General features: G+C 33.3%; 2 protein-coding genes and 2 long non-coding RNA genes across 6 annotated transcripts; 2 read left to right on the top strand and 2 right to left on the bottom strand.

Moving 5' to 3' along the window:
* Positions 1 to 30,674: 30,674 nt before the first annotated feature.
* Positions 30,675 to 34,054, top strand: LOC107918762 (uncharacterized). Of its 2 annotated transcripts, XR_001690224.2 has the most exons (3): positions 30,743 to 31,355; positions 31,763 to 32,937; positions 33,668 to 34,054. It is a non-coding gene; the product is annotated as an uncharacterized lncRNA (long non-coding RNA). The 2 variants fall into 2 exon arrangements; XR_001690223.2 differs by lacking the exon at positions 33,668 to 34,054 and having other exon boundaries at positions 30,675 to 31,355; positions 31,763 to 32,971.
* Positions 31,663 to 32,142, bottom strand: LOC121225079 (uncharacterized). The gene is made up of 2 exons (XR_005922896.1): positions 32,010 to 32,142; positions 31,663 to 31,901 (listed from the first exon to the last, which is right to left on the bottom strand). It is a non-coding gene; the product is annotated as an uncharacterized lncRNA (long non-coding RNA).
* A 19,647-nt stretch (positions 34,055 to 53,701) lies between the features above and the next one.
* Positions 53,702 to 54,170, bottom strand: LOC121224976 (rho GDP-dissociation inhibitor 1-like). Its single transcript, XM_041108635.1, has 2 exons — positions 53,934 to 54,170; positions 53,702 to 53,857 (listed from the first exon to the last, which is right to left on the bottom strand). The coding sequence occupies exons 1-2, from the start codon at positions 54,168 to 54,170 to the stop codon at positions 53,702 to 53,704; spliced, it is 393 nt and encodes a 130-aa protein (XP_040964569.1).
* Positions 54,171 to 64,917: 10,747 nt separating this feature from the next.
* Positions 64,918 to 68,536, top strand: LOC121225078 (protein BCCIP homolog). Of its 2 annotated transcripts, XM_041108937.1 has the most exons (10): positions 64,918 to 65,053; positions 65,299 to 65,414; positions 65,847 to 66,001; positions 66,133 to 66,203; positions 66,303 to 66,527; positions 67,204 to 67,413; positions 67,530 to 67,595; positions 67,682 to 67,771; positions 67,879 to 67,935; positions 68,138 to 68,536. In XM_041108937.1, the coding sequence occupies exons 3-10, from the start codon at positions 65,860 to 65,862 to the stop codon at positions 68,234 to 68,236; spliced, it is 960 nt and encodes a 319-aa protein (XP_040964871.1). In that variant the 5' UTR covers positions 64,918 to 65,053; positions 65,299 to 65,414; positions 65,847 to 65,859; the 3' UTR covers positions 68,237 to 68,536. The 2 variants fall into 2 exon arrangements, with proteins under 2 accessions (XP_040964871.1, XP_040964870.1); XM_041108936.1 differs by having other exon boundaries at positions 64,919 to 65,414.
* The last annotated feature ends 3,553 nt before the right edge of the window (positions 68,537 to 72,089 follow it).

Raw genomic sequence — 72,089 nt, 5'->3', positions numbered from 1 at the left:
CTTCGTTTTCTTCCATTTCAATTCATCCATTTTCGTCTTCTCTCTCCCACTTTCATCTTGATCCTCTCTCTCCATTTGGTGATGAAGATTTCGAGGGTTCAAATTGAAACGACAATGCTCTAATTTTGTGGTCCTTTTTTGGGGCTTTGGATTTTCTATTTACCGTCTTGATTTCTTAAAATCTGATGGTTTAATTAAATGAATCAGCGAAATTTTGTGTCTTGAATTTAAAGGAGGCAAATGGTATTGCTAAAACGGGCATGGAGGAGTTTTTTATGTTGGTTAATCTGAGTGTGATTTTTTATATTTTCTTATTGGGTACTTTATTGCAATTGGATTGTGTATGTGCGATGTTTGGTGTAGTGATGTTTTTGTTTTGTTGGCAAGGGAGCTGCTTTTATATTGTTATTTTTGGGATGTGGAGGCTTCATGAATGATGCTTTTAACTGGTTTTGATGTAGTTTATTGAGGGTCCTACTCCTACGTAATTTGATTTGATATTTCTTCATTGCTGCTGCATTGACTGTGTGGTGACGATGGGAGTTGTTGGTTCGATTTTGGTTCCAAGGTGTCCCAACTATGGCGAATCGTCATCGGAATTAAGCAACGAGTGGTTCAGCCATTTGCAAAGCCAACGGAGAAGCCTACAAACACTACACCAGAACAGGTTTTTAGCGGCATTTTTTAGGCCTTTAGCGGCGCTTTTTAACGCCACTAAATCCATTTCCGGTGCTTGAAGAAGCGCCACAAAAAATGCTTCTAATGACAACGTCGCTAACGTTTCCGGCGCTTACAGAAAAAAAACACCGCTAAAAATCATGTTCTTTAGCGGCGCTTAGGAAAAAACGCTTCAAAAGATCATGTTCTTTAGCGGCACTTAGAAAAAAACGCCGCAAAAGGTCATGTTCTTTAGCGGTGCTTAGGAAAAAACGTCGCTAAAGATCATGTTCTTTAGCAGCGCTTTGGAAGAAAACGCCTCTAAAAGTAATGTTCTATAGCGGCGCTTGTTCAAAAACGCCGCTAAAAGTAGTGTTCTTTAACGGCACTTGTTTCACAAACGCCACTGGTTTGATATGACTTTTAGCGGCGCTTTTTTAAAAAATGCCACTAATTTTGGGATTTTTTTAAAATAAAATTTTCTGTTTTTTTCAGCCCTCCTGCAACAACAAATCAAAAGCAACCAGATCTAAACTAACCAAAAACAATAAATTTATATAATATTTCAAATTAAATGAATAAAATAATATTAATTGATATAAATAAAAGTGAATTTCAGACTTTTCTTTACAAAAACGTTAAAAGTATTTATGCAACATACACTATGACGGCGGAAGTTGAGACTGCTGAAACATCATCATAATCTGAAGTTGCTGTTGAAGTTCGTCGTACTTTTTGCTCTGTTCTGCTTCTCTCGATGCCGCATCTTTTTGAAGTCGTAGCTGTAGTTCTTCACATTTCTGTTGAACCTCTGCTTCTATCGCTGCTTTTCTCACTGCTTCTCTCGCTGCGGCATCTGCTTCCCTCACTGCCGCCTCTGATTTAAGTTGTTGCTGAAGTTCTTCATATTTCCTTTGAACCTCAAATGTGGTCGCTTGCATCTAAGCCATCTGGTCTTTTAACCTCTGAACTTCAGCTTGAGATTGACTCCCCGAAGCCATGTATTGGTGCGAGCTGGATCCAAAATATTGGGTTGGGCTGATAAAAGATCCTTGAAATCGAACCCGACTATACTTTTCAGGACCCAAAACTTTAGTAATAATCCGGTTATCAATGTCTTCAAGATGAACAGAACTATCACTAGAAGCAATCGCTTCATACTCTGTCTTTTTTTTCCTTTAGTTTTTCCTAATAAATAAATCACATAGTTAGGAACGCAATATATAGTAAAAAAAACAAATGCAATATAACAATAGCCGCATTACAAGCAATGAATTAAACCATTAGAAAATAAACACTATAAATAACTAAAACAAGTGAAATCGTATTAAGTAAACGTACCATAATTTCACCAGCTTCAGGAGTCATAGCAGATCCATCTTTCTTCTTATGTGTAATTTCAAAAAGTTGAAGGCGTCCAACTTTTTGACCGGACGACCATTCCTACAATATAGTAGTAAAAATATTATTTAATAGAAAGTTATACATATTTGAGAATTAAAAAATTAAAAATACCTCCACCTCAGCTACACATGCAAAACTTCTCGACCCGGCTATGTGAGTGAATTTTTGTTGCTGCCGGCTGCTTTTTCCAACTCGTCACGATCCTACTTTATAAAAATTTTAGTACGTAAATAGTAAATACTATAAACCAAAATAATTACAATAGTTTGGAAGTACGTCGTACCTCGCCTTTCTGAGAATGCCAAAATCTAACCGCATCTTCCCATTGGTACCTCAACATACCCGGCGTGACATTTTGCAATTTCTCATCGAGGGTTGTTTTTGTCTTATAATAATTTTTCTTCAAAGTACTTTTATTGTCTCTCCATCTTTTTCCCAATGCCTTCTTTACATAAGCATCCGAGACCTCTAAAGCAAACCTCGCCTACAAAAAACACAAGTTAATAAAGTAAATACAGGTGAAACATCGGCCCAAGCATTACAGATGACATTAACATTTTGTTACCTTAATATTATCGAGGGCTTGGTTTTTGTTGCTATCGGGCATTTGACGCCATGACTCGTAGTTGATAGGCAACATATTCGCATTTCGTGCTAAAATGCCCATGTATCCTGCTAAAAGTCGAGATCCTGATCCAATAGGCTGACCAAAACTATTTCTGCATACCTTGACACGCTCGACTGGATCTAACTCGTATAACTCTCTAAGCATCGTACGTCCTCGACCTCTACGCGTCCCACCATTTTCAGCTACAAGACGTATATTATAATATAAGAATTTGAAAAAATAAATCAATTATAAGTCAACACGCATGTAATTAATGTAAGTTACTTTGAACTTCCGTAGGATCCTCGTGTGTAATTGGAACATTCGAAGATCCAATTGCTGTCTGTTGTTCAGTACTATTTGTTTTTGTCGAGTTTGGATTATTTTGAACAATGCTTTCCCTTATAATTTTTCTTCTAGGCATTTTATCTGCAATACACATAAAATGTAATTAAACTTAATAACTAATTACAACAATAACAGCACATATAAAATAGTATGATGTATATAATAAGACCAAGATTTAATACTAATGTAAGTTACATATAATTAAACAATCGTAAAATCTTACTACATCAATATTCGTAAATATCTTCATCCGTATCGTGACGAACCCATTGAAATTGTGCACTAGTACTAGGGATATTATCGTTTAAGTTTTGTTCTGGAAATGGCAAAGTTTCTGATCTGTCGTCGATGTTATTTCTACTTCCACTGCCCATGTCAAACAAGTCTCTAGGGATGTTACGGAGTACAACGTACCAACCCTCATCAGTTGGATCTTTTGAGTAAAAAACTTGTTTGACTTGACTTGAGAATACATACGGCTCATCTATCAGTTGTTGTCCTGTGTGAATCAATCGGTCAAAGTTCACCATTGTAAAACCAAATTGATCTTGCTTGATTCCACGAGCTGTATTAACATCGGCCCAATCACCTCGAAATAAGACAACTTTCCATTTGCCGTAATAATCCAACTCAATTATGTCAGTAAGCTGTCCGAAATATTCCACATTTCCCTCGACAGGATTATTGTCCCTAGCGCTAGCATAACTTGTAATTGCAGAATTAACAACTATTCCACAATTTTGCGTTCTCCTCAACCTCTCGCGATATTTTGTATGAAATCTAAATCCATTGATGAGGAACGTAGTATATCTTTTAACCACTCGATTTGGACCTTGGGAGAGCCATTTAACTTCGTCGTTTACGTTCTTCCCATTCCAAACCTATTGAATGGAAAGTAAACTAAGTAATTAAAAATGTTATGAGAAAGCATTATAATTTGTAAGCGAAAGCTCCAACTACATACCGTTTGGCTTAACCATTCGTAAAAAGATTCTGTAAACAACTTATTGATATCTCGATGTTGTGTTCTTCAGTTGCGCGAACGAGGTCTCAATATTTGTTTGTACTCACTATGTTAAAAAAAATGTGATCTTTGTTAGAAGATAAACAATTTTTAGTTTGATAAATATTTATAAAATTTGTAGAACTTACTTCTGTAAAGGTTCCAATGATTCGTGGTGGAACAAAACATATCGATGTGCTTGTACCCATGATAAATTATCTAATTCCGCAATTTCAACTTTGCCAATTGGTTGTCCAAAACTTTGGAACAAATAAGTATCGGCTAAGTTATAGTCCGTGAGTCCAGCATTCCTATTTGGTCTGTTAAACCTTGTTTCGACATCTTCCAAATATCTTGAGCAGAAGGTCATACATTCCTCTTCCAAGTAGCCTTCAGCAATTGATCCCTCTGGATATCGCTTGTTGCGGTAGTAAGACTTTAATTTGGATAGGAACCTAAACACAATATACAACATTATCAAGAGTTGTAACTAAAGGCATAGAGGTGAATGAAGGAAAATTTTAAAAATACTCTTTAACACCTTTCTATGGGATACATCCATCGATAGAAAACGGGTCCGCCAAGAATTGCTTCGTACGGGAGATGAATTATCAAGTGAACCATAATGGTGAAGAAAGAAGGTGGGAAGATTTTCTCCATGTTGCATAAAGTCAAAGCGGCTCAATCCTGTACCTTCTGAAGTTCTTAAACATCCAAAACTTTGCCACAAATGGCTTTCATTATGTTGGATAGTTCAATGATACAAGACGTCACCTTCTTGGACATACAACATCGTAGAGCAACTGGCATTAAATCTTGTATCAAGATGTGATAGTCATGTGATTTTAGCGAATATAATCTTTTATCTTTAACACTAACACATCAAGATATATTTGATGCATACGCATCCGGAACCATTATATCTTCAACACCATGCAAAACAGTTCTTTCTCCGTCTTAGATATTGAGAAAATAGAAGGCGACAACCGATATTTCCCATTCGAAAGTGGATTGGGATGAAGATCAGGCCGAATTCCCATTCGGACTAAATCAAGTCGACTCTGAAGATTGTCTTTTGATTTTCCGTCGACGTTCAAAATTGTACCTACAATGTTCTCGCAGACATTTTTCTCAATGTGCATAACATCAAGATTGTATCGTAAAAGGTGATGCTCCCAATAAGGCAACTCAAAAAAAATACTTCTTTTTTTCCACAAGTCCGCCTCATTAGGATCGTCCTCTTCGTCGGAGCTTTCATCGGCTTCATCATTTGATCTTCTTTTTCTCTGCGTGTTTGGCGGTTGATTCATCTTCCCACAAATGAAATTCATATCTTCCAACATGAACAAGATTTCAGAGCCACTAGTCTGGGAAGGAGCTTCTCTGAACTCTTCAGTGTCGTCAAATACAGAACTCTGATATCTAAATCTATGATTTTCCGGTAACCACCGACGATGCCCCATGTAAGAGAACTTCTTCCCATTGTACAACCATTGCGAGCATGTTTGTGCAGCACAACAAGGACACGTATAATGGCCCTTAGTACTCCAACCGGATAAATTGGCATAAGCGGGAAAGTCATTAATGGTCCACATCAAAGCTGCACGTAAATTAAAGTTCTCCTTTCTCAGCACATCGTATGTCTCGACACCAGCCCATAATTGTTTTAACTCTTCAATAAGTGGCTGTAAATAAATGTCGATATCATTTCCGAGCCCTTTCTCTCCAGGGATAATCATAGATAAGATAGGGGAAGATTGCTTCATGCAAATCCACGGAGGCAGATTGTAAGGAACAAGCACCACTGGCCAAGTACTGTAGGCAGTGCTCATGATCTTGAAAGGATTAAATCCATCAGATGCTAGCCCAAGCCTCACACTCCTAGGGTCGCTTGCAAAGCTTGAAAATTTATTGTCAAATGCTTTCCAAGCTAAAGAATCTGTCGGATGCCTTAGTAATCCATCATCGTTTCGTCCATCATGGTGCCACGTCATTGACTCCGCCGTCTTCGACGACATGAAAAGCCTTTGAAGCCTTGGTATCAACGGAAAATACCGCAAAATCTTAACTGGCTTCTTCCTCGATTGTGCATCATTTTCATCGTCGTTACCATCTTTTGTGTTTCTATTTATCCAACGGGATTGACCGCATACATGACAGCACTGTTGGTTTTTACGATCGCCTCAATACAACATGCAGTCATTTGGGCAACTATGGATTTTGTTGTACCCAAGGCCTAAATCTTTTATCATTTTCTTCATATCTTTGCATGACTGAGGGATTTTTGCAAACGGAAACATTTCTCTCAAAAACTCTAATAGCATTGTCAACGAGTTTCCGGTCCACCCTCCCAAATATTTTAACTGAAAAAGACGAACACAGAAGGACATTTTTGAAAATTTTGATCCCTTGTACAGTTCTTCATTCATGTCATTAAGTAGAGCGTAGAACTTTGCCGCTTCTCCATTTGGCTCTTCATGAGGTACACTACTTCCCGGTTCGCTAAAAGCAGTTCCACCAATATTACAATCATCAGATGCCATAAAATCCCCTGGGAACGATTGCACACCATGATTGTGCATATTAAATGCATCTCGCAACATACCTTCAATGTCATCCCCTCTATCAAACTGATGGTAAGCAGTACCAGGATAAGATACATCCATCGTTGAAGAGGAAGTACTAGGCGGGCATTCTCCATGAAAAAGCCATTGCTTATAACCCTTAACAAACCCATCAACAATTAGATGCTCGTATACAACCTCATGATAATGCCAGTTTATGTTGACACACTTCTTACATGGGCAAAGAATCATGTTCTCTTGGCTTGCATATTGAAATGCAAAATTTAGAAAACTCTGCACCCCATTTCGATAACCGTTGCTAACCCTTGACAAATTCATCCAAGATTGGTCCATTTCTTAATTCTTGAAGTCTGACGTTGACAATAATTTGCACGGGTTAGTCAAAACGCCAACTATAACTATAAATGAGTTATGTAAGTTATGTACTAAGTTATGTATTAGACAATAATGTAAGTTAGGAAGGTTATGTATTATGTAAGTTATGTAAGTTATGTAAGTTATGTAATTTATGTAAGTAATGTAAGTTATTTAATTTATGTAAGTTATGTAAGATATGTAAGTTATGTAAGATATGTAAGTTATGTAAGTTATGTAAGTTATGTAAGTTATGTAAGTTATGTAAGTTATGTAAGTTATTTAATTTATGTAAGCAATTTAGAAAAAATAATGTAAGTTATGTACTAAGTTATGTATTATGTAAATTATGTACTAAGTTATGTATTATGTAAATAATTTAAGTTAGGTAGGTTATGTATTATGTAAGTTATGTAAGTTATGTTATGTAATTTATGTAAGTTATTTAATTTATGTAAGTTATGTAAGTTATGTAAGTTATGTAAGTTATGTAAGTTATTTAATTTATGTAAGTTATGTAAGTTATTTAATTTATGTAAGCAATTTAGAAAAAATAATGTAAGTTATGTACTAAGTTATGTATTATGTAAATTATGTACTAAGTTATGTATTATGTAAATAATTTAAGTTATGTAGGTTATGTATTATGTAAGTTATTTAAGTTATGTAAGTTATGTAAATTATTTAATTTATGTAAGGTATGTAAGTTATATACTTTAAAAATTGTTATGTAATTTAAAACTGTTATGCAAGTTTATATGTAAGTTTATGTATTGTATGTTATTTAAGATATGCATGTATTATGTAAGTTTATATATAAGTTATGATATGATTGATAAATTTAAGTTATGCTATGATTGATAAATTTTGAAAAAAATATAGATTTTAAAAATATATATTAAAAATGTATATAAATATTTATAAGTTATGTAAGTTATATAATTTAAAAATTGTTATGTAATTTAAAAATTGTTATGCAAGTTTATATGCATGTTTATGTATTGTATGTTATTTAAGATATGCATGTATTAGGTAAGTTTATATATAAGTTATGATATGATTGATAAATTTAAGTTATGCTATGATTGATAAATTTTGAAAAAAAATATAGATTTTAAAAATATATATTAAAAATGTATAAAAATATTTATAAGTTATGTAAGTTATATAATTTAAAAATTGTTATGTAATTTAAAAATTTCTTACTAATAAATTTGAAATATAGGTTATATATCCAAAGGACATTTATTCGATAAATTATAAAATTTATTATTAATAAAATTGGAATGTAGGTTATATGTCCATATTAATATATGTTATATATTAAAAAAAATTTGTCTTATAATATATGAGTAATATTTGTGTCCCAAAATGATTGCATTTTTTGCACGAAAGGTTGCGCACTAAATTCGGTATCCGTAGATGGTTGATTTAGCAGCAAAAAACAATAAAATGTACCATCTTAGCAGCAAAAACAGATGAGAAGGTACAATCTAATTAGCTACAAAAGCCAATTAAAATCCTTTATATCCTAAATCCAAAACCATTTAAATTACAAAACTCAAGAATTTTTCTAAACTTATGCATTATTTAATCATTTGAAATATAACATTACAAAGAACCCAAATCGAATCTGAACCTGAAACAAAATTACATGAACTAAAAACTTTAAATCAATTCAGTTCACAATTGCAATTATATTTGATTTCAATTTGGATCTTTACAAACCATGGGAATACTGTATAATAGTTGCAATTATATTCCATAACAGAAATTAATTCAAACACTTAGTAGAAAGATGGAGCAAAAAACATCTTCAAGACCAGAACAATAACCAGAAATAAATACAATAAGCAGCAACATTAACCACAACGTGCAGCAAAAAAAGAACTGAATTGATTTTAATCCATAACATTAATCAGCAACATTAAGCAGAACTTCCAGCAAAAAAGAACTTGCAGCCACATTAACCAAATACCAAATTATAACAGTCCCAAGTACAAAGATACCAATTATAAAAACAGTCCAAAATCATATGTCAAATTATAAAACGAAAAAACAAGTTAAAATAAAGGATCAACTTACCTTTCTATGTATTGCTTCAAACCAGTGAGAGGTACCAAATTTGCAGACTAGATTGCCAAAACTAAAATGCTGCAACCAAAGGAAAGAAAAAATTAACCAAGGAAAAACTAAACTTGTTCAACTTCATAACTAAAACAAATTTACATGAACTTAAGTGAAAAATCAACTGTCAAATTATCTAAATCAAAATATTATAATAGCGTATTTTATATATAAAATTTTCTTAAATTTAATACTGATTAAACCTAAATTTTATACTGATTAAACCTAAGTAGAAAGACTTTAAACAAAAACAATTAGAAATACAAAACAAGGTTTACAATATGCTGCAAAATCATTTTTAATTAATCAATTAACTTTAACCACAAACAAATTACAAAAATATATACATACAAAAATTACTTATGCATTCGAAAGCATATCATTCCTCTGTCAAAATGTAATACAGTTACATAAAATAACTGTGGGGTAACATAAAATAATAAATAAAGTGGGTAAAAACCTAACGTAAAGAAAAGATTGTGAATTAAACGCTTTATTCATGTATGGTGGTTGCAGAGTTAGGGATGATGTTTGCTGCATTAAATTTTCATAGGGTTTTGCTAAGAGTGTATTCGGCAAATTATGTATGTGCAGGCTTGTGTGTGTAGCATACAAGAATTTTGGTAAACACTAACAACTATATTCCTCAATTACATCTTGACTGAACCTATTCCTTAAACAACAGCAACAAGTGTATTCTTCCCTTCTGAACAATTTTATTTTTCTTCTCTTAGTCAAATTTGTTAACAAACCCTCAAAACCCTAAACAAATAAATTCGTAAAGCTACATTTAAGAGATGCGAATTTCATACCTAAACGAAGACGAAGAGTTCTGGAAATCGGGCCGGAGGTGATTCAACCATAGTAAAAAATTCCACTATTTTATGTGTTCGGCAACCCTAAATCCATGGACAAAATGGATTGTTAACGATATTGAACCCTAAACACGAAAAAAAAGAGGGAAATAAAACCGGTTCGTGCTTACCCCAAAAACTATTCCACTGTTTGTCTTCCTCTAAATGCTGTGAGGATTTGAACGCACTATACCGATGAAATGAAGAACCGAATAGACTAAATAACTCCGTCAATGTCTCAAATTAGAGGAGTGGAGGAGATATCGGCTAAGAAAATTAGGGATTTGGAAGGGGAAGGGGAAGGAAGCTGAGTTTAGGGGCTGGGTATGAGTTTTAGGGTTCGAAAGGGGTCAAAATATGTGACGCCAAGCAGAACGACGACGTTCTGAATAACAGAACTGTTCCTCAACTGAAACGGCGACGTTCTGAAAATTTTTTAATACACATTTGTGGCGTTTTCATACTAAACGCCGCTAAAGCTTACAGTTGCGGCGTTTTAAATACAAACGCCACTAAAGAGTTCAAATCATTCAAGACGTCGTTTTCGTTCACAAAAACATATACAGATTTGCGGCATTTCTATAAAAACGCCACTACTGTATACCTTCTGTGGCGTTTTTCATACAAAAGCCACTAAATTTCAAATTCATGTAACGAAATGGTGACGTTCTGAACATTTTGTAATACACATTTGTGGCGTTTCTATACCAAACGTCGCTAAAGATAACATTTTGCGGAGTTTTAAATAAAAACGCCAGTAAGGAGTTCAAATCATTTAAGAAAACGACGCTGTTTTCGTACAAAGAAACATTTATGTATTTGCGGCGTTTCAATATAAAACGCCACTATAGCATACCTTCAGTGGCGTTTTTAATAAAAATGCCACTAAAATTCAAATTCCTTTAGCCAAACGGCGCCGTTTTACGTAATTTTAAACACATTTTTGCGGCGTTTCTGGCCGAAACGCCACTAGAGTAAATAATTTCCAATTATTTAATAATTTAAAAAAATTAAAATATCATACAACAATATGACAATATTATTTTTAATTCTATTAAATGGGAAATTTGATTTTTAGTGATGGTTTTTTATTAAAATTTAAGGTAGGAACTTAATCCGTAGATAGTGTTTGTATTTTTCTAAAACATCAAATTAAAAATTAAATTCGGTGAAGTCAAGTTGTAATCTTCAAAAATACTAATTAACCTAGACCCTAAACCACAACCCTTATCCCCTAAACCACAACCCTTATCCCCTAAACCCTAAACCGTAAACTCTATTCCTTAGACCTTAAACCTTAATCCAGTTTAGGGTACATATAACCCTAAACCTTTAACCCTAAACACTAAACCTTTAACCCTTGATCCTAAATTGACCTAGACCCTCTTATCCCTTCAACCCTAAATCTTAATCCTATAATTCATAAACCATGACCCTTAACACCTACACCCTAAGCCCTGACCTCAAATGATAAACCACAAACCATAATACATAACCCTTAACCATATCCCCTAAACCTTCAATCATAAAACATTAACTATAAACCCCTAACCCCTAACCTTTAACCCTAAACACTTAAACCTTAGACCCCAACCATTGCACCATAATCCCTAAACCTCTAACTCAGCCTAAACCTTAAACCCTGAATCATAGAACATATAAACCTACTTAAATCCTAAACCCTAAATCATAAAACATATATAAACTATAAACCTTAAATCTTAAACCTCAACCCTTAAACAATAAACAATAAACCGTAAGGCCTAAACAGGCAATGCATTGAAAGCTCAACAAAAAAAATATTGTTTTGCTTAACAATTTGCGGCGCTTCCCCAAAACGCGCCACTAATGTCTCTAAACCTCCACCGCAAAACGACGCCGTTTGCTTAAATCTTTTTGCGACGCTTACAACAAAGCGCCGCTAATGATTAACTTATGCGGCGTTTTTAAAGGTTGCGCTGCTAATGTACCTAAACCTGTACAACAAAACGACGTCGTTTTAATTAAAATTATTCAAAATTATTCAACAAAGCAGCTAAGCTAATGCTTGACATTTGCGGCGTTTTTAACAAACCGCCACTAATGTTCCTAAGCACAACACAAAACGACGGCGTATGCATAAAACTTATTGCGGCGCTTAATTAGAAGCGCCGCTAATGGTTTACTTCAGCGGCGATTTATTATAAGCGCCACCATAGTGTATAAAACTCATCACGAAAACGGCGTCGTTCGGTAAAATCTTTTATGGCGTTCCAATAAAGCGCCGCTAATGAATGGCTTCAGCGGCGCTTCATTTAAAACGCCATTATTTCTCTATAAATTTTAATAGAAAACGGCGTCGTTCGCTGGAAAACTTTGTCGCGCTTTTATGAACGCGCCGCGAATACAGGATATTTTGCGGCGTTCACTTATAAACGCCACTAATGTCATCAAACGTAAATCAATACGGTGTCGTCTGTTAACCACTTTTGCGGCGCTTCTTGATAAAGCGCCGCTAATGTTTGTCTTTTGCGGCGTTTCCATTGAAGCGCCACTAATGTCTTTGAATCTGACTATGAAAACGGTACCGTTTACCTAACTCAGTTGCGGCGCTTGTGGGTAATCGCCGCTGTTGCTTGTAATTTGTGGCGTTTTTTAACACTCGTCGCTATTGCTCGGTTTTTTGTGGCGTTTGAATTTTAAACGCCGGTAAAGGCCTCTTTTGGTGTAGTGAAAGAGGAGTATGAGAAAAGTAATCGGAGAACTTGATTTGGGTTCTATGGTAACTTGGATTCTGAGTCTTGGGTTTTCCAAAGATATATATATAATGGGTATTAAAACTTCGTTACTCGACATTATAACATGAATATTTCTCAACCACGAATAAGCATCTTAAATCATGGGCTCAGATGATTGTTAGTTTGTTACTGGTACTAATTATAAAATCCCCTTTAAACTTTTTTCCATAACCCATATATTTTCTTCTTCTTTTTTCAGCATGTAAGTAGTAGTTTTTTTATTTTCCATTTAAGTTAATGTCATAACCAAAGTCAATTAATTTGATTTGGGTATCTGCATGATAGGTTAGTATGTCTAGTTGTTTTCTTTTTATCAACTATTATTTTTAAATTGATTTACATGTTTCTGAGCAAGAATTATATGAAATTGGGATACCATATCATTTATATCCCTTTTCAATAATTTAATGTTATTTCAGCATTTTCATATTAAATTTCAATACATCATGTTGGATTTAATTTTTTTTTAGGATAAAATGTTGAAAATTAAGATGAAAATGTTGAAATGACATTAAATTATTGGAAAGAGATACAAATGGCATGGTATCCCATTTTCATACCTCCTTTCTTGATCTTTCTTTGACAATGATGTTCTATTTGTTTAAGTCTCAGTTTTATATCTAATATTTAAACTTTGTATAAGATATATAAGATATTAAAGATAATTGAGGTGTTGGTTTGGTCATGATTTTTTTTACTATTTATGCTAGTTTTATTGTGCATGTTTAAAGTTCGTAATTGTTCCTCTCAGTAATATCGTCTCCATGTTCAAACCTGCATTCTCTTATTAGGAGCATAAGGTGCCTTATCACTACACCTAACCATAGTAAATCTATTTCTTTTTTGTTTGTTTTCTAGTATTTTTTTGTTATTTCCAACCTTTTTTTTGTGGGTATTTTTTAGAGTATTATATACTCCATTGTCATGTTTAAATATATATGGATAACAAAATGCTAAAATTAGGTATTTAAGAAAATCCAAATAAGATAATAAATTAAAAAGACTCCAAAACACAAGAAACTAGTATGAGTCCCAAACATAGAAGAAGAGCCCATTCAGGGGCATCTTCATAGAAAAATGCAACACTTTTATTTAAATAGAAGGATTTCTGTCCTTCTTTCATGAAATAAAAAAGAATAAAAATCTAATTTATTAGAAAAAGTTGGCGCATCCTTCATCATGTGCTAACATAAGTTGGCGATCAAAGCTTCCTTTGGCTACTTTCTTGCTATCAATTCACTGTAGAAACAAAGAACAAAAAGACAGCTATTTCAACCCTAAACATAAATCGATACTTAATGTTAAAGAAAAAATTTTCATAGTCTAGTTATAAATGCTAGGATTCAAACTCTCAATTTACTGATATTGCCTCTTAAAATTAATCGCATGAAATCTCATAAGGAAAAGACTTGTATATAGAATATAGAAATCGTGAATAGAGAAGTACCAGAGAGTAGAAGTGAGGTGTGAAGCTTGGGCAAAGTCATGATTTTGTCTGGCTTTGAGGATTTGGAACATAAGAGCAAGGCGGATTTGGGTATTCACACTTTGTTGTCTTACCATCGTAGTCTCCTCCCGAAGTTGCTCGCATTCCAAGTCTATGGCTTCGATTTTTTCTCTTAATTCTCCTTGCAATTCTCTGATATTCTTTTGCTCCTCATTTATTTCTTCCATCTTCACTCTTAGCTTTTTCATGCCACAGTTTGGGTTCTTCAATCTTCTTGTCTTATGCTACAATATAATTCAACAACTTCATTTAGGTGTAAAAAGTAGTAGAAAATATAAACATTGTTAAAGTTAGATCCGTTGAAGAGTTTGGTTAGTTTTTTCGTTGAATAGATTTGGTTCATTCAAGTCTGGTTTTGGGTAGAAGTATTCACAATTTAGCTCGACTCAGATCGAATTATTATTTTAATATTAAAATAGTTTAATTTCAATTTAATGATTAAAATATTTAAAATATTTTATTAATTTTGAAATAGATAATACAAGTTATTAGTTTGATCAGTTCGAATTTAATCTGAATGGACTTAGAAAAAAGTTTGAGGCTACGGTCCAACTCAACTTAACTTATTCACACTTAATGTTAAACTTTAGGTACAGATTCATCAAATATCAATTTTCTTAAAGGTAAGAAAATAATAATTCTTAAAAAGAAATCGAACCATTTCATTGAAATGATTAGGTTTATATAGATTTGAGTTGTTGAAATTTAGTGGATGAGAAACCAAGCATGGTGGGAAGTAGGACAATTTGCGGGAACAGGGGAGAAGGTCATATTGGATGAACTAGAACATGCAAAATTGAAGACGACGATAACTTACTTAGAAGAGAGAGAAAAAACCTAAAGATGTAAACTCAAAATCTCTAAATGATATAGTGATGTGGGAATAGAAAGAAAAATATAGTGCAAGCTGATGAAAGGAGAAGTGGGTAAGATGTTAAATCAGCAGTTGCTCTCAAATATGGGCATGAAATAATCTTGGGGGAGCCTTGGAATGTTGAATAATGCCCAATATTAGACATTTTATACCCAAAATTTTGCTATTAAATCAAAAGTGTGTATTCTTTGGCGCTTTTTGGTGCTATATATGGATTCCAATAGTCACATTTGAAGATTTAGTAACATTTGATAGACTCATGCAGATCAAATAAGGTATTCAATATCGTATCAATAGATTTATTATTTTTTTAACTGGTACTTATATATATTATTATTGATCTATTTTGATATACCGTTTTAAATTTATTGTTAGTTAAAGAACATTTGATATATGTATATAAAAAATTTACAAATATCAAATAATGAGATTAAATAAATCTCAAATATAAAATACTCATCAATTATATAAAATCTAATAATTATATTTAAGCACTTATATAACAATAATTCAACAAATCCAAAATAAATAATAAATTTAAAAAATAATTTAAAATCATTTTTTTGGACTAGTCAGTACAAACGAAATCAACTAATAATCACTAATAAGATCGGTATCAATCAAAATTTTCACTGGAACGAAATCTAAAATTTGTTGTTTCGATTTACTTCTGAAACGACATGTTTCAACTGATACGAATGGTACCGGAAAGGAATTACAATAGTACCAAAGAATTGTAAATTTCAAATTTGAGCTCTTACAACATAATCTAATGTATTAAGCCAGATATAGTGAAAAAGAATAGCAATAAGGAACTAATGAGACCTTTGGTTAATGAAAATGTTAGAGGTCTTGGATCTCAAACATCTTGCTCCCTTCAAGATACTTTGACATTACGATTTTTAAGAAATAGACATGAACTCTAACTATAACAGTGCGTTTGGTTCGCTGTATTGGATTAGAGGTGTATTGGATTAGAGGTGTAATAGCAAATTAACTGTTTGGTTGAATGTAATGGAATAGAGGCGTAATAGTAATCTTGTGTTTGGTTGAATGGAATAGAGGTGTAATAGCATAATGGAAAAAACTAAAATGACTAGAATACCCTTAGCATAAATTTGTTTTGGTAAATGATTATTGTTATTGTTATTTAAATTTTAATAAGATTATTATTATCAATAATAAATAATTTAATCATATTTAAACATAATTATTATTAAATATATTTTAATTAAAATATATAATTTAATAAAATTCTTAATAATTAATATTCTTATATTAATTTACTCAAATCATAATATATGATACTGTAAAATATAAATTAACATAATTATTATTAAATATATTTTAATTAAAATATATAATTTAATAAAATTCTTAATAATTCATATTCTTATATTAATTTACTCAAATCATAATATATGATACTGTAAAATATAAATTAACATAATTATTATTAAATATATTTTAATTAAAATATATAATTTAATAAAATTCTTAATAATTCATATTCTTATATAATTTACTCAAATCATAATATATGATACTATAATTAATATTAAATATATTTTAATTAAAATATATGATTAAATACAATTTAAAATAATTATTATTAAATATAATTTCATAAAATGTTCTTATGAATTTACTAAAATCAATATATAACTTGAGAATTATATTCTGCATAAACATAATTAACTTATACTAAGAAAAAGTTAGATGAAAATGAAATTGTACATCATAATTCATATGTTATATAGTTTTACAACATCAAAAAGTTTGAACATTGATATTTAATGGTGAGAAAGAAATCTTCTGACCCATTCCAATCGGGCAACAGAAGGTAAACTGAAGAAAACGGTCATTTGAGTTGGATGATCGGGAATTTTACTCAAAGCATCATACCGCTGATCGTCGGTTAAACCTTCAATTGACCATAAGGCTGAATATAAATTTGAAGCTTTCTCTTCCATCTTTTCTTCTACTTCTGCTGAACTACCACCTCGGAGGCAATACTCATACTGATTTTATCGCCAACGGCCTGGATTTTTTCCCCCAACAAGGTGGCACCCTCCTCAAATGAAGAATACACATTATCACGAGCATCAGATTTCTTCTTTCTCTTGTTTGAAGATGAGGAACCCCCTTGGTCTCTATCTCCTCGCGGATCTGTACCAGAAACATCCATGTCATCTAAAGAGACGTCAGCTTCGCAGTCATAAAATGTGTTTCTCTCTTCATTCATATATGTAGTACGTTCATCCTCAGCCTGTATTTCTTCAAGAACATCAGCAGCTGTTTGAGCGTCTTTCCCAGTCGCCCGATCTCTTGCGTATATCGCAGTAAGCTGGTTGTAGTAAGGGAAAGAACAATGTCTGAACTGAGAGGCTTCTTTGTGACTCTAAAAAAAATGAGGAAATCATATTAGTTATAAGTTTTGTAAAAAACAAATAAATACTTGAAATACATTTTACCTTTACATATGATTCCCAAACTGCATCTTCAGCAACAACGAGCTGCCTATGCTCGTCCCAACCAAAACCATTGTTGTTTTGGCCATTAAGCATGTCGTAGACGACTGACCATTCTCTTTTTAGGCACCTAATCCGAGATTCAATATTTGGTTTCGCCTTCAACATTGCTCTTGGTAAAGCCTTTTCTAGCATTTTCTCTAGCTCGTTCAAATAACCGGCTTTGAACCCGGTATCAGCATTAAATGTTCCTACATTGTGCAAATCCACCATGCAAGAAACCAAGGCTGCATCCTCCTCTGGAACCCATTTTCTTTTGCTTCCTCGAGAAGCTTGAGAAGAAGCACCCGTTGGTGGAACTCCTGACATATTGTTCTTAAGAAAAAAAAACAAATTAACATTATTTACTATTTTGAATATCATTTAATTGTTGGGTGAACAGTTTATAATATTATATCGGTAGTTCAATACTAAATTTAAATTTATAACACATGCCGAATGAAAAGATAATTACATTATAATTCAACAAAGTTTAGTACAATACAGAATTTTAATCAAAGACCACCAAAGTTTCATAAAGTAGATACATAAAATAACATCAACAAATCAATTCAAACTGAATTTGTCCCTAAACCTAACTAATTTCTAGATGCTTGCCATTCATCGAACATTTGGTTGGCTAGTTCCATCCTCCAAGTTGCCCAAGCATCCGATGGATGAATATTTGTGATATTCGGTTCATCGTCATCCACCACATTAGTAGGTAATCCTTCTCCCACCTCCACTTCAATGGGATCAATACTTATATGGGTTCGAATAAAATTATGGAGCAAACAACATGCAATAATAATTCTATTGTGCACCCTTACAGGATAAAACGATGGACTCCTAAGTATTCCCCATCTAAGTTTTAATAAGCCAAAGCATCTTTCAATGACATTACGTGCTGAGACATGTTTCATATTAAAAAACTCTTGCAGAGAACTTGGCTGATAACCCTGACGCCACTCGTTCAGATGATATCGCTGTCCTCTAAATGGTGCAAGAAATCCCTCACAATTTGTGTATCCAACATCAACTAGATAATAACAACCTATAAAATAAATTGGCTAAAAAATGATTAATTCAGCAAACAAAGTTTGATCTTAATGAATAATTCAAATTCCTCTAAGTATACATTGTACCATGAGGAACTTTTAGTCCATGTCTTCTACTAATGGCATCTCGAAGCACCCGTCCATCGGCAACTGAACCTTCCCAACTAGGAAGAACATAAACAAATTGCATCTCAGGTGTACAAACACCTAGCATATTTGTTGCTATGTCACCTTTCCGGGTTCGATATCTAGGTTTTTCAACTGTTGGCACCCTAATTTTTATGTGGGTTCCATCAAGAGCACCTAAGCAATTCTATATCACATGATATAAAACCTTGTGTTAGAATACTAATTTAAACCTAAGTCAACTAAATGTTGTACAAGCTATATATAAAACTCAGTCTACTACCTTAAACCATTTCCACCTTGTGTCAGAAGAATCGGCTGTAATTGGCTCCGGCTTTTTAAATAAGACATCTTGTAAGCGTATGACAGCATTTAAAACACTATGAAATGCTCTACTTACAGTTTCCCCGGACCTTCTAAAGTGATGCTTGATAACTCAATTTTTCAAGTGATGGGAGATGATATGTAAAAACATTGCTACTTGCTCATCAACAAGCATGAACATTGACGACTTCAATCCCCCTATCGATTCTAACATCTCACATAGTTTAAAAAAGGCAGTTCTATTCATCCTAACTTGTTTAATACAAGTCTCGTCACTAGCATATACAAGCCTCTTCACATAATCTCGTTTTGCATAAAAATCTAAGGTATAGGACCTAATCCTTGGTCTATAAGTCTGCAGGCTAAGGCTGGCACCCATTCTAAACAAGAACCAAATCGCAATTCTACATATTTCCAACCAGAATGTCAATGCAAGACCAATTCTTTTACGCCTCACACTTTGTGCAATTAAAGGCAGACGAGCCATTACTGCAACATATTAAAATTAGAACACACTATCAATAAATTGAAGTTACAATTACACATTATCAAATAAAAATAAACAATACAAATTTAGAACACACGAAGCAAAATAGTATCTACTAAATGATATCGTTGCAACTTTAATTTCATTTCTTTATGAATCACCCAAACAATAAGATAATTATAAAGCATGTATAATTGACCTAAAATTAATTGTTGGTGTATGTATAATTGACCTAAAATTACTTGTTGGTTTAATTTTATTTACCATAAAAAACATTGTTGGTGTATGTATAATTGACCAAAAAATAACTTCACTCACAATTCACAAGAAACTCGATACTAAAAACACTAACAAAAGTAATTTAACCATGCATATAATCTTTTAATTTTATGTTTATTTGAAATATATATGATAAATTTTATTAATTAATATAAAAATATAATTCTCTCCACATAAAATTATATCAACATTAATACTTAACAAACATGTTTCATGTTTATTATTAATTTCAAATTATTAATATTAAAGATAAAAATTATAATTTAATTCAACATCGAATTTATATTAAATTACCTGTAGTATTTTAAATAATTACTATTTAATTAGTGTTAAAATTATATACAAATTAAAAAAATTAACATTATATATATAGATGTATTAGCAATCATTTCATTCAAGAATCATTTAAATAATCATGGGAAACTAAGGCGTAATAATTTTTTCTCTATCTTCTTAACCTTTGCCGCATGAAGATATTTTTTGATAGATTAGGTCACAAGCCCAAATTTTTGGTTTAATTATTCTTTCGTCTCTATATTTTTTACACATTTAAAATTTAATTTCTTTATTTATAATTTTAAAAATTTAATCCTTTTACTTTGTTAAATTGGATTAAGTGACATTTTTAACTTAAAAATGCTCTCATGACAAATATTATACAAGTGAAAGACCAGATAAGCAAATAAGATTGTTAAATATGAATAAAAATAATAATCGAATGGAGTATTTATTTTTTAAACTCGTTAAATTATTTGACTAAAAATAATAATCGAAAAATAATTTAAATACCAATGTAAAAAAAATTAGAGACAAAAGTAAACGAAATGAATATGGTTTGAGAGATAGTGACGTAAACCATAATAAAAAAGAGAGCAATTAATCACATTCAATTAGCTTACTTTGGTCGGTGAAATGTCATATAAAGAAAAATATAATGATAATTTAGCTTTGGTAAATAGATTACAAACTTTCACCCTAAAACATCATGAAGGGCATGAAAATTAATTAAAAGGAAAGGTATTTTAATGAAATTAATTTATTATAAACAGAGTGGTCCTGCAAGTAACTCCCAAACAGCATTTGATTTCCATTTTCATATTCTATTGACTAACAAATCAAGAACAAATAAAGTTCCAGTTTCATATTCTACTGACTAACAAATCAAAAACAAGTTCCAGCAGACAACCAAAAAATAACTGCCACAACAGTTTCATCTTCTACTCACTAACAAACTAAAATAACATTTTCCAGCAGACTATCAAAACAATGTCCAGAACAAACCAACAAAATCTTTATTGCCTATAAACTCTTCAAACATGAATTTGTAATGTACAAGTACTTTAACTTACCTACAAGATTGAAATCATAAGGTCTCTGATATCTATGTAACTGACCATGTGTATGTATAATTATTTTAGAAAAAGTGGAATACATGAAAGACATTGAAGTACCAGTATCAGTATCTTCACACATATATCCAAAGCCAGACTACACAAATTGCATCTAACAGCTTCTAGTTGCTATGATCTGCACTCAGCATGAAATTCAATATTCTTAACATTATAAATTCTTTTGAACATTCGTTATCATCTAACATTTTCATCTTACCTATTTTTGCTACTTTCAGAGGACCAAATTAAAAAATGACTCAGTTCAGGCACTTAAACAAACAAACAAAAGAAGAAATCTCATTCGGTTTTGGAGATCAAAAAAGGACTCGAAAATTACAACAGAACAAACAAAAATCGAAGATTAGCAGAGAAGAGAGAACAACTTCGAACGCTGGGAACCACTTCAAAGTTATCGAAATTCGATCAAACAAACTTCATAATTTGGCTATAAAAAACCATCCATCATCAAAAAAAACAAATTTAAAAGCGAAGGTTAGCAGAGAAGAGAGAACAATTTCAAAGGATCATCTGTTAAGCCTAATCCGACTATTGTTTTCAAAGGACTGTCGGTCCTATGCTGATGAAAAGACATACATGCATAATTTTCCCTACAATATCCATAACAACAATAATAGCAAATCAACAGCATGCATTTCTTAAGCCTAACCAACAACAGAAAACACATTTCAATCGCACATGCAATACAAACAGAATAACTATGGAAAACTAACCTATTAGCAAATCGGGGCACAATGAAGAAGAACCTGAAAAAAGCAAAAGGGGAAACCGATTAGATAAAAACAATAGATCATATTTACCTCGAAATTTTTGGTTTTCATCTACAATAGAAAAGGATATTAATCTATAGGGAAATATAGACTAACCGATGACGCAAATCGGCAGAAACTGTGAGCAAATCGGACGAAATAGAAAAGAAAAGAATCGGGGGAGCAAATCAGCAGAAAAGGCAAGAAAATAAACTGGGACCAAATCGGCAGAAAATAAAAGCAATGAAACAAGGAAGCAATTCGGATGAAGGTGGAAAACAGAAGAGAAACAAAGGGGATCGATTAGGGGTAAAAGAGGGAGGGTTTAGGGTAGCGTCCTCTAATCTGGGCAGAATGGGGGGAATAGAAATCGGTGCTTTTCACCGATTAGGAAAGTAACGGGATACACGCGTATTAACAATACGCTGAACCAAACGGCAGATTAGAGAGGTATTAGGTGGGGCCCACCGATTAGGGGTGTATTGGCATAGCCAATACACCAAACCAAACAAGCTATAAGTCTTAAGAAAAAAAATTAGGATGCATGTGCTTTAATAATCACGATTCAAACAATAAATTATTTTGAGTAGGCCATCAAATGAAAATGACATACAAAGTGAAGTCATTGCCCTTCTTGTTAGGTAAAGCCAGTGTGATGGTTTGGTGTCCTAAGTAAATATTAATTTACTTCATGAAATGACAAAAAGAAATCAAGTTATAGGTAGTTGAGGATATAATGGAAGGGTCTTAAAAATTTGAAATAAAAAAAATACAAACAAGTGATAGAAAACAAAGTTCAGGAATCAGGATGCTACACTCGTATAAAAAGGAAGTGAAAAAAAAACACTAGCCATATTATATAGTATAAATATATATGTTATATTCTTCTATTAGTCCATATACTTCGTGAAAGTTGTGAATTTGTTCTTGGTATTTTAATTTGATCAAAATTAATCATTATACTTTTTGAATTTTAAAATTTCAGTTCTGACCCAAGCAGTAGTAGTTAAATCTGTTTGGTTAATTTCAATTATTAGTCGTGTACTATGTGTACAGTTGTAGATTTGGTCTATATTCTTCAATTGGATCATTCTACATCCCTATACCTTTCAAATTTTAAAATTTTATTCTCGACACAAATGACAATCATTAATCCATTAACAGAATTTTTAGTGAATGATATGTTAAAATATAAAGCTAACATAGCATTACATATATAATAATATGGTTAGTTCGTCAAATTTTGAAAGTAACAAAATTTAATAAATTTAACAGTTATCTTCCTAGAATCTTACAATTTGGATTAATAAAATTATTCAAATAAAATACGGAGATTAAATTTACAATTTTTACAAAATACAATGATTAATAACAAAATTTAACCATATAGAAACCCACCCACTACTTTCTTATTCTTTACGACAAATTTTATTTTATTGTTTTTCTCAATCAAAACTTTTTGTTTTTAGTCTTTTGTCTCTTTAAAAACATTTTGCTTTTCAATAATAAGTTGCTTTCCATCGGCACTACCTACCAAGTTATGTTTGTTTTCTCTAAAGAAAAACAACATTAGTATTACACGAGTATAAATTTATTCATTTTTACCTATAATCTACAACCTTTTATTACAGTTATCCATCTTCACTGAGGAGACAAAATTTGAATTTTGGGCATATTTTACTCAACGTATTGAAGAGTTAAAGTGCAAACAATAAAAGACATACACCATAACTATGGTTAAATTTGTAATAGAGTGCACGATCTTGATCAACTTTTGATGATTTCATTTTAGCTTTATCACTATTAAATTGTGCTGATAATGAATTTGGGCTAACCATGATGACAATGTTAAAGTTCTTAAAAAATTCTTTTGTAATGAGGATGCACAAAATCAGTCTAAAAACGGCCCTAACTTCCTCTCTACTTTTTTGGGGAAAAATGTAACAAAAATAATTGAGCGTGAGTTTGGATGGGCGGTAAGATGTGGTGCAGTGCATTTAGCTTACTTTTTGCCTCATGCGACAATATCGTTACAGTATCTAATCTCACATTCATCGCTGTTTTTACACTAACCACAATTACACGTGTAACACCCAAACCCGACCTAGACGTTATGGCCGAATCTAGTGATGTCACAAGGAATAGGTTTTGAAAATAGTGCAGTCTTGATAAACAATCCAATTTTTATACCTCGTGTTCGCTCATAATTATACTGAAAACGTTATTTATTTACTTTGTTTGCCAAAACACTTACTACAGCAGAAGTTCGATAAAAGCAATAAATATTTAGAAACCTGAATGTCATTTTTAGAAAAAACTTTTTTTTGTGTGTGAAAATCGTCAATTCCATCAAATAATTTTACCAAGCATGCAGAAAATCAACAAACCCAAAGAAAAATAATAGTTAAAAATCATAAAGTCTAGAGATTCCCAGAAATTACAAACTCCCAGGATAAAACCAAAATCGTAAATAAAACCATAAATTAATAACTTTAAGTAGTTTACAAACGAGTGGTCACCGCTGAGTCTCCGCCACACCGAACCGCCCAAGTTTGAGGCTTACCTGACAAAACAGACAACAAATGTGAGTTTACGAAAACTCAGTGTGTAACCGAACAGAATTAAGCATGCAATCACATAGATTATCACATAAGCAGTTAGATACAGATTCGGGCCCTTGCCCATTTCAGATACAATATGAAGAATCAGATTTATAGATAAGATAATCAAATCCTACCCCATCCTCTACACACCAACTCCGACCATCCCATCACACTATGTGGGGTTAAAAACACCCACCCAACCCTACACACCATATCGTGCCGTTACGACACATGTTAGAAAATGTGCAGCCAAGCTGCCAGAATATAGGCGATGATCGTCATTCAGAACACTTCCTCCACATATACAAATCGCACCCCAATAAATAGATACAGAAATCAGATACAGATATAACAGAATAAACATGCTCATTATGATTATATACAGATAACATATATGCATCTAGCATAATAATTAGACATACTTAGCCTTAACATACTCAGAACAGAATATCAGAATATCATAGAATACAGATTAGGGTTTAATTAGCCCTTGCTGACCCTACAGTAGTCCCACAGTGTAATAACCCGGTTTAGACCCTAGTCGGACAGTGGTTTCGGGACCACAAATCTGAGTCAGAAAAATATTTTAATATTATTTTTGGTGTCTACAACATGTTAATTTATATGTGTAAATTTCGTGTGAAAATTTTATCGTTTGTGTGCTTGATTTAAAAAAAAAAGACTTAATCGTGTAAAATGCAAAAGTGGCTAGCTAATTGTTAAAGTGCTTATTTGCTAGGGCTTTTCTAATGTGGGGTCCTTATGCTGATATTATACCAATGAATTTATGAGTGGAATTTTATGGACATATGTTAGTGGATTTTAAATGAATTAATAAATGTTAAAATAGTAAATTATGTACTAATGTGTAATAAATAAAATAAAACACAAATTGGTTATGCATTTGGCTTTGTTCTTGCCGAAACTTGAAGAGAAAAGAAGTCATTCTTGTGTTTTAGGTTCGGCACTTTGAGGCTTTAAATTAGGTATGTTCTTTGTTCAATTTTTGATAATTTTTACGTTTTTGAGATTGTTGCGTTGAATACTAGTTAACCCATGCTTAAATTTTTGAATTGGATGTGGATTTTGTGATTTTCCATTGAAGAGAGCTTTTTGTTTTGTTGTTTGATGATGAAAAATAAATATATGTTGTTAGATTATTATGTTTAATTAAGTAATTTTTGATAAAAATGTGTATTAAGGATTAAATTGTGAAATTTGTAAATTTAGGGGTCAAAATGTGAAATAAATTAAATGAATGGGCTGCTAGGGACTTAAGGAGAATTCGGCCTAACATGGGTTTAGTGAAATTTTGAGTATTTTGTGTTTTGTGAAATAGGGACTAAATTGTGAAAAATGTGAAATGTTAGGGGGTAAAATGTAATTTTCCCATTTATGTGTATTTGAATAAATTTGAATGAAATGCGTTATTAAATAGCCAAATTTAAATTTATATAGATCAAGAACAAAAGAAAACAGAATTAGATCGGGGAAAGTCGAAAGTGGTCGAGTAGTCGATTCCATCCATTCGTTTCCGTACAAGGTAAGTTCATAAGTAAATAAATGTCGTTAATTTGAATATATATATATGTATTATAAATTCCAAATTAAAATTTAATGAATATATGTGTAATGGCAGAATTATTTTATGCATGGGAGAATTATTTACGAGTTGATACAATTAAATTACGACATCTGAAAGCCCATACGAACCACAGGATTCTGATATGTGATTTTGTGTAAGACCACGTCTAGGACGTTGGCATCGATTTGAGATTTACGTGTAAAACCATGTCTGGGACATTGACATCGTATATGATTACGGGTAAGACCCTGTCTGGGATAGTGGCATCGTTATTTGATTACATGTAAGACCACGTTTGGGACGTTGGTATTGTACAAGCTTTTTGAGTTATCCGCGTATCCTTTTTTATTCCGAATAATTCTACGGGCAAAGACAAGGTAAAACAGAATATGAGTTCGATTTAAATGAAACAGGTATATTTAAGTTATATGAAATTTGGAAATAAAGGTAAGTATTGTGGTGTAAGATGAAAATGTAAACTAATTGCTTAAAAGTGATTATATATATGTGTTCAAGATTGAGAGTATTCAGCCTAATTGTATGAATTATATATGTTCTTTGATAAACCATTTGCTTATAACTTACTAAGCTATTTAAGCTTACTGTATGTTTGTTCATGCATTGTTTTATAGATTTTGGAGGTTAGTTACGAGCTCAGGGATCGTCAAGGAAGTCCGTCACACTATCGATCTCTATTTTGGTATTTTGAAAGCTCGAAACCTTGAACGTATGGCATGTATAGGCTAGCATTTATTTTGGTTGGTCTTGAAATTTGTAGATATTTAGCCATGCGAAAATGGCTTGATATTAATGCTAATGTTTAAGTAATTTTGGGACATGGTATATATATGTGTGGTATGCTTGGTATATGAATTTGGTATGACGAAAGAATATATATGTATATATGGTTTATGGTTAGTTCATTTTTGTGAGCTTGATATAAGAATGATGGATTTGTTTTGGTTGTGTTTTGCTAATGAAGCTATGATAGTGATTTTCGGTTCTGTATTAGCTAAACTTGTAAGTATGATTTGTAGTATAATTTATGTGTGGAATGGTTTTGAGATTTGGTTTGATTAAATAGGTAAAATGCTAGGTATATTTGTTCTATTAAGTGGCATAATTTGCAAGTGTGATAGGTAGGTCATTTTAGGTTTGAGATGATGATATGATTCGGTTTAGTTAGTTAAGTAAAAGGGATGATTATATCATTGAGGATGCATTGGATAATTCGGTTTATGTGATGTAAATGTCAAGTGTGATTGTTTTTTATATGTGATAGTTATGTAATGCCATGAGAATTTATTTATTGGTATGGTTTAAAATGTATCAATATTTGATTATATAAATTGTTTTGTAATCTATTTAACAAATGATAAAAATTGATTCAGTCTCTATGTTAAGATGAATTATGATTTTTGAAGCATATTTATATTCGTCAATAATAGGTAAAATATATATATGTCATAGATGGATGGTTAAACATTTGGACTAGTATAATGTGTATATTTAGTAAGGCTAGTTGGTAATGAAATGACAGGTTTGGTTTAACATCGAATAAAGAAAATTTGTACTACCTTTGTGGTTAATTTTGATAGCTGAATGAGAGATAAATGGCTTTGAATGGTATATGTAAATTTTGGCATAATGTATTACCTATGAAGTTGGTATGTTTGGTTAGGCAATTAAGTTTAGTAATAGCTATTAATATTATGGTGATTTGCGCATACTTTAGCAGTATTAAAAGTACATTGGGGCTATGTGGTAATGTTAAGTAATATTTTATAAAATAATGATTATTAATGTCGCATGATATGGAATGAAATGGTTTAGTATGCATATGTATATAGGTTATTAAAATGTATGATAAAATAATAACAATTTGATATAAAATTGATGTATATCAATGGATATCTTGTTATATGCTTGTTTATAAAAATGATTTATGTCGATGTTTGACTATGATAAGTCGATGTATGACTTTTGATAGTAAAGTGATCGTGAAATGTCCCGATATGTCCGGTAATGTCTCTAAACCCTAGCCTGACGACGAATACGGGTTAGGGGTGTTACACACAATCGATCAGAGCGAACCGTGCGACCCTAGGGAAAATTATAGAATTATGGGTCCATATACTCGTTTGGGCCCACACGCCTAGATTAGCCCTACTCGTGTGGCCCACACGTCCTAGCCCAAAATCCGCACGCCCAACTTGGCCTTGCCCGTGTGGCCCACACGGCCACACTCGAGCCACCATACAACCGTGTGCTGCGCACGACCATGCATCCATCGATCACACGGTCGTGTCCCGCACACAGCCATCTACACGGCCGGCCACATGCCCGTGTGGCATCGATAGTGGCCATTTTTAGCCTTTGCCGAAACTGAATTTTTCGCGTTTCGAGTACACCTGGTACGTTTTCGCAGCAAACGCACCAGAACCTATAATTGTCCAACAAATTCACCATATTAGTAGTTTAAAACGCGACTAAACCGAACCACATCCGAAAAGGTAACCCTTTAATTAATCAAAATCTTTACCTTCGAACGAACAGCGACGATTTCACACTACTAGATTGCCGATTAACATCCCCCTAGCCTATTGATCTTCTCTTAAACCACAAAACGAACTCCATCAACAAAAATATTCACTAATCGAAGCAAAAATCATACTTACCCCACTTACCAAATGCACCAAAGACACCCAAAAATCAAGATACGAGGCCGCGACAGCAGATAAAAAGACTTGTAGCAAAAACACCAAAAAGAGAAAAGGAGGAAAGGAAAAGACAAAGAATAGGTAGAAAGTTCACGTCAGAGTTCTTCTGGGAAATTTGGAAAAGGGAAGAGATTTTGAAAAAAAATAAACATATAATACTAAACAAATCTGTTATTAGGAATCCCACAAATCTCGCCCACTGACTTCTCAATCTCAGCCACCATAACTCCACCATAACTCTATCATTTAACCGAGCAAAAAAATAAACTCATTTGCTCACGCAAAGATTTGAACACAGGACCTTCAACACACCAACTTCTTTACCATTCGAACCAACAAGCTCATTCTAATATGATTTAACAGACAATTTTGTAACAACCCACTCAACTAAAGCAAGGCTTGGATTTAAAAAAAATAACCAAAATTTGCTAAAAGCACACATACACCTAGAATACTTAACCACTAAAACAGACATATTTGTATTAGATATTTATAGAATTAGGGATAAGTTGATCAGGACATTACGAAACACACCACCCATTCAAACCCACCTTAAGAAAAATACTAAAACTGCAACTATTAACATCTCTTTTAGAGAAAGCATAGCAGACTATTGACGCTACTACTTCTTTCAAGTAAAGTAGAACGAGTTTTATTTATGAATATCATTTACTTGTTAGTATCTAGTGGATATTGTTTTCTAGAAAAATCACTATGAGAATAGCTAAAAAAATACTAAAAATAAATTACGAAAGAGAAAAGTTTGTATATTTTATAATTAAATTTAAATAAAATATAAGTATAGTCGTATATATCAAATATATCAAAACTTACAACACAAATTATAGATATAAAGAAAATTGAAATTACAAAAAAAATATATGTATATATTCGAATTTAAATTAGAATAAATATATTTGTCAATCGGCTCCGGGGATTGTGGTCAGAAACAGCGAAAGGGATGTTCTTCTATCGAGCTCAGAGATTCATCAAGAAATGACCTCAACCTTCGCTGTTGAGGTGCTCGCTTGCCGCAAAGCAGCCCAAATTGGAAGACATGCAATGGCCAAAGATCATAATAGAATGCAATTCATTAACAATAATCAAAAAGTGCAAGGCAAAAAGACAAGATAAATCACAGGCAGGAGCATATATACAAGATATTCAATAGATAACGGCTAGATCTAAAAACTTAACGTTTGAATATATTCCAAGAATAGCAAAGAGTTTAGCACATACATTAGCAACTGAATCTCTGAAGGAGGAGGAGGAGATATACCTGTTAGGAAACGTCCCTGAAACCAGAAAGAATATGATAGAGTGCAAGAACCAGACTAAGGGCTAGTTTGGATGGGTGGTGTGTTTACCTCCGGTGAGATTAAAAACAGCGGTGAGATTAATTACTGTAGCGGTGAGATTGGATACTGTAGCGGTGAGATTAGAAACAATGGTGGAGTGTGTGTTTGGATTCAAACGCAGCTGTAGCGGTGAGATGAGAATAAGAAATGACTATTAAGGACATCAAATTAGAATTGATATATAATATAAGTTTTTTAAATTATTTTACTTTTTAAAATTATTAAAATATGTGAATTTATAAATTCATTTAATAAAATATTAAAATGTATCTTTTAATATTCTATTTATTTATATTTATTATCCTATAAATTATTATATTTGTATTTATTTAAATAATAGTTATAACATTAAAATATTAAAATGTCTTATTTTCACACTCATATGAAAAATAAAATGGTAAAAATATTACCCACTGACGTTTCTTTTTGTTTACTGGTGTTTAACACTCCAGTCTAAAATTTCCTCTCCAGTGCGTTGAAGGATTTTAACTGGCCAAATTTGAATGTTATTCAAACAGCTATACGTGGTGCGATTGCACCAAAATCAAGGGTAAACGTGCTGCACTGGTAGTAACTGGGCATCCAAAGTAGCACTAAAAATGGGCGGAGTAGAAGAGGAAGAAAGGAAAGTTTGGAACGGGTAGATCAATGGTTTAGGTGATAAATGCTTTCCTTGAAAATATGGAACCGTCATAAAGAAGAAATGGCAGATTGATAGACAAGCCGGCATTAGAATTCTCTGATTGGGCAAAAGTAGCGGTGATAATTATGAGATTCTAGAATTTTCTTAATTTATTTTTTTGAATATTTATTTTATTCGGGCCATTGTTAAAATGCCCTTAAAAATCTGTTAAAATTCATACTCCAATTAAAACCATCACTCTCGTCGCCGCTTCCTCGGCTGTATCTCTTTATTCCTTCGCTTTTGCTACGGCGGCGCCGTTCGCTAGAATCTCCTCCAAACAACAAACAACGACGACGAAAGCTACGGTCCTTTTCCCCTTTGGAAGTCGCCTCAAAAGCCTAAGCTTTGCTCATATTTTGCCAAAGGTATGTATAAATTCCAACTCTTTTTTTTTTCTTTTTATCCATTTTATTTATCTTTTCTTTGAATTTGGTTTTGTTCAGCTGAGCTTAAGCTATATTTCAATGGTGAAAGTAAAAGTACTTAGCTTAGTGTTGTTTGAATGTGTAATTAATTTTTGAATATTACTATCTGATGTTTAAAATTGTAGTTTTTTTTCTAAAATGTTTTATGCTAACTTTAAAATTGAGTGAAGTAAGATAGTTTGTTCTGTAAATGATCAATTGTTAATGCATTAGTAAAATCTGAAAAAAGAAAGTACAAAAATATGTAATCATGGAATAAGTTATTTTATTAGGCTCACCAAAATTTTGGTGGGTGTCCTCTTTCAGTGTCAGTATGGGCAGATTTATTAATCCCGAATTTATTGCAGGAATCTAATTTGGAGTTCCTATAGTGGCTCACTTGGGTTTTTGCTCAAAACACTCCCTCCAAGTGTAGATTATTCTATCGTGCGCTATGGGAAATCTGGGGAGAAAGGATTGCTAGAATGCATGAGAAGGCAAGTAGAACTGGGAAAGAAATAGCGAGCTTTGTCAATAGTTATATTACAGAACTAAATGGGGTTGAAAAAAGGACCCCCAAAATTTCACAAGAAGTCAAAAAATGGAAGCACCCACCTGGTCAGTCAGTAAAGGTAAATTTTGATGGAGCATATGATGGGCAACTTTGTCAATCGGCTTCTCGGATTGTGGTCAGAAACAGTGAAGGGGATGTTCTTCTATCGAGCTCAAAGATTCATCAAGAAGTGACCTCAGCCTTTGCTGCTGACGCGCCCGCTTGCCTCAAAGCAGCCCAAATCGGAACAGACATGCAATGGCCGGAGATCATAATAGAATGTGATTCATTAACAATAATCAAAAAGTGCAAGGAAAAAAGACAAGATAAATCACAGGTAGGAGAAAATATACAAGATATTCAATAGACAACGGCTAGATCTAAAAACTTAATGTTTGAATATATTCCAAGAATAGCAAACGGTTTAGCCCATACATTAGCAACTGAATCGTTGAAGGAGGAGGAGATATACTTGTTAGGAAGCGTAACTGGATATGCTGAAAACCAGAAAGAATATGATAGAGTGCGAGAACCAGACTGAAAATGGATGGAGCAGAAGAGGAAGAAAGGAAAGTTTGAAACGAGTAGATTAATGGTTTAGGTGATAAATGCTTTCCTTGAAAATATAGAACCGTCATAAAGAAGAAATGGCAGATTGATAGACAAGACGGGCATCAGAATTATCTGATTGAGCAAAGTAGCGGTGATAATTATGAGATTCTATAATTTTCTTAATTTTTTTGAATATTTATTTTGTTCGGGCCATTGTTAAAATGCCCTTAAAAATCTGTTAAAATTCATACTCCAATTAAAACCATCACTCTCGTCGCTATTTTCTCGGTTGTATCTCTTTATTCCTTCGCTTTTGCTACGGCGGCGTCGTTCGTTAGAATTTCCTCTGAAAAACAAACAACGACGACGAAAGCTACGGTCTTTTTTTCCTTTGGAAACTGCTCCAAAAGCCTAAGCTTTGCTCATATTTTGCCAAAGGTATGTATAAATTCCAACTCCTTTTTTTTTTCTTTTTATCCATTTTATCTATCTTTTATTTGAATTTGGTTTTGTTCAACTGAGCTTAAGCTGTATTTCAATGGTGAAAGTAAAAGTAATTAGCTTAGTACTGTTTGAATGTGTAATTAATTTTTGAATATTAGTATCTGATGTTTAAAATTGTAGTTTTTTTTTCTAAATTGTTTTATGCTAACTTTAAAATTGAGTAAAGTAAGATACTTTGTTCTCTAAATGATCAATTGTTAATGCATTATTAAAATCTGAAAAAAGAAAGTACAAAAATATGTAACCATGGAATAAGTTATTTTATTAGGCTCACCAAAATTTTGCGAGTGCCTGTTTTAGTGTCAGTATGGGTAGATTTATTAATCTCGAATTTATTATAGGAATCTAATTTGGAGTTCCTACAGTGGCTCACCTAGATTTTTGCTCAAAACATTCCCTCCATTTATAACAAGCCCCCATCTTAGTCCTGCATTCACCGAAATGCTCTGGCCTGAACGTCTACTTCTTTAAGGAGTGGTTCTCTATATCTCTTTCTGTTCCACTTCATTTTTTTGCAGCTGGGGACAATCTCGAATAAGATGATCAATATCCCCACATTTATAACAAGCCCTTATCTTAGTTCTGCATTCACCGAAATGATGTCTTCCACAATATTGACACTTAGGCCGGGGAGTATTCTGAACATTGCTCACACTTGCTGCAGGTCTATCGAATGCCCTGAAATCAGATTGTTTTGATCTACCTCTACCCAATCTTCCCGGCATTGATGTAGTTCGACTAATTTTTCTCTAGATTTCTTCATCGGCAAATCTGAAAATGATTTAGAAGCACCTCTTTTGAATGGCTTTTTACTTTTTCGATCCCGCTGCATTTTCCTGTTATATACTTCTTCAAGCTTTTGAGCACGGTCTGGCAGAACTACGAACTCTTGTATTTCATTGCTCCCAATCATCATTCTAATCTCCTCATTTAACTCTTCTTCAAATCTAATACACATTTCTTCTTCAGTAGGTACAATGTTTCGGGCATATTTGCTGAGGTAGACAAATTTTCTTTCGTATTCAGCCACTGACTTATTTCCTGCCGTAGGTCGAGGAATTCCCTTTTCTTTTTATCTAAATATCGTTTGCCCACATATTTATTCTTAAATTCATTTTGGAAAAATTCCCAAAAAATTTTCTTTGCCGGTACCACGGCGTCAATCGTTTCCCACCAACTATAAGCTTCTTCTTTCAATAGGGACAGAACACATCTCAAATAATCATCTCGTGAGCAAGTCATTTCTTTAAAAATTCTTATCAAACTCTGCAACTAGTATTCAGCTTTAACGGGGTCATCATCAGTCTTTACCCGAAATTCTTCGGCTCCAAGTTTTCTAAGCCTTTCCAATGGAGAATGCTTACTGGATTCAGTCATTGTAAGAGGTGGAGGAGCAACTGGGAGTACCACTGATGGAGCAGAAAGGGGAGGAGTTGGCTGAGCTTGATTTCTTTCTTGCATCGTTTCAGTATACCACTAATTCATAATCCCATAAATCATATTCTTTAGTTCTTGCACTCGCATTAGGAAAATTGGAACATCATTGTGTCGAAATCATTTTTTATTTGAAAAACAGTGATCGACTTTGAAAATGAAAATGGGAGTCGCCACCGATTTTTTATTGAGGTGTATCGGTTCACCATTAAAAATGATTTTGGTCCGCGAAATTTGAGAAAACAAGTTCGGGAGTCGGTTACGCACAAGGAAGGGTTAGCACCCTCGTAACGCCCAAAATTGGTATTAAATTGATTGTTTAATGTCTTAGGGTCGAAATTTTGAAAAGATTTTAAAATACGATCATTTGAAGTTTAAATTTGAATAAACCAAATTGAATAATAAGACGTACTCATCTCGAAGAAATAAATTGCCACACTCAGTGAGTTACGGTGCAACAATTCAATCGTCAAAATTAAGTATGTCTTTTTAATTTGTAAATTTTAAAATTCTTGTATCTTGAAAAGGTTATTTGGTCATTTAAGTCAAACGAGAAATCAGAATCCAGTAAGTTAGGGTTCAATTTCTTAAAATTTCTAAACATCAAACATTGCCTTTATTTTAAAATCGAGATAACAAAATGCCATATCCAGTAAGTTAGGATCCAACATTTTGAAGTCTCAAAAGCTTTGTTTTAAAATTGTATGATTTTACCAAAATAAACACTTGGCTATTCAAATTCATCGAGAAGAATTAAAGCTCAGTAAGTTAAAGCACAATTCTTTCAATAACTATGAACACCAAGCTTTTTTGAAAATTATGAAATAAAAGGATTGTAGTGCTTTAATAAAATACAATTTTTACAAAAGAAGCATGATTGAATAGTAATACATAATGTAAAAGATAAATAGCAACCCAAACCTACACTAAGAAGTAACAGGCAATATAGGTGAATACAAATAGCAATAATAATTTTAATATTATACAAACACCAATATTAATAATTAAGCATCAAATAAATCGATAATCAATCTCCTAAAAACAATGAAAAGGAAAAAAATTGTAATCAATATATCCATTATACAAAAATTCAAAGATAAATTACATACATGACTTCAAAATAAACTCAAAAAGATATTAAATAGTTAATATTTGGAACAAATTAGGAATAGGTTTAAAGTAAGCAATATTTATTAATTAAACATGATAATACATATAAAAATAATAATGATACATACATATTAATATATAAAAAAAATAAGTAAAATATATTACAAAATTTTAAAAGGAATTAATTACATATAAATAAAATTGATTTGAAAGACATATGCAAATATATTAAAAAAACACTTAAAATTAATTATCATATAAAATCAAAACATTAATACGTACTAAAAATAATTTAAGCTACATACTTATATGAATAATAGTATTATAACAAATATTATTATGTAAAGATGTACCCTATAGTAATATATATAAAAAGAGAAAATAAAAAAACAATATAAAATAAAATATCAAAAATTTGTTCAACTTACAATAAACTCCAATAAAATACATAAAATACTTAATAATGAAATAAATAATAATATATTATATTTAAAACAAACTTGATGGATTTAAAACATCAATGTATAATAAATTTAAATAATATTAATTAACAAATTAAAATAATAGCACATTATATTTTAAAATTACACTAATAAGAAATTTTAAAACAATATCAAATTTAAATATTAAAATAATATTATATTTTTTAGAAATAAATATGTCAAAATAAATCCAATTATATTTGAAATTATTTACTAAAAAAACTAAACTAAAATTGTAACCAAAATTAAAAGAAAAAAACAAATTCGAACTAAATTGTCAATTGATTCAACACCGAGGGACTAAAACAGCAAATAACCACACAAATTCGGGAATTCAAATCTTGTCAGCGAAAATGACGACGTTTAATTGTGGATCTAATTGAGAATAGAATCAAATGCGAGGTAACAAATTAAAAAAATTAAAGAAAAAAAACTGCATTAGAACGATGAAAAAATGGGAGGGGCTCATTGCGCAAATTTCCCTTCAATCCAAAAACGTGTGGATCTGGTCTCATCTGGGTCGGGTTCAAGCGCGGGTCATGGCCACCGAAACGGTACCGTTTGGAAGCTACTGATGCAAACTTCAAACGGCGTCGTTTCGAAAATCAGCATAAAAAAATAAAAAAAAAACCTTAAACTAAACCTGATCTGCCATTTGAAACAAAAACCTAAGCAGTCTCCTCTCATTGCTGCGCCGTTTCGTGCCTTTAACCTTCTTTCGGCTCCGATTGCGACGGAGTAGAAGGCAAGTCGGCCACCAGGTAAGTGTATTCTCCTTTTATTCATATTTTATTTCGTTTTAGCACATAAAACCATGAAAAAAGAAAGGAAAACAAAATAAATAAATAAATAATGAAATCACCTTCGAATTTCTGCCATATGCTTTTTTCTTTTTTTATTGATTTTTTTCAAACTCGGATCTCTTTTACAGTGTTATATTTGGCTTTATATAGCCGAATCGGAAAAAAGGAAAAATAAATAAATAAAAATAACATCTCTTTATCTGCTATTTCTGTTTTTTCTATTTCTTTCTATTTTTTTCTTCTTTATGCTTTTCTCTTGCTGTTTGTTTGTGTGTTGCGCAGGTACGGCCGTACGGAGGTGGTGGCATGCCGCGCTGGAGGCTGTGCGGGCCGATAGGCTAGCTAGGGTTTCTGTTTGTGATTCTTTTTGTTTTGGGCTTTAATGTAATTGGGCCGAAGTATTTGGGCCATTGTTTGTATAACTGGACATTTGGAGTTTAGTTATATATATTATTTGGGTTTTAATATCTGTATCGGGCCGGACAAATTTGGGCCATTTCACACTGCTTGTTCCTTGTTCAGAAATCTGTATTCCGCTGTTAACTTCTTCCTGTTCAGTACGTTCAGGTCTATCTGACATATTAATAATCGGATCTATAAAAATAACAAAGATTAGATCGGATCATACACATCACACTATCATAGATCTATATGGCATGTATTTTTAAACACTTTACACATCACACATGTTCCGAGAATCGGCTAAATCGGGCTTTGATACCACTAAATGTAATACCTCCTACCCATATTCGTCGTCGAAATAGGGTACGAGGCATTACCAGGGTTTACCGAATTAACTTTCCATTATTACGAGTTAATTACTATTCATTTACCTAAACATATCATGACGTCCTTTAGAGCTGTCTCCAAAGCCCAAAATATACTTTGGGACCAAACCGAGATTAAATCGAAACCATACAGAATTTTTCATAAAATCCCGAATTTTTTTTATATTTTTTTATGAACTTAATATAATCCCTTTATAAATATCCAACCTTCCCTGCAATTTTAAGACTAAGACTAATCCAAACCAACCAATCTAATTTAATCAATTTGATACCAAATCATACTTCTATTATAATTATACCATTTAGCATATTCATCACTTTTTACTTTAATACATATTCATTAAACAAGTTTTGGCATTTATATAATCATCAAACCATATACATGCCATATAAATCAAAAAGGAAATTTACAAAAGCTACCGGAGATAATCTGGATAATGTGATCCTCAGTGTTGATCTGATGCTCCATATATTTTCACGTCAATCTACAAGAGACATTGAATGCACTCAAGTAAGCTTATAGAAACTTAGTAAGTTCATAGGCATAAAACATAAATCTTACCAAACATTCATACACTTATACATTATACACCATTACTAAGTTTACCTGTCAACCACAATCATTGGTGAGTCCCCTGGTATAAACTCACTACCACTTATCCATTTACTGTAATTCTTTTGGGCCCATTTTTCACTTACCATCCTTAATCAAATTAGGGAACGGTTACGGAAAATTGAGTACTTCACTTTCACTTTGTCATAGTATAACTATGGTCTTGCGTATGATCACTTATCACTTTCAAAAGCCATAGCCCTGCCACGGTTTTACACAGATCACATTTATCACTTGTCACTTGTCACTGATCAAATAACTGTAGCTAAAGCTACCATTTATCACTTGTCACTTGTCACTGATCAGATAAGTGTAGCTAAATATACCACTTATCACTTGTCACTTGTCACTGATCAGATAAGTGTAGCTAAAGCTACCACTTATCACTTGTTATTGATCAGAAGTACTCAAATCCGACGTTCCGCTCAATTTGATCATTTATTCGGTTTTCACATTGTTATTTTATTCTCAATTCATTAAAAAATATATCTCATCATACATTATATAATTCATGAAATTAACATTTAATCATTAAATTTCAGCCATATGAACTTACCTGGGTTGATTTGCAGAATTTGTGAAAGTTCAGGGACTAATCAGCTACTTTTTTTTCCTCGACTTGCTTCGGGCTCTCGATCTATCATTGTAAAATCATTCACTTATCAGTATTGACTTTACCTCCACTCTATTTCACATCCTTAATGTTTATAACCCGCTTATAAGTAACATTATCTATAATTTCACTATTTACTTATGTATATTCAATGTTGTCCATCCGTGTCATAGTCACTAAATTTTTTTTATCTTTAGCTACAGAACTCTAAATTAGGATCCACTAATTTTCCCTGAAACTAGACTCACATATATTCTTATCATAAAAATTTCAGAATTTTTAGTTTAGCCAATAAGTACAGTTTATTCTTTAAAATCACCTCTGTTCTGCTATTTGAAAGGTCCGACCCTTCTTCACCAAAAATTTATTATCTCCTCGTATGGGATTTGGATTATGTTCTTGTTTGATTCTCTTGAAAATAAACTCATTCAGGTTCAAGCGCGGGTCATGGCCACCGAAACGGAACCGTTTGGAAGCTACTGATGCAAACTTCAAACGGTGTCGTTTCAAAAATCAGCATAAAAAATATAAAAACCTGAAACTAAACCTGATCTACCATTTGAAACAAAAACCTAAGCAGTCTCCTCTCATTACTGTGTTGTTTCGTGCCTTTAACCTCCTTCCGGCTCCGATTGTGACGGAGTAGAAGGCAAGTCGACCACCAGGTAAGTGTATTCTCCTTTTATTCATCTTTTCTTTCATTTTCGCACATAAAACCATGAAAAAAAGAAAGGAAAACAAAAGAAAAAGAAAACAAAAAAATAATGAAATAATGAAATCACCGTCGAATTTCTGTTATATTCTTCTTTCTTTTTTTATTGATTTTTTTCAAAATCGGATCCCTTTTACAGTGTTGTATTTGGCTTTATATAGCCGAATCGGAAAAAAAGAAAAATAAATAAATAAAAATAACATATCTTTCTCTGCTATTTCTATTTTTTCAATTTTTTTCTGTTTTTTTTCTTTTTTCTGCTTTTCTCTTGCTGTTTGTTTTTGTGTTGCGCAGGTATGGCCGTATGGAGGTGATGGCGTGGCGCGCGCAGAGAGTAAGACCGAAGACGCTGGAGGCTGTGCGGCGCGATAGGCTAGCTAGGGTTTCTGTTTGTGATTCTTTTTGTTTTGGGCTTCAATGTAATTGGGTTGAGGTATTTCGGCCTTTGTTTGTATAACTGGACGTTTGGACTTTAGTTATATATATTATTTTGGTTTTAATACCCGTGTCGGGCCAGGCAAATTTGGGTCATTACAGTTGCCCCTTTTTCCTCGTTGTCGTGTAACGGGAACGAAGCAAATATTTTAAAATGACCAATTTTGCCTGGTCGTGCTGGACCTTGGTGCCCTTTTTCTTCAAGTAGCCTCATTCCATCCTACTGCATCTTCAGAGGTATAGAAATTACTTTGATCCACTCCACCGCAACGTCGGGGAGATAGGATTCGTAACTCGTAACTTCTTGAGAGAACAAAATTTGTTATATTCAGTCTGCTCCCCTGCAACTCCAGGGAGATAAAACTTGTAGCTTCAACTTGTTCTGCTGCAACTTTAAAGATAAGTCTGATGCGATCTGCTCTACCGTAACTTCATAGAGACGAGATCCATCATTATGATCCGATCCACTCCAACTTCAGGGAGATAGGATTGGTTTCTTCTATCTACTCCACTGCAACTTCAAGTAGATAAGTTTTGTCATCTTCGATCTGCTCCACTACTGCTTAGGGAGATAAGATCTGTAATCTTCAATCTATTCCACTGCTGCCCAGAGAGATAAAATTACTGGCTTCAATGTACTCCACTGTAACCACAGGGAGGTAAAATCCGCCATCTTCGATCTGCTCAACTACTACTTAGGGAGATAAGATCTATAATATTCAATCTATTCCACTGCCAACCAGGGAGATAGAATTACTGGCTTCAATGTACTCCACTGTAACCACAACGAGGTAAAATCCACCATCTTCGTTCTACTCCACTACTGCTTAGGAGAGTTTATTCTTCAATCTATTCCACTGCCAACCAGGGAGATAGAATTACTGGCTTCAATGTACTCCACTGTAACTACAGGGAGGTAAAATCCACCATTTTCGATCTGCTTCACTACTGCTTAGGGAGATAAGATCTAAAATCTTTAATCTATTCCACTGCTAGGGAGATAAAACTACTGGCTTCAATGTACTCCACTGTAACCACAGGGAGGTAAAATCCACCATCTTCGATCTGCTTCACTACTGCTTAGGGAGATAAGATCTAAAATCTTTAATCTATTCCACTGCTGCCCAGGGAGATAGAATTACTGGCTTTAATGTACTCCACTGTAACCTCAAGGAGGTAAAATCTACCATCTTCGATCTATTCCACTACTGCTTAGGGAGATAAGATCCTTAGTCTTCAATCTATTCCACTGCTGCCCAGGGAGATAGAATTACTGGCTTCAATGTACTCCACTGTAACCTTAGGGAGGTAAAATCTGTCATCTTCGATTTACTCTACTACTGCTTAGGGAGATAAGATCCTTAATCTTTAATCTATTCCACTGCTGTCCAGGGAGATAGAATTACGGGCTTCAATGTACTCTACTGTAACCTCAAAGAGGTAAAATCTGCCATCTTCGATCTTCCCCACTACTGTTTAGGGAGATAAGATCCTTAATTTCAATCTATTCCACTGCTGCCCAGGGAGATAGAATTACTGGCTTCAATGTACTCCACTGTAACCTCAGAGAGGTAAAATCTACCATCAACCTGCTCTAGTGTAACCGAGGGAGGCAAGGCTGGTATCTTTGATCTGCTTCGCTGTCAATGCAGGAAGGCAAGATCTGCTATCTTTAACCTGCTCCACTACAACCGAGGGAGGTAAGGCTTTATTTTCAATTTGCTTCGCTGTCAATGGAGGAAGGCAAGATCTGTTATCTTCACTGATCTGTTCTCTGGGGAACATGACTTGTATAATAAACCTAATTATGCCTAATGATTAGGATGGCATGATCAAAATTAATCAAATGCTCCTAACTAGACATGTGTGAATGGTGTTTGCATAAATGCAGAATTTTATTTTTCCGAGAATTACCCTGCTTAGGTTGTCATTACTCGAAGTTTATTAAGGCTTTGCGACTGACGTGCTACAACGCCTTCTTGCTTGACTAGTTTTTCTGAAAAAACATTTAGCCAGGTTGCCCCCCACTGTAAGCCTACAAGTTTAATCTATTGGGGCGCAAAAATTGTACCATCATTCTCCCACTGTAATCCAATTGTAGAAATATGTGGCATTTCCTCAATCATTTCCTATCACAAATCGAGGATACATGATCTAAAATCATTTTGGTTCCTTACACCATTCCCAGGGTGTCGTACCAAAGACTCATGCACAAATGAATGCTCTCTTCCCCGAGGTAGCCTTTTCCTATTGCTTGATGATTATTGATTTCTTGTTTATTTAAGCTTTGTCATTAACCCGACATCTTATCATTTTGTTCAATCAATGTTTTTGACAACAAAATCCAAAGAGAAAGTCCAGATTTTAGACTCTTAATTCTTAAATTTCTAACCTTTAGATTTGGTGTGTTCTAAACAATAGTCCTGTTTCAGGTTCCTGTATTATTTAGAGACTTTTCAGAGTAATAGGCAAAATTTCCCTTGTGAAAGTTTTATTAGTCCATTAATCATTATTCGAATGCAACATGCTTGCAAAAAAGGATCATAACAATAGATAAGAATTAAGTTGGTTCTGAGCATAGCTCGAAAGGAATAAATTATCCAAGAATAGTAAAGAAGGATAACAAATAAATTGATTGGGAATGTGTATCTTGAAAAAGAATGAAGTATTCCAACAAAGTCAATAATATGAAAATTGGGTGCCCCAAATATCGCAAATTAAACTTCTCTGTAGAAACTTCTCTGTAGAAACTTTCTGAAGACCTTTCTGAGTTTGACATGTGTTTAGAAGATCTACAATACTTTGTCGATGCCCCAAAATGTCTCATACCCTTTCCTGTTGATTCAGGTATAGCAAGATCATCACATGCCCCAATTTGATCAAAATTTGAGCCGCCCCTTTTGGGTTTTCAACTCAAATCCCCTTTGGCCTAAGGCGCCCTTTGCGGTTTTTCCCCTTAGCCTCTCCATTTTTACTTTTTCATTTTTTTCATTTTTCATTTTTATTTTTTCATTTTTCATATTTTTTCCGACTTAAAGTGCCCCTTACGGGTTTTCCCCTTGGTCCTTTCTTCTTCTTTAAACGAAGTATTTCCTGACTACATCTGAGTTTATAGAATTAGCAGTCTCACTCAGGATCAGTGCTCCTCTGAAAAAGGTCTTCTTTACAACATAGGGACATTCCCGGTTTGACATTCATTTCCCTCTAGAATCTTTTCGTTGAGGAAGGATCTTTTCCAACACCCAGCCCTCTCGTGGGATTCTCTGAGACGACCCTATCTGTTATAAGCTCGCATCATTTGTTTCTGGTACATTTGACCCTGATGAATAACTTTTAGCTTTTCCTTCTATCAGGATCAACTGATCATATCACCATTGGATCTATTCTGCTTCATCCAACTTTTAGCTCAACCAATACCCGGATTTTTACTTCAATGGGTAAAACTACTTCCATCCTATAAACCAAAGAGAAAGCTGTTACCCGGGTGAAAGCCTTTAGAGATGTTCGACAAACAAAGAAGGTAAATGGTAATTTCTCATGCCAACCCTTGTAAGTCTCAATAATTTTTCGCAATTCATTTTTGGGCGATACAATGACGAACTGTGGTGTCTGATTTTGAATTGATTACAGACTTCAGCTATCGTGCTATCATTCAAGTTCAATGCATTTTCCAATACCATCTTCTTTGGAAATTTATATCGGCATATGATGACAATGGCGTATGAAGCAGCCTCTATCCATTTGATGAAGTAATTAATGATCTCAATAGTGAAGCAATGCCCATTAGAAGCTTTCGATAATGATGACGTCCATGCCCCATTTTGCTCAAAATTTGAGTCACTCTTTTCGGGTTTTCAACTCAAATCCACCTTTGGTCACAAGGCACCCTTTGCGGGTTTTCGCCTTGGCCTTTCCTTTTCTTTTTTCTTTTTTTCATTTTGATTTTGATTTTGATTTTTTCCTTTCTTTTTTTGTTGTTTTTTTTATTTTTTTATTTTTTTATTGCCTTTTTATTTCCATTTTTCTTTTCTTTTTTGATTTTGATTTTGATTGTGATTTTTTTGATTAAATTTGAAGATCTTCCACTTTCATCTTGTATGCGAAAAATCTTCTTTGGTATCAGGTTTTTTTCATAAAACCTTTTAGGGCACAACTACGATAGAAAACTTTAGATCTTCCTCTTCAATCAGGATAAACCTAACAAAAACTTGAAGAGATGAAAACATGACTTCAAATGGGCAAAGCTATAATGAGTCAACGAGAAAGGCATTGCCTCGGTAAAGAAATTTCACTACATTGCCTATACTGCAAATCGTACTGTTGTAGATTTCATTGTTAGTGTTTAACCCGGGCATATCCTGGTAGGATCATATGAAGACATCTTTGAACTCTAGAGGTACCTCAACAAGGTCTTGCTTTGTCTTCACTAAGCTCACAATTTCTAATAATTCCTTGTGATGTAGAATCTGTCTATCCTCTTGTTCTACCATCCTCAACATGTCCGGAGATAAGCTACAATCCATGTCATTTTCAAAGTCATGAGATCCCTCTAAAACATGTCTTGCTCAAAAGGAGATTCTAAGTCTGCAGCAGTGTCACTCATGTCATTGATATCTGAGGACCCGTAGCAAGTACCAAAGAATATACAAAAGAATGTGTAAAATAATAAGTATTTGTACAATATGATTATGAATGAATGAATGATGTGGAAGGAAATCCAAAAGAATGAAAGAATAATTATTCAAAAAGACTGAAAGAATATTGGTTCAAAAATGATCACAATGATGCATTTCATTAAAATAACAACGTTCGGACATGAGCCTATTTCACATAGAAGTTCTTATTGCTTCTAGGCTAAAAGCAACAAGTGCGTTCTGAATACTACTCTAAGTGAGCTCTAAATACTACAGGGATTTCTTTAGCAATCCAATTGCTTAGAACACTCCCGAATTTATAAGGGCGGACATCTAACAAGGTCCCTTTCCATTTGTGTATTCATATATGTTGAACGCTTCCCAACATTGCATCAATCATAATTGGGTAGAGGGTTTCTGCACTAGAGTCATCAATCTTGACAACACCCATGTTGATGAGTCTTTCAACAAGCTTTTTTAAGGTAATGCAATTCTCTATTGAATGCCATGTAATTTCCGCATGGTAATCACATTGTGCGTTCGCATCATACCATTTGGGATATGAAGATTGTGGAGGTTTTAAGTAATGAGGAGCAACAACATGCGCATCGAACAAGCTTTGATACAGCTCCTTATATGACATCGAAATTGGTGTGAACTGGAGCTTCTCAGTACCTAGTTTCACTCCAGATTCTTGTCTTAATGAGCCTTGTTGATTAGCAACCACCTTCCTTGGTTGATTCACTGTAATCAATTTGTTGTAAGTGTTTACATTATTCACCTCATTTTCCTTCTTCCTTAAGTCCGACCTTCTATTGTTCTCCCCAGCATCAATCCTTCCGCTTCTCATGGCACTTTCAATCATTTCACCGCTTATAATTATATCTAAGAAATTTTGTGAAGCACTTCCCAACATGTGTGTGATGAAAGGGGCTTTCAATGTATTAACAAAGAGCATCATCATTTCTTTTTCTAATAGTGGAGGCTGGACCTGAACCGCAATCTCTCTCCACCTCTGTGCATACTATTTAAAACTTTCATTTGATTTCTTTTCCAAATTTTGCAAGGTGATTCTGTCAGGCATTATCTCCGATCCATGACTGTATTGCCTCATAAAAGCCTGTGCCAAATCCCTCCAAGAACTAATTTGGCTTCGGATCAATTGATTATACCATCGAGATGCCGTTCCGGTGAGGCTATCCTAAAAACAATGTATTAATAGCTGATCATGGTTAATATACCCAGTCATTCTCCTACAGAACATAGTGATATGGGCTTTAGGACAACTGGTCCCGCTATATTTCTCAAATTCTGGCATCTTAAACTTATAAGGAAGCACCAAATCCGGGACCAAACTCAGATCTTTTGCATCTATTCCACAATAGCTTTCAGTGCTCTCCATTGCCCTAAATTTCTCTTCAATCCATTTCTATTTCTCCTCAAACTGCTTTGGCAATTCTTCCATTGCTTTATCCTTCTCAGCCATCTTATCAAAATCTGGGATAGCAAGATTAATCGGGGTTAGAACCTGATTCGGCCAGAAAGTTCATCAGTTTGAAACCGCTGAGGCCTAATTGAAATAGAGGATCTGCGCGGAGGTACCTCAGTCTGAACCTGCACATGCAGAGGCGTAAAGCCTGGAGGATAGGTAGGTCTATCATTGTCTTCTTCCTCATCATTTACCATAGGATCTTTCCCCTTATTTACTCCTTTAGTAAGTAATTGCGTCAACTCAGTCATCATGTCCTTTTGAGACTCCGGCATCCTTTCTGTCATTTCTTGTTGAATTTTTTCCAACTGCTCCTTCATTTGCATCTGTAGCTGGTCTTGCATTTCTTTTTACATTTGCTTCAGTTTCTCTAATCTTTGATCCATTTCTTTAGTTTTGCGACGAGTACTGTAAGGATGTTTGGTTGGTTGGTTTTTCAGACTAGCTGAAATAAATTTACTCAATTAGACTCTTTCAATGGATTTTAATGCATATGATGTCTTGTAATGCAGGTGCATGAAATGAATGCCTAAAGAGACATTGATTCTGATTCAATTACATTTAGAAAACTTTACTAGAAGGCAAATTTCTTTACATAAAGCAGATGCATGTACAGCCTCGCCTTTATATTCCAAGAGACAACATCAATCTTTTCCTTCATTCGCATGTTTAAGATAAATCCCATAAATTTCCAATTGATGCCACTGCTAGCTCCCTTTCTTGATCTTGGTCGCGATCCATCATCTTCCCATCTTCATAAGGCTCGTCAGCTTCTTTAAGGGAGTTGGAACGTCGAAGGCTCTTAGACAATCGCCTTGAATCTTTAGGCCATGAAGTAAGGTCACGAACTCTTCCATCGCCCTTCTTGTGTTTCTCAGAATATATTCAGGCAGCCGTATTATTTTCCACTTTATCAAGGAATTCATATTCCATGACAAGCTTTCTAATTCAGTAATCGTACTTGAATCAATATCTCTTTCCTAAGATGCAAATGCAATGCGATCATAATCAAAACACAACAAGAGAGGTTAGTACAAAATAGAAGCAAGCAAGGAAAATAAAAGTACCTAGTCGGGTAACCACTAGGGATTTGGAGTGGCTCTACCTAGGATGGGTTCCTAAGGTCTTTTACATGCGGTTTGGCTCTAAAGTCAAGGCACCTGAACCAGTAGATTCCTCGATCTTTACCCATTATAGTCTCATACAGACCGAGTTCAGTTCAGGGGAATACATTTCCTATGGCTGCACAGAGATGAAAATCTCACGGAGGTGAAAACCTCACGAAGGAGTAGCTTCTCACTCCCACTTAAAAGGGTAAGACTAAACAGTCTTTACGCAATATGATGCCAACATATAGAGCTCAATTTACAGTAATCATACAAACAAATGCAAAGAGAAGATCGTAATTTTTCAAATCAAATTTTTAATTTTCGATAATAAGACAAAAACAATCAATTTTATGACCCGACTCTCTTATCCTCCCCAGCGGAGTGGCCAAGCTGTCGAAACCATTTTTTTATTTGAAAAACGGGGATCGACTTTGAAAATGAAAATGGGAGTCGCCACCGATATTTTATTGAGGTGTGATCGGATCACCATTAAAAATGATTTTGGTCCACGAAATTTAAGAAAACAAGTTCGGGAGTCGGTTGCGCACAAGGAAGGGTTAGCACCCTCGTAACGCCCAAAATTGGTACCAAATTGATTGTTTAATATCTTAGGGTCGAAAGTTTGAAAAGATTTTAAAATACGATCATTTGAAGTTTAAATTTGAATAAACCAAATTGAATAATAAGACGCACCCATCTCGAAGAAATAAATTGCCACACACAGTGAGTTAGGGTGCAACAATTCAATCGTCAAAATTAAGTATGTCTTTTTAATTTGTAAATTTTAAAATTCATGTATTTTGAAAAGGTTATTTGGTCATTTAAGTCAAACGAGAAATCAGAATCCAGTCAGTTAGGGTTCAATTTCTCAAAATTCCTAAACATCAAACATTGCCTTTATTTTAAAATCGAGATAACAAAATGCCATATCCAGTAAGTTAGGATCCAACATTTTGAAGTCTCAAAAGCTTTGTTTTAAAATTGTATGGTTTTAACAAAATAAACACTTGGCTATTCAAATTCATTGAGAAGAATTGAAGCTCAGTAAGTTAGAGCACAATTCTTTCAATAACTATGAACACCAAGCTTTTTTGAAAATTATGAAATAAAAGGATTGTAGTGCTTTAATAAAATATAATTTTTTAAAAAAGAAGCATGATTGAATAGCAACCCAAACCTACACTAAGAAGTAACAGGCAAGATAGGTGAATACAAATAGCAATAATAATTTTAATATTATACAAACACCAATATTATTAATTAAGCATCAAATAAATCGATAATCAATCTCCTAAAAACATACCTCAAAACAATGAAAAGGAAAAAAATTGTAATCAATATATCCATTATACAAAAATTCAAATATTAATACATATATTATTATGAATAATAGTATGAATAATAGTATTATAACAAATATTATTATGTAAAGATGTACCCTATAGTAATATATATAAAAAGAGAAAATAAAAAAACAATATAAAATAAAATATCAAAAATTTGTTCAACTTACAATAAACTCCAATAAAATACATAAAATACTTAATAATGAAATAAATAATAATATATTATATTTAAAACAAAATACCTGATGGATTTAAAACATCAATGTATAATAAATTTAAATAATATTAATTAACAAATTCAAATAATAGCACATTATATTTTAAAATTACACTAATAAGAAATTTTAAAACAATATCAATTTTAAATATTAAAATGATAATATATTTTTTAGAAATAAATATGTCAAAATAAATCTAATTATATTTGAAATTATGTACTAAAAAAACTAAACTAAAATTGTAACCAAAATTAAAAGAAAAAAACAAATTCGAACTAAATTGTCAATTGATTCAACACCGAGGGACTAAAATAGCAAATAACCACACAAATCCGGGAATTCAAATCTTGTCAGCGAAAATGACGACATTTAATTGTGGATCTAATTGAGAATAGAATCAAATGCGAGGTAACAAATTAAAAAAATCAAAGAAAAAAACTGCATTAGAACGATGAAAAAATGGGAGGGGCTCATTGCGCAAATTTCCCTTCGATCCAAAAACGCGCAAATCTGGTCTTATCCGGGTCTGGTTCAAGCGCGGGTCATGGCCACCGAAACGGTACCGTTTGGAAGCTACTGATGCAAACTTCAAACGGCGTCGTTTCGAAAATCAGCATAAAAAAATAAAAAAACCTTAAACTTAACCTGATCTGCCATTTGAAACAAAAACCTAAGCAGTCTCCTCTCATTGCTGCACCGTTTCGTGCCTTTAATCTTCTTCCGGCTCCGATTGCGATGGAGTAGAAGGCAAGTCGGCCACCAGGTAAGTGTATTCTCCTTTTATTCATATTTTCTTTCGTTTTAGCACATAAAACCATGAAAAAAAGAAAGGAAAACAAAATAAATAAATAAATAATGAAATCACCTTCGAATTTCTGCTATATGTTTTTTTCTTTTTTTATTGATTTTTTTCAAAATCGGATCCCTTTTACAGTGTTGTATTTGGCTTTATATAGCCGAATCGGAAAAAAAGAAAAATAAATAAATAAAAATAACATCTCTTTATATGCTATTTCTATTTTTCGATTTCTTTCTATTTTTTTCTTTTTTCTGCTTTTCTCTTGCTGTTTGTTTGTGTGTTGCGTAGGTACGGCCGTACAGAGGTGGCGGTGTGGCGCGCGTAGAGAGGAAGGCCGAAGGCGCTGGAGGCTGTGCGGGGCGATAGGCTAGCTAGGGTTTCTGTTTATGATTCTTTTTGTTTTGGGCTTTAATGTAATTGGGCCGATGTATTTGGGCTATTGTTTGTATAACTGGACGTTTGGACTTTAGTTATATATATTATTTGGGTTTTAATATCTGTATCGGGTCGGACAAATTTGGGCCATTTCACACTGCTTGTTCCTTGTTCAGAAATCTGTATTCTACTGTTAACTTCTTCCTGTTCAGTACGTTCAGGTCTATCTGACATCTTAATAATCGGATCTATAAAAATAACAAAGATTAGATCGGATCATACACATCACACTATCATAGATCTATATGGCATGTATTTCTAAACACTTTACACATCACACATGTTCCGAGAATCAGCTAAATCGGGCTTTGATACCACTAAATGTAATACCCCCTACCCATATTCGTTGCCGGAATAGGGTACGAGGCATTACCAGGGTTTACCGAATTAATTTTCCATTATTACGAGTTAATTACTATTCATTTACCTAAACATATCATGACGTCCTTTAGAGCGGTCTCCGAAGCCCAAAATATACTTCGGGACCAAACCGGGATTAAATCAAAACCATACAGAATTTTTCGTAAAATCCCAAATTTTTTTATATTTTTTTATGAACTCAATATAATCCCTTATAAATATCCAACCTTCCCTGCAATTTTAAGACCGAGACTAATCCAAACCAACCAATCCAATTTAATCAATTTGATACCAAATCATACTTCTATTATAATTATACCATTTAGTATATTCATCACTTTTTACTTTAATACATATTCATTAAATAAGTTTTGGCATTTATATAATCATCAAACCATATACATGTCATATAAATCAAAAAGGAAATTTACAAAAGCTACCGGAGATAAACTGGATAATGTGATCCTCAGTGTTAATCTGATCCTCCATATATTTTCACGTCAATCTACAAGAGACATTGAATGCACTCAAGTAAGCTTATAGAAACTTAGTAAGTTCATAGGCATAAAACATAAATCTTACCAAACATTCATACACTTATACATTATACACCATTACTAAGTTTACCTGTCAACCATAATCATTGGTGAGTCCCCTGGTATAAACTCACTACCACTTATCCATTTACTGTAATTCTTTTGGGCCCATTTGTCACTTACTATCCTTAATCAAATTAGGGAACAGTTACGGAAAATTGAGTACTTCATTTCCACTTTGTCATATTATAACTATGGTCTTGCGTATGATCACTTATCACTTTCAAAAGCCATAGCCTTGCCACGGTTTTACACGGATTACATTTATCACTTGCCACTTGTCACTGATCAAATAACTGTAGCTAAAGCTACCACTTATCACTTGTCACTTGTCACTGATCAGATAAGTGTAGCTAAAGCTACCACTTATCACTTGTCACTTGTCACTGATCAGATAAGTGTAGCTAAAGCTACCACTTATCACTTGTTACTGATCAGAAGTACTCAAATCCGACGTTCCGCTCAGTTTGATCATTTATTCGGTTTTCGCATTGTTATTTTATTCTCAATTCATCAAAAAATATATCTCATCATACATTATATAATTCATGAAATTAACATTTAATCATTAAATTTCAGCCATATGAACTTATCTGGGTCGATTTGCAGAATTTGTGAAAGTTCAGGGACTAATCAGCTACTATTCTTTTCCTCGACTTGCTTCGGGTTCTCGATCTATCATTGTAAAATCATTCACTTATCAGTATTGACTTCACCTCCACTTTATTTCACATCCTTAATGTTTATAACCCGCTTATAAGTAACATTATCTATAATTTCACTATTTACTTATGTATATTCAATGTTGTCCATCCGTGTCATAGTTACTAAATTATTTTTATCTTGAGCTACAGAACTCTTAATTAGGATCCGCTAATTTTCCCTGAAACTAGACTCACATATATTCTTACATAAAAGTTTTCAGAATTTTTAGTTTAGCCAATAAGTACAGTTTATTCTTTAAAATCACCTCTGTTCTGCTATTTGATAGTTCCGGCTCTTCTTCACCAAAAATTAATTATCTCCTCGTATGAGATTTGGATGATGTTCCCTTTTGTTTCTCTTGAAAATAAACTCATTCAGGATTTTGAATATATAAATTTAAGCCCCTAATTATTTTTCTTCAATTTTTGATGATTTTTCAAAGTCAGAATAGGGGAACCCGAAATCATTCTGACATTGTTTCACAAAATTTATTATATCTCATTATTTACAATTTAATTGCTTACACCGTTTCTTCTATGATAAACTAAACTCAATAAGCTTTAATTTAATATTTTATTCATCCTCTAATTTGATTTTCCCAATTTTTGGTAATTTTTCAAAATTAGACTACTGATGCTGTCCAAAACTTTTTTAGTGCAAAATGTTGATTTTCATTTTGCCCCAAATTTCACAATTCATACAATTCAGTCGTTGCTCAATTAACCCTTCAATTAAGCTAATTTTTCTCAATTAGTACTTTACCTAGACATTATAAGTTATTTCACAAGTATTGAAATTCAGAATTTTCACATAAAATCCTAACTTCAAACTCTTTTACTATTAGGTCCCAAACATTCACTCTCTATTCAATTCTTTCAATAAAATTGACATATAAACAATTTAAAGCTCTAATTCTATGTTAAATCATCATATACTTCCAGCAGGTATTCATAGCAACTTTCAATTTCTTTCATAGAATAAAAAACTAATGAATTCAACAAGTGGACCTAGTTGTAAAAGTCACAAAAACACAAAAATTTCAAGAAATAATCAAGAATGAACTTTCTTGCAATAAAAATATGAAAAATCGGCTTAAGGAAACCCTTCTATGGTGTTTTTGCTGATGAGAATGCAGAAAAATAAAGAGAAATCTAGATAATTCCACTTTAACCCTAGCTTTATTAAGTAAGTTTTGCAATATTCCAATTTTGCCCTTAATTCTCCTTATTTTCTTGCTGATTTCATGTCTTTGCCGTCCAGCCCAAAGAGACCTTGGGTCTATTTACCTTTAAGTCCTCTTTCTTTTATCATTTAAGCTATTTAATCATTTCCTATAATTTTGCATTTGTTACAATTTAGTTCTTTTTGTTCAATTAACTACCGGAACTTTAAAATTTCTTGACAAAACTTTAATACCAACTTTTTAACACTCCATAAATATTTATAAATATTTATGGCTAGATTTAAAATCTCTGAGGTCTCGATACCTCGTTTTCGATTCTAATTATTTTAATATTTATTTTTAATACACTATTAAATATTTCAAAAATTTTCCTAACTTCACATTAACTTATACTCACTAAATTAATAATATTTTATACTCACTTGTCGGATTTAGCTCTAGCAAACAAGTGTATGGATCTTTTCGAGGGCTAAATGTTCCCAACATCACTTTTGTTTTCTCTACTGCCATGTTGTTTCATTAATGGATCATGTTAGAATTGTTGTGTTGGAGATTTAAGTTGGGTTCTGACGAGATATCTTTAAATATAGATATGGTTTGTATCTATACATATCCTAACATGAAAGTATATGATACTCACCTCTAACACCGGTTTTCCAGACAGTGTTAGTGTAGTTAAGACCAGAGACAACGTTGTGGGAGACAGTGAAGGAGAATTTGAGACGATAACGACTTCCTTTAGTATAAACAAGCTGCTTTTAGGGTTTGAAACAAATGGAATGGGCAAAACAATATCTGGTCGGCCCCGACATACGATTGACAGCCTTTCTATCTTCACTTCTGCCGGCCCATCTCTACTTTCATCACAAAAATATAATTCAACACGTGTTTGCTCCTTGAATAACAGATAGGAAAAACAGTACCTCCAAGAGCAGACATATCAACGCTCCCAAGAAGCTGTTCTTTCCATCTTCTCAGACTTTCATCATCCTTGAGAATCAATAAATACAATACACAGTGCTTTACTTACTTGGCTTCATGCAAATACATGCATACACACACACACACAGAGTGAAAGAGGAGGGCCAAGATCCAACTCCTTCTCAGGTTTCAGCTTGGGATCATCATCTTCTTCATCAGCCTCATTCTCATCATCAACATTATTGTTCTTTGCTTCATTATCATCAACAAACTTCTTGTTGTTCTTCTTCTTCTCTTCTCTCGCCTCTTCATTATTGTTTCTTTCATTTTTCTTCAAACCATCTTGTTTGGATGCTAAGAAAATTCCTACAGCAGCTGACATTTTTCTTTCTTTCTTTTTTCCCTACGAACCTTTGCCCAAGGAAACCATTTACATATATATGGTAGGGATTAAAGAAGGAAGCTTCACATTCAAAGTTGGTTTTGTGGGGTTGAAATTGCACCAAATTTTAGATGATTTAAAGGAAGAATTTATGGATTCTTATTAATGATTATTTTGTTTTTATATCCATCAACATTCCTTGTTTGAGATTAGCAAAAAAGAAAAGAAGACATTAATTCAGGACACAAGACCTGACATGAAAGGCAATTGGAACAAAAAAAGGATGGTAATTAAAAGTTAAAAGTTAATTTTAAGTCACTATCCATATTCGAGTTTGCTTGTATTATTTTTTATTTAATTTTATAAAAAATTATGGAAAGTAATAAAAATTGTATAAAAGGAAATCAATGGTTATTGAAAAAAGATATCAGAATAATAATTATGGGCTTGAACTGGAAGCAGTGGCTAGGCTTTGGAACCATTGGCTTGTGGTGGCAATAGCGCAGTCGTTAGGGTTGGGCCAGCTTTTCTCGATGACCTACTCAAACATCCATTCATTCCTACCTGCTTAAAAACTCCACCCTCTATTTGAAAAAGAATATTTATCATCTAATAATATTCAAGAAACTAATCCATCAATATTTTATTTATTTCATCATTTCATCTCTTCAACTTGAATTCGGAAGTACAATATTTTTTCTTTTTTAAATTATTGAAATTCAAATCATATAATATGGAGTTAAAATTATTTATTATTTGTTGGGTTTTGAAGCTTGAAAACAAGCTTATCATTTAAATTAAAATTATATTTAATTTTTATATGAATTTATTACATACTTATTTTCTCATATTCTTTTAATTTAGTAATATATTATTTGAAATTTTTTTAATACTCGTTATATTTGTATCTCGTATGATATGGATGTATGATCCTTTACATAAGAGGAAAAAAAACTTTAAAAATATATATAATTGTATTAAACACATACTTACATGCGAAATCCAAACTAATATTTCAAAATTAATTAGGGATTCAACATCTTAAAAGTCTTCAATTAATTATTTTAAACACAATTCCAAAATTTATTCAAAACAGAATATAAATCCAAAGCTGTTATTCCAACTTAAACAATAAGCAAAAAGTAGGGACATTGATGCTTATCAGCGAACTGCAATAACAAAAGAATTATGGGGTTACCTTTCATTCTCAAAGTTGAAGAAGACATCCACAAGATCGAGATTTCCTCGATTCAATGGCCATCCTCAGATTTACATAAACTGACTGGCAAAAACAATAGACCGAACCTGCAGGGACAACCCTTATTCGACTGTCTTTAAATAATAAACATAAACTACTTGACATATTAGCAGTACCTCGAGATTGATATAACCTCGTCTTTCAGCTTCCATGTACAAGTTTTGTAATCTATAACTTGTGATTACGCAATCTATACTTTATATGCGAACATAGGTAGCTTAAAACCGCTTACATACTGGGTATGTAAAGCGTGGAACGCTTGAAAACGAAGACAATGCTTGCATTGCCAAAGATTGGAAGTGCTTATTTTCAATGTGGATGACAGTCTAATTAGATGCCTGATAAGCTACTGGCCATTAGTGGGGTTGGGAGCGTGTCTGAACCACATAAATATCTTCCCCGAGAAGACATCCTTCAACATCTTGGGGGCAGCCAAACTTCTGCTCCAGGAAAAGCCCAATGGCATCGAGATGCTGACTAAACTGCTGACGGAATTTAGGATCAATTGTTAACGGTTTTTTTGCTGTAGTCTACTGTCAAATGGTGAACTTCCCCATCAGCAGGGTCTGCACCTGTGTTGGTTTTAAGAACAAAGAACAGATAAGTTGGCTGAGACTTGAGCAGCAAGGCTCGATTCTTGCTGAAGAAACAACATATTTTCAAGACAGAAAATTGAAAAGAAAAACAAAGAACAATAGAGAGTATTGGAACAAAAATTGATATATTTCATTCAACTTTGAACAATGGCATAACAATACATAAACCAAGCAATTTGCTTGTCAAAATCAATATATGGTCACCTAATTGCTACCTACTACCACTAATACATTGAAACTTGCAAAAACAAGCTTGCACACTTAAACAAAGCTGAGTTAACAGCTCATTCGTCAACAAATTACATCAATCATTAACCTAACATAGTTCAAAATGAACAAAAATGCATCACATCAACTTAAGAATACAAAATAAACTGAAAAGGAATAGTTGCACTTACTCTAGCAGCTTCTGCATGGTTCGATCTTCATGGCCTGCTTGTTGTTTGCTTCTTTGCTACATGCTGACCAACCTTCAACACTCCTCCCTGGTTAGCATGTTGCAAACTCCTAATTTCTTCCTTAAGTGCTTAAACTTTGTTATACTAAGGGCCTTTGTCAAAATGTCAGCAAGTTGATTCTCTGAATTGCAATGAATCAGTTTCACTTCCTATGCTTGCTCCATTTCTCTAACAACATGGAGTAGAGGTGAGCAAAACTCGATTCGAGTCGAAAAAATTGAAAAAAAATTGAATTTCGAGTTAAACAAATCGAGTTATTCGAGTTAATCGAGTTATTCGAATCAACTCGATTTTTTTTTGAATTTCGAGTTCGAATCAAGGTTGAGTTTTCGAATTCGAATAATTCGAATATCAAACTATAATATTTTATATTTTTACCCCAAACTCTCAAACCTTTTTACTTTTCCTTCAAAACTTTTACTCCTTCCCACTTTCCCCCCAAAACTTTTACTCCCCTCCCCTCCCAACCTCCCAATCTACCCAAAATCTATTTCCCACCAAAATTTTACTCTCCCATTTACTTTTTCTCAAAATTTTACTCCCAAAAACCCTCAAAACCTTTTATTTCCCCCCTAAAATTTTTACTCTCTCTCACTTTTCCCCTAAAACTTTTATTCCCCTCCCATTCCACCTCCCATCTATCTCAAACCCTCCCCCCTCCAATTTTTTTTTAATATTTTCCCTCCAAAATTTCACTCCCCCTATTTACTTTCCCTCAAACTTTTATTCCCTCAAACTTTTATTCACAAAAACTTTTTATTTTTCCTCTAAACTTTTATTTCTCACCCTTTACTCTCAAATAAAAAATCAAAATTATCTCAAAAAAAATCACTAAACACAAATAGTAATAATTTTATTTATATCTACTATTTATATTATTAAATTAAATTTCACATTTTATATTATTTATATTATTGAATTGTTTAGTCATATTGAATATTTATATTAAAATTGAATTATTAATTATGCCATAAAATATTCGTGTTAAAATTTTATATTGGTATCAATTTCACATTTTATTTTTAAAATAACTTTTATTAAAAAAATCATATTTTTACATTTAATATATTTTTTAATTCCAAAATACATAGTGACAAGAATCTAAAGATAATTGAAACAACTAAGCAAGTAAAGAAGCTAACCAGTATATAAAAAATTAATAAATAAATTATGAGGTGATGAAAGTTAATAAAAAATTTGATTAAGGTGGACAAATTTTATTACGATGGGTGACAATAGTTACAAGGACCCCAAATTATTTTTTAAAATTTAACTCGAACAAATATATTTGATTCGATTCGATTCGAATTCCATCTCACTCGACTCGATTCGAGAAAACTTCAAATAAAGTTAGGATGATAAAATGAGATTCAAAAACTCGATTAACTCGAAAATTTTTGATTCAATTCGATTCGATTCGATTCGATCGAATGCTCACCCCTAACATGGAGTTTGATGCTGAAATGCTTTGTTCTTCCATGGAACACTGGATTTTTTGCAATTGCAACACCAGATTGATTATCACAAAAGATCTCTGTTGCTTCCCTTTGATACACATTCAAGTCAGCCATTATTTTTCTTAGCCAAATGGCTTGATTGACAACACTTGTAGCTGCAACATACTCGGCTTTAGCAGTAGATTGAGCAACTAGTGTTTGCTTCTTCGAGCTCCAACAAAACATGGCTGAACCAAGATTGAAAGCATATCCTGAGGTGCTTTTCATGTCATCCATCAAACCAGCCCAGTCACTATCAGTGTAGCCTACTAACTTCAGTCTTTTAGCTTAGCTATACATCAAGCCATGGCTTAATGTACCCTTGACATACCTGAGCACTCTTTTTGCAGCTTGAAAGTGCTTCTCATTGCTACAATGCAAGAACCTTGAAAGCAAACTTACAAGAAACATAATGTCAGGCCTAGTGGTTGTCAGATACAACAAACAACTAACTAAGCTCCTGTAGGTTGTTTCACAAACCTTCTCAAAATCACCATAACTCGATAGCTTCTCTCCAACAGCAATTGAAGTATTGGTTACTTTGCTATTTTGCATTGAGAACTTGGTTAGAATCTTGGAGGCAAAGGCTTTCTGACTTAGGAATATCCTATTGTACATCTGTGTCACTTGTATGCCAAGAAAATAGGTCATCCTTCCTAGATCAGACATCTCAAACATCTGCTGCATTTTGGTCTTGAAATCAATCAGCATTGCTTGGTCTCCTCCTATCACCAACAAGTCATCAACATACAGGGACACAATGAGCTGTGTTTGTACCCCTTCCTTCTTGACATGCAATGTTGGCTCACTCTTGCTTCTTTCAAATCCCAAACTAACCAGGTAGCTATCGATCCTACTATACCAGACCCTTGGAGCCTGTTTCAAGCCATACAAAACTTTCTTCAGTTTGTAGACCATGTGTTCTTTACCAGCTACTTCAAAGCCCTGTGGTTGTTCAACATAGATTTCTTCCTTAAGAAATCCATCGAGGAAGGCTAACTTCACATCGAGTTGGAATATTTTCCACTGCATTTGTGCTGCTAAGGCAATCAGCAGTCTGATGGTGTCTAGCCTGGCCACTGGTGCAAAGGTCTCCAGGTAATCCAGACTATACTTCTAGCTAAACCCCTTAACAACCAACCTTACTTTCAGCTTATTCAAGCTCCCATCAGCATTATGCTTGGCTCGATAAACCCATTTCACCCCAATAATCTTCCTTTTGACTGGTCTTTCAACCAGTTCCCAAGTCTGATTCTTCTCAATCATGCTGATTTCATCAGCCATTGCTTGCTTCCACCATTGTTGAGCTTCAGCCTCTTTAAAACAGCTTGGTTCAGCTATGGCTACTTGAGCTCTTTCATAAATCTCAACCAATGGTCTAATACCTCTGACTGGTTTATTATCAATGTCCATTTCAGGATGATTTTGATCTGGCTTAGTTTGGTCTGTTACAAGGTCTTCAGAAACTGCCTATGGCTCATTATTTTCCCAATTCCAGCGTAACTTCTCATCAAACACCACATCTCTGCTTATAGACACTTTGCTTGTTGAAGGATTCAAGATCCTATAACCTTTTTTGACTGTACTGTAGCCCACCAAAATACCAGGTCGAACTCTTTTAGCCAGCTTATCCCTTTTAACAGCAGGCACATGTGCATAGCAAATACAACCAAAGACCTTTAGGTGAGCCAATGATGGCTTGAATCCAAACCAGACCTCAAAAGGAGTTTTGTGATCCAAGGCCTTGGTAGGAAGCATATTTTGGATGTACACAGCAGTGTTAACTGCCTCAACCCACAAGGTTTTAGGCAAATTCTTCTCAAACAGTAGACATCTAGCCATATCCATCAAGCTCCTGTTCTTCCTCTCACTTACACCATTTTATTGAGGAATATAGGTGTTGGTGAGCTGGTGTTTGATGCCTGCCTCATCACAAAAGGCCTGGAACTAGGCTGAGGTGTACTCAGTCCCGTTGTCAGACCTTATGGTCTTGAGCTTGCAGCCTGTTTCAGTTTCAGCAGCAATCTTGAGCTTTGAAAACACTGAGCCTACCTCTGATTTCTGTTTCAAGAAATAAATCCAGCAAAATCTTGAAAAATCATCAATAAACAGAATGAAGTACCTACTTCTATTCAGTGAATTGGTCTTCATAGGGCCACACACATCAATGTGCACGAGCTGCAGCCTTTCAGAGGCTCTCCAGGCCTGATTTGAAAGAAATAGGAGCTTAGTTTTCTTTCTTAGCTGGCATACTTCACAAACCTTTTATTTTTCAACTGAACCAATGAAGTTTTCAGCCAAGTCTTCTCTGGATAGTTGATCCATTGATCTGTAGTTGACATGACCAAGTCTTTGATGCCAAAGCTTGGATTCATCAGTTGTGGCTGTATAGGCAATGTCTGAGCCATTTGTCCAATCAACAACAAAGCTTTTATTAGCCATAGTGACTGCCATGAGCTTGGATCCACTTGGATCACTGATTTGACACTCCTTGCCCTTGAACACTATAGAATACCCTTTCTCTAGCTATATGTTTCTATTGTGATGAACAATTTTGAGACACAATTTAAAAGCGTAAAGCATAGTGAAATGATAATTTTTTGAATGAGAAAAAAAGGGAAAATTAGGTAAAAATGTCAAAATAAAAAAAATAAAAAAATCACGGTAATAATTCGATTTTAAAGAAAGAAACAAAAAACGCATATTAAAAAAGTACTTTTCAAAAAACACTTTTTACAAAATGTTTTTTTTAATGCACTGGTTTTTTAGTTAGATTGTTAAAGGTTAGTGGTTTTGTTTTTAAGATTCAGGTTCGATTCTTTTCCTACTCATATTTGTATTTTTTATTTAATGTTATTTTATTTTTTATTTTTTAATTAATAAATATATTATTTTAAAGTTTTTTTAATTAATACATTTTTATTTATATAAATAAAATAAAAATTATATAATTATATAATTATATAATAAAAATAAAAATTATATAATTATATAATAAAAATATATTTTATATATATCGTTATGTTAGTAATATTTTTAATTAATAATCTCTTTATTTATATATATTTTAACATAACGATATATATAACATATATATTTATTATATAATTACTTATTTATCATTTTATTTATATAAATAAAATAATTATTAATTAAATTTTTTTTAAAAATAAAATAATATTAAATAAAAAATGCAAATACTGATTACTGAGTATAAGAAAAATTGAAAAAAATTTATTAACAGTTAAACTGACAAAAAAAACTAATGTATTAAAAATAATATGTTTTTTTGAAAAAAAGGCTTTTCTCATTCTGCCTTGGGAAATTAGGGGGCAATTTACACAAAAAAGCTCTTTTTTTTTAAATTATCGAAATGGGCCCATTATTTAATTATTTACCGGAATGGTCCATTTTTCGGCAATCAATGTCTATGCCCGGGGGATTCAGTGCCACATGGCGGCCGTCGACGATTACGCGCTGGATTCCTCCTTTCTCTAGCTTCCGATAACAATTGTTGTTCCTCCAGCGGGGATTTTGGTTCTTCCGGTACGGCATCTGGTTGTCGGACTTGGGACGATGATCCACCTTTAAAGAATAGTGTATGTGGAGGTGTTTGCATCATGAACGGCGACGGTGTTTGAAACCTATACGTTGGTGGGGATTGGTAAAAAGGAGAGCTCCCCAACAGCCCCTCTTACGATCCCTCGTGCGCTGCTGGCCTATACATCGGCGGTCCACTCGGCATAACAGGAAATAGAGCTGAACCGGGCATTTGGCTCCAACCTGCCATAGTACTCGGAAAAGGATACATATAAGGGTTAGGAAACGTACCTGGCATCATCTGAAAAGGCAGTTACGTGGGTATCATCGGTTGAACTGCTGGGTCGGGTGACTGTGTCGGTACTCTCGTTGGGCCTGGTGATTGCATGGCCACTGATGATGAGTCGGGTGAATGTCTGGGCCTCGTTGAGGGGCTACCTTCGTCATCTTGTCGTCTTGGATTTAGAGGCCAACGCCTTTCCCTTTCGACACGTATTTGACGCTGCCTCTCCTCTAGCATCAGTAAATACGGCTTGCCATGGATCTTAAACCATGGCATGTATTCTGGAACGCATGCTAACTACGGAACGATGATTGGTTCCTGAGTAGGTATATATTCATACTGATCTTCCCACATTTTCATGTACTAGGACCAGTATCTCGGCCAATCCGTATTCAATTGTCGAAGGTCGACTTTGTGTTGATCGTCAAACACTTCAGGATCCACGGGAATCGGTTGTCTACATCCAAACTGTCGTAGCACTCTGTCTGATTGGTGCGGCTCCACGGTTGCATAGTTGATCAACACGACTTTCACGTGCCAAGCTTGTGGATTTTGTAAGAACTCTTCCTGAATTACTGCCCGAATTGTCCGATCTTCGTATGGTGTCCATTGAAACTATATGAACATGATAGAAATATTAGTTATATACATAATTACTTGTATGAAAATATCTATTTTATTTAATACTTACTTGTGCTTCCGACCGTTGGTCCAATAAAAGCCGTATATCTTCAAGAGAGGTAGGTAATCGAGCATGACTTGCCGGATGGTTCCACCTAATTAAATAAATTTTTAGCATACTTTTATTTTTAAAACTCTACATAATAATTGTAAAATCTAATATAAAATTTACCTCATTATGAGTGGAAATGTATATGGGTGGTCCACTTGAGGACGTAGAAATGGAAAGCGAAACCGTGACTATGACTGTAGTAGTGACAGGCAACCTCCGATTTTTGCTCTCCTCGGTCGCGTCGCCCCACACATCTCCCGATATAACGTTGCCAAGACGGCAGACCCCCAACTCAATTCACCAGCTGCTCTAAAATCGACGAGTTTCAGCAGCCATCTTAGATGTACGCGGCTCCGTGACATGTCGGGCATCAGATAACCTCTAATTAATTGAAGAATGTATGCCCGAGCATATCGGGTTCTTTCATTTTCGGTTGAATCTTCATTCGAATCAAGGAATGTGTTACGTAACCAGCCCATCTCGATCTTACCTCCCTCCATTTTCTCCGGAATAGCGCCCAAAAGCTCGTAGCACACCGCTCCCCAATCGCTAGATTGGGTAGACCCGGTGATTGGGTACCCGTCCACTAGCAATCCCAATTGCAGACTGACATCTTCTAGAGTGATAGTGCACTCTCCACATGGAAGATGGAATATGTGCGTCTCGGGTCTCCACCTCTTGATCAACGCACTGATTAGTTTCGGGTCCACCTTGCATCCCCGGCCTACCGTCGCCACGTGCCAAAAACTCGCTTCCCGCAGGTAGTTCTCTACCAACGGTGATGGAGGACCATGCATATTCCGGATATTGCATTCCAACAACTGATCTACAGACTTTTATAACAAATAATAAATTAATAATTATCTAAAAATGCATAAATAAAAAATTCTTAAATAATATTTAAAAATTAAATTTAATACTTACCATTTTCATTTGTTCCACCGATATGTGATGCTTATCAAGACGAGTCAATTCTCCGGCCATTGCTGAAATCGTACAAATTTAAGAGAGTTAAGAGAAATTTAAAAATGAGAGTTAAAAGAAATTTAAGAGGAACTTGAGAGAAAATTGAAATTAAATATGGATTTGAGAGAATTTTGGAAGGAAATTGAGAGGAAATTTGAGAGATGGTTAGTTTGTGAAAAAAAAAGGGGTGGGGGGTATTTATAATTTTTTTTACCGTTGGGGGGGGGCAACGGTCAAATTTTTGACCGTTGCAGCATTGTTCATGCGCGGGACAAATCGCGGCCACATCAGCGCGCTTTGCTGACGTGGCAGCGACTTGCTGGCGCGTCACCTGACATCGCGCTGACGTGGACGCGATTTGACGGAAAATGGACCATTCTGGTAAATAATTAAATGATGGGCCCATTTCGATAATTTAAAAAAAAAGGATTTTTTTGTGTGTAAATTACCCGAAATTCGGACGTAAATTTTTTTTTAATTTCGGTATTTTTACCTAATTTAAGAAAAACCCTAAAACTTGAATCCTTCGTATTCTCGACACTTGAATTTCCACTGTTTGAAGAATGAAAAAATAAGCTTTATACACTGAAAAATCTGCTTATTGTAACAACCGCCAATCTCCACGGCGATCGTCACCTTTCTCTCTTCAATCAGAGGTATTTTTTTTATGTCTATTCTTTCTTACGAATATTCATTGTTACGCCTTCCTGTTTAGGGTTCAGTCTGCCGATTTCTTTAGGAACTTGTCACTTAAAGATGTTTTTAGCAAAAAAATTTTGTTGTTGTTCTTCTTCTTGAGGTAAAATTAGCTATTTGTGGTAATTGGGTAGTGTAATTGTGAACTGTTCTTGAGTTAATTCCTTGTTGCTTTTGGATCCATTAAATTCGGATTTTTTAGGGTTTTCTTTACCCCAATCTCAAACTTGGTGCCCTTAATTCAGATTTTTAAGAAAATATTGAGGAAAATGTTCACAAAAAATTGGAGCAATTTATTTCCTATCAAATTTGAAAGTGAACAACTAAAGAGGATTAATCTTGGCATTACTGTTTTCCGTCAATTGTACATTATTTTGATTGTTATAATAACAAATATAGCTCTCGATGTTTATATATTGTAAATGTTCACAAAGTACATAAATGTTGTGAGCTAAATTTGTTAATCAAATACTAAATTGATAGAATGCGTTAACTTTGAAGAAAAATATTAAGTTGTGATTAGTTGTTCTTAGTTGCTTATTGTCGAAATTGATAGGGATTAAATTGTTCTGAGTTTTTAGAGTGATCAATTTGCTCAATATCAAAATTGAGAGGTACTAGAGAGGTCTTTTTACTTCTTTTCTCAATATACAAAGATGAGTACATTTTAACTTAAATATGAAAAATGCCTATATATGTATGTATAAAACTGTTTCATTTTCATGTAAGTTCTATTCTGTATCTTTCCTTGTTCATTTTTATGTTTATAATGTTTATGCTTTTATTCCTGTAAAGACAAATACATCTTTGTTTTTGCTAATTTAGGGTGAAATTATTTTTCAGGAGTGCTAAAAAAGGTACATTTTTGTGTAATTCTTTTGTCCTATTGGAATTTGATTAGTGTATATTCGAACCTTTAAGGTCTTACTCGAGTTTTATTAGTGCATATTCGAACCTTTAAGGTCTTACTCGAGTTTTCTTATAGTTGAAGTTCAGGGCAAAAATGCCTAAAAATCTGTTAAAATTCATACTCCAATTAAAACCATCACTCTTGTCGCTGCTTCCTCGGCTGTATCTCTTTATTCCTTCGCTTTTGCCACAGCGGCGCTGTTCGCTAGAATCTCCTCTGAAAAACAAACAACGACGACGAAAGCTACGGTCCTTTTTTCCTTTAGAAACCGCTCTAAAAGCCTAAGCTTTGCTCATATTTTGCCAAAGGTATGCATAAATTCCAACTCTTTTTTTTTATCCATTTTATTTATCTTTTATTTGAATTTGGTTTTGTTCAGCTGAGCTTAAGCTGTATTTCAATGGTGAAAGTAAAAGTACTTAGCTTAGTGCTGTTTGAATGTGTAATTAATTTTTGAATATTAGTATCTGATGTTTAAAATTGTAGGTTTTTTTTCTAAAATGCTTTATGCTAACTTTAAAGTTGAGTAAAGTAAGATACTTTGTTCTGTAAATGATCAATTGCCAATGCATTAGTAAAATCTGAAAAAAGAAGGTACAAGAATATGTAATCATAGAATAAATTATTTTATCAGGCTAGGGATTTAAGGTCTTTGATTCGGCACCTTTTCTGCAAAATCTATAAATGTATGTGTGTGTTTATACACACTACTAACCCTTGATTTGCTGCCAACTTTTCAGCTGATTAACGAAGATGCCGCGGAAACCAGCTAGGCATCATAGATTGTTACCAGTTCAGCCTTTAACTTTCTCACCATTTGCTCGTTCTGTTGCTCGAGTTGCTACTGCTTACCTGGTTAAGCATCACATGCACGATGCCATGCAGCAATCTGCTGGTTTGTTTTTTTTCTTTATTTTGTGTGTGCTTAAAGTGATAAATAATTGCTTTTCTGTTGCTGTTATCTGCTTGACTTTTACCGGTATTTTCGATTTTTGCATTCTTATTATTTTCTGGCCTAAACTGTAGGTGATGAATTTAAGGAGAAGTTAAAAAACGTAGACAGACAATCCGTGTCATCTGAGGATGAAGAATTTGATGTAAGTACTTAATTACAGGTAACGTTGATTATACTATGAAATATGTCTAAAGGTTTTTAGTTAATTTGTCCCTTTTCTTTCTCCTTCTGTCTTTAAAAGGGAGTTGTCCAAGCAGATTTTGCATTCTTTGACCCAAAACCAGATGATTTTCATGGTGTGAAAACATTGCTGCAATCCTACCTTAATAACAAGCAATGGGATTTGAGCGGTTTTGTAGACTTGATATTGGGACAAACCACCGTTGGAACTGTTGTTAAATTAGAGGATGATGAAGACAATGGAGTTTTTTCTATAATTACTGCCCTTAACTTGGGGAGATACAAGGTAAGAAAGTTATTCTTTTGATCTGAATGGCTGTTAACTGTTCTTTGTTGAACTGTTTCCTATTGGCAAGATTAATTTACTGACCCTAACTTGAAATTGATATACTAAAAGGTAACCCATACCATTGATCTGCTAAATATTGCACCATCCTGGTTTTGCCATTGTTGGAATAGATTAAATAGTCACCTTGTACTTGATTGTATAGAATCTTAGTTAAAATCCCATAGCGAGAATAATGGACCAAGTTAAATGACCAATATCATTCGATGTGATAGATCAGGTAGTAGACAACTATGTTGGGTCTTTCTTTTCATTGTTCTTAAAGTGACTGCATCTGAGGCATATTTGGATATAGGTATGAGAATATGATCTTCTAAGTACATTTCAAATACATGGAAATCTTGAAAAAAATTTGAACATACCCATTTTTTATCCTTCTCGTAATCCAACACTCACACCTGAGTCTAGGTAACACAAACAAACAAAACTTTTAAATGAATCTTTCTTGTTGTACTGGTGGTTGATGCCTACCTAAAGGCTAAATATCTTTTATTCCTTCTCGAACTGTGGGTTCTTCGATAAAGTTTATCTGTTGAGGTGCTATTTCTTGTGTCAACATGCGAAACCCTTATATACCAAATGGTGTAGCTAAAATGTTGTGAATGTTGTTCGCTAGGATCACAAATGTATTACAGAGCTCAAGGAGTTCCTTCTTAACATATGCCATGAGAAAGATAAAATAGGAAACTTGAGATCACTTTTGGGAGATGAAGCACAGAAAGTGGGTCTCCTGGTTTCCCAATGTGTCGTGAACCTTCCTCCTGAACTCTTGCCGCCTCTTTATGATGCACTCTTTGATGAAATTTCATGGGCTACCGAAGATGAGGTTAGATTTTGAGTAATGTGTTATACTTAATAAAAAGTATTGTCTTCTTTTTCTACCAAAAGACCTTATTGATAGTAAACTTATATATATATATGTTCTTGTTTCACTTTTTGAAGCCCACAGAGGAGTTGCGTAATTCCTTCCGGTTCAAATTTTACGTAGTAGTAAGCAAATTTTACAAGGTATAAGATCTTTCTTGTGCTGCTTTTACATTTCATATGAGCATATTTTGATTATTCTTTCCCTGACTTTCGAGCTGAGTCTACAGCACAAGAATGCAAATCAGAAAAGGTCTTCAAGCACTGACAAAGATGAGGCTTTCGTATATATTAAGCCTGAAGATGAGATTTTGCATAAGGTATTGATTCTTTGATCCATGTAATGTGTAATGCCATATGTTTTACGTGTCTATTGGTTTGTTTTCGTTTTTACATTTTAATGATTTCCTTTTAAAACGCATTTCAGCTGAGCATGTGGTCCTTCCTTTTTCCATTGCAAACTCAACAGGTTGCAACTCATGAGGTTAGTAGAACTCAACATCAAATTTATCATCATCGATCCATTTTAGTTCATCTCTAAATTCTGTTTTTGAGATCTAAAATTTTGATAGTTCATTAACTTGTCTTTACCGTTCTTTTTCAGACCAATGGGGTATAATTACCTTTGTATTCTTGTTTTTGATCAATAACTATAATTATCTTCCAACGGTCGATCTTTTTTGCAGCTAAAAAATTACCAGCTAACAGGGATCGTTATGGCTGTCAAAGCAGAAGACATTTCCTCATTCCGACAACAATTGCATGCATTGATAAATGAATCTTGAATCTCGTTGAAAGAATGCAAAATTTTTGACACTTTAAGTACTGTATTTCTAACTTAAACGATTTTGCACGAGTTTTCTGTTCCGATAAATGTTGAAGATGCAACCCGATAATGGAGGAGTTGCAGGAAGGTAAGAATCAGACTCCAATTTGGAAGCATAGCGAACACTTGGACCTGATTTAGGTGACATTTTTGATGGAATGAATTTTGTTGTGATATAAAAGCTATTTATGTTTGTGACTTAAGATCCTTCAAGGACCCTTTAAATATCTTAGGGCTGGGCACGGTGGATTTCCTCAAATTTGATATTGATTCAACTTGAACTCAATTTTTCAAAAAAAAAAATCCGATTCTAATGGATTGGGTCGGATGTTGGATTTAGGTTTTCTTTTTTGTCATCCCTACTTATAACCCGGTTGAGCATTGTTAATAACATGTAAAATTATGAATTATATAGTTTCCAAATGAAATGATTTTAATTATTTGAAATAATTATAAAATATTAGCTATAAGGAAGACAACAGTTAAAAGAAATACCCAACGGATATGGCTTGCCTGTCTTTGCCTCTGCCTTCAATGCATTGGAAGGCATACTTAGGGTCTGTTTGATTGCCAGTAAAATATTTTCCGTAAAATGATTTCTGGAAAATGTTTTACTTTTCTGTAAAATGATTTACTGGAAAATATTTTTTGGTGTTTCATTGAATTTGTGTAAAATATTTTCTGCTGCTTGGCAGATTTTTTAAAAATATTTTTCGGAAAAGTTGTTTTTACATATATTAATATATATTAATAAATTTTTATATTTTAAATTATTTTTACATATATTGCAATGATTTATTTATAATAATACTCAATTATTAAGTTATAATATTAATCGTTATAAATTGAAAAAAACTAATATCAAATAAATTATTTGTAATTGTGTTAATAAAACAAGTATTGAATAATTAAAAGAACAAGTTACTGGAAAATCGATAAACAGAAACAGTTTTCTACCGGAAATGAAGGAAGGAATGAAGGAGGCGATAGAGAGGAGAGCACGGAAAATGTCTTACGAAAATTGAAAGGGTAAGACATTTTCCCTAAAATATAACCCATTTTCTCTTGTTTTGGAGTTCATTTTCCAAATGGAAAATGTTTTCCTCCAATCAAACGCTGGAAAAGCTAGAAATGATTTTCCGGAAAATCAATTCCGTCAATCAAACAGACCCTTAGTTGTTGCACAGCTCAGAGGTTGGAGATTTCTTAAAGTTTCTTTGCGAGTGCATATCTCCCGACCCTCCTTGGATGTCAGTATATACACTCGCTAACCCCTCGGTGACTACACGTTAAAATTTGGATTAGACCAATCAAATAAATCCTATAAAATTATATCTAATAAATATCTTCTGAGCTTAATAGAATAAAAAAAGAAGCTTTTCACCTATTTTCTCCATAATCTTTTGCATCTATATAACCTCTCATAACCTATAAAATTCACCTGTTAATCTTTTGGTTTTTAGATTTAACGGTTGGTTATTCAATTTTAACGTTTTTGCTAATGCAAAAGAATATTTTCAGAATACAATAAGAGAAAAATAACTTCTCTTTGTTCTCTAAATTCTGGTGTTTTGCAAAGTTGCACGAAAGGAAAATTCTTTCTAGGAGAATGTGTTAGACAATACACCTTAGCGAATAAAAATAATTAATTATAAATAAACACATATAAAATAAAATATGAACAGGATTATTTATAGTTAATTTATCAAATATGAAAATCAAATAAAACCATAATAAACAATAGAAACAAAAGAGAATTGAGATTTTACAAAACGTTGAGGCTCGTGAAACACGGTTTCCTTAAGACAGATTGGGCTGCTCCTACGGTACTTAGAGTAACGTTGATCGAAAGTCTCCTAGGATGCAACAACAACAGTGATAGAAGTAGTAGCATCTCTACCACGATCAATCGAACGAACAATGCCTTTTTCTATCACCGGAGTATTTATAAAACACGAAGGATGGAAAAACAGATTTTTGAGAGCAACAAAATTTCAGCAGGAGAAATTCTAAGAGAGTATAAAAGTGTTTAAAAACCCTTCAGAATCATGGCCTTTTATAGGCATGGAGAGTGTTGGAATTTTAGAAAAAAATATCCCCAAAATTTGCCATTAAATTAAAATTTTAAACAGATTTATTGGAATCAAACCAATAAGATAAGTTTCCATATATAAGCAGATTTTGTATGCTAAGGAAAATAAATTCGTGTTGGGTTAAAATATCCGTAGGTCCATTTAGGCCCGACCGGTTCAGACATTTCATGCCGCCCACGTCGTGCGGGTGCGTACGCCCCAACCCCATCGAGTTTGGACCTGCACCCCCTGTAATGACCCAAAATTCACGGGCATCAGAAAAGTGCAGTATCGGGCCTCCGTCTTAGTAAATTGAGTTCATAAATATTTATTAGGAATATTTGTGAGTCTAGTTGTGTGTTTAATTAGGCTTTAATTAAGTGAATTTAGCTCAATTAAGAATAATTAAGGAAAAAGACTAAATTGAATAAAGGGAAAAAGTTGAATTATAGATTAAAAGAAAATATAAAGGATCAAAATGACAATTATGCCATTTGTCCTAATTGAGGCGGCAAATGAATTGAAAAATTTAAGATTTTTCTTAGATTTCATACATTAATTAAGTTATTATTATTATTTAATAATTGATATTATATTATTATATTATGAAGTAAATTAAAATAAAAACAAATGTATGATAATAAAAATATACATGTGTAATAATTATATTTGTACAATTGTAATATATTTATTTAATTAATTTTTATTTAAGTAAATAGATTTTTGTTATATTAAAATATAAAATTATATAAAATAAATAAAATAAGGACAATTGGATGGTGATGATAATAGACAAGTGTAAAATATATGTGTGTACAAATGTAATATAAATATTTGTTATTAAATAGATATTTATTATAAAAATTATTATTATTAAATTAATAAAGTAAATAAACATAAAAGAGTAAAGAAACTAAAAGAATAAAAGAAAGAAATGAAGGAGAAAAGAAACAGAGAAGCATTCGAATAGGGAGAAAGAAAAAGGGAAAGAAAAGAAAAAGGGGGAAACTAAGGTTTTAAAGTTTGGAGTTTAAATTGGTAAGTCAATTAAGTCTTTTTTACTTAATTTGGATGTTTTAGAAGCTTTAGAACAAGGTTTTGTTGAATTTAAGTTGAAGTTTTGAAAGTTCTTAGGTTTTTTAGTATAGTTCATGTTGAACAAATGATTGAATTAGGGATTAAATTGATAGAATTCTTATTTAGAATTGATTACATGATTAAATTGTAAAGTAAGCATAAGTTTTGTGTTTGAAGGACTAAATTGAAAGAAATTTGAAATTAGAGTTTTATCATGAACATTGGATATTTATGTTGAATATGATAGAAAATTGAGTAGAAATAAAGTATGAATTGAGTTAGAAAAGTAAGTGAACTTAGTTAGGATCAAATTGAAAATAAGGTAGAAATTGAATAGAAATTCAATTATTCAATATAAATTAGTGCTGTATTAATAGTATAAATTATTTTAATTTTCATGGCTAGCAAAGAACCCGAGGCATTGTCATCGAAAGGAAAAGAGAAGGTTATCGAGGAGTAATCGAGCAAATCACGGTTTGTATTATTATAATTCAAACTACTATTTATTAAATGTTATATTTAAATTTATGTGTATGGTAAGTAAAATTTTAAGGTAAGTATCAATATTGAATTGAATGAAATTGAGATGAAGTATGATTATGTATGAATATTTGATAGTATATTGTTGGAAAGTGGAAAATTGTATCGAATTGAATTGTACAT

Source organism: Gossypium hirsutum, chromosome D13, assembly GCF_007990345.1.
Source record: "Gossypium hirsutum isolate 1008001.06 chromosome D13, Gossypium_hirsutum_v2.1, whole genome shotgun sequence".
In the NCBI taxonomy this organism is placed as follows: Eukaryota; Viridiplantae; Streptophyta; class Magnoliopsida; order Malvales; family Malvaceae; genus Gossypium; species Gossypium hirsutum.
The sequence above is the reverse complement of the archived record's forward strand: the minus strand, read 5'-3'. Positions and strand labels throughout refer to the sequence as shown.

What these genes read in the sequence shown, in the direction of transcription:
- LOC121224976 (XM_041108635.1), bottom strand. Translation starts at nt 54,170, where the DNA reads ATGTCAGCTGCTGTAGGAATTTTCTTAGCATCCAAACAAGATGGTTTG. An exon ending in GCCCTCCTCTTTCACTCTGT is followed by an intron (nt 53,858 to 53,933) that starts GTGTGTGTGTGT and finishes TTGATTCTCAAG; the next exon opens with GATGATGAAAGTCTGAGAAG.
- LOC121225078 (XM_041108937.1), top strand. Translation starts at nt 65,860, where the DNA reads ATGCCGCGGAAACCAGCTAGGCATCATAGATTGTTACCAGTTCAGCCT. An exon ending in CTGAGGATGAAGAATTTGAT is followed by an intron (nt 66,204 to 66,302) that starts GTAAGTACTTAA and finishes TGTCTTTAAAAG; the next exon opens with GGAGTTGTCCAAGCAGATTT. An exon ending in AACAGGTTGCAACTCATGAG is followed by an intron (nt 67,936 to 68,137) that starts GTTAGTAGAACT and finishes TCTTTTTTGCAG; the next exon opens with CTAAAAAATTACCAGCTAAC.